General features: G+C 37.0%; 2 protein-coding genes across 3 annotated transcripts; both read left to right on the top strand.

The window, feature by feature from the left end:
* The first annotated feature begins 6,968 nt into the window (after nucleotides 1-6,968).
* Nucleotides 6,969-9,490, top strand: LOC129282579 (apolipoprotein D-like). 2 transcript variants are annotated; one of them, XR_010296609.1, is made up of 3 exons: nucleotides 6,969-7,437; nucleotides 7,799-8,443; nucleotides 8,737-9,490. XR_010296609.1 is itself a non-coding variant. In XM_054918462.2 (2 exons), exons 1-2 carry the CDS (start codon nucleotides 7,125-7,127, stop codon nucleotides 8,041-8,043), a joined length of 558 nt encoding a protein of 185 aa, XP_054774437.2. In that variant the 5' UTR covers nucleotides 6,969-7,124; the 3' UTR covers nucleotides 8,044-9,490. The 2 variants fall into 2 exon arrangements, 1 of the variants encoding a protein (XP_054774437.2); XM_054918462.2 differs by having other exon boundaries at nucleotides 7,799-9,490.
* Nucleotides 9,491-11,285: 1,795 nt separating this feature from the next.
* Nucleotides 11,286-65,940, top strand: LOC129282665 (phospholipase D1-like). Its single transcript, XM_064113777.1, has 26 exons — nucleotides 11,286-11,376; nucleotides 18,268-18,508; nucleotides 19,746-19,875; nucleotides 26,111-26,348; nucleotides 27,031-27,172; nucleotides 29,898-30,026; nucleotides 30,466-30,580; nucleotides 31,742-31,807; nucleotides 33,543-33,601; nucleotides 34,067-34,162; nucleotides 37,398-37,550; nucleotides 38,216-38,362; nucleotides 39,025-39,108; nucleotides 43,305-43,386; nucleotides 46,286-46,396; nucleotides 47,038-47,229; nucleotides 48,200-48,260; nucleotides 48,766-48,903; nucleotides 50,140-50,258; nucleotides 51,437-51,550; nucleotides 52,560-52,670; nucleotides 54,246-54,334; nucleotides 58,279-58,445; nucleotides 59,067-59,352; nucleotides 60,112-60,232; nucleotides 62,527-65,940. The coding sequence occupies exons 2-26, from the start codon at nucleotides 18,279-18,281 to the stop codon at nucleotides 62,749-62,751; spliced, it is 3,405 nt and encodes a 1,134-aa protein (XP_063969847.1). The 5' UTR covers nucleotides 11,286-11,376; nucleotides 18,268-18,278; the 3' UTR covers nucleotides 62,752-65,940.
* The last annotated feature ends 818 nt before the right edge of the window (nucleotides 65,941-66,758 follow it).

Raw genomic sequence — 66,758 nt, 5'->3', positions numbered from 1 at the left:
ATAATCATATCCAGTAAATAAATAGAATAATGTCTAATGCATATAGGGGACTAAAACTATCATCAGTGATCGAGAAAGCGAACACTAAAACGCAGCAGCAGTTGTTAATTTGTTGTTAACTTTTCATATCACGTTGTTGTCTAGTTTGTAATCCTGATGCTGGTTTCATAACTTCTGCGATTTATTTCTCATTTTGATGAGCTTGTCTACCTCATTCTGTCCTTTCTGTTTCGGTTTTTATATTGTTAAAGAAATATGTATATAAATTTTTGTTTATGCTAAATGGTCAGCGGTGACCATATTTTCAGATTTGATTTTCATTTTAATGATCGACCAATGATGTTTTATTCTTTCCGTTTATTATGAATGATTTTAATCATTTCTTTCATTGATTAAAACAATCAAACGTATATCAATCATTAATTCACGAATTAATATGACTATAATTAAAGTGTACTCCCTCTCTACATAATATATTTTGATGAAACTCAACAGTGAATCAATAAAAAATTGTTTACATTTAGTGGCTGCACCAGGATTTTTAAAGTGGGGGGGGGGGGGCGGTGGGCAAGTGGAGGGGAAAGTAAGCGTTTAGAGCATTATAGGCATACAGTAAATAGGGCCTACTTGTGAAAGCAGGGTCGTATACCTACAATGCCTACTTTTAGCAAATTATTATGTTTATCTATCTGTCTAGCCATTTCCATCTATCTGTTAACAATATAAGATTAAATTTTATAAATTAAGACATTTGAAAAAATATTAGTATTCCGATCAGTAAACAGAATCCAGCTACACTGCAGAAACGCCGCACAGTGGGCCAGGAGAGAGCAAAAGTGCGCCAAAACTAATTTTTGGTCATGGAACAAATTTTGTTTTTTTCATGTTCTAAGCAAAGATAAGAACCTGTAGAATGCCTCCATACAATATTTCTCCATTAAATTGATTTTTAGTTGCCCATTTTTATTCAATATTACCGGGAAATGACTCTTTACGGCTACCGCATGTGTAAATGACACGTTTTAGATATTTCACTGTTTTAACAAAACGGATTGCTTAATTTATTTCTAATTCACGGTGCTCTTTGATGAATGATTGTTTTAAGTGATCAAAGATTTTCAAGATAAAATGATAATCCCTTCAGAGGCAATTTTGGACGAAACCATTTCACAATGGGGGGTTTTAGCAACTTTTTTTTCATGAGCATTTCTTTTACAAATTGCTGCCGATTGCTGCGCTGTAAATACCATGACGGTCTCTGTTATAGTTTATGCTTTACACTGATACCAAATTTAGCTGCATATACGTGCATTTTCTGGAGATATAACCAATTTTTCAACCACATGTTCGCCGTATTTATCACAAAAATCGTTCCAAGTTAGTGTCCCATTATGCGCGTGCCGAACGTTGCGGGTGACTAAACAAACTCCCCGTCGCGTGCTGGGAGAGAGAGATAGGGGGGGGGGGGGTGTCTGGCTCAAGTGTCTGGCTCTTGTGACTGGTGTCTGCCTTTGAAATATTTTCGTTAAACATCCGTAAAGGCAAGCTTTCATTTCCAATTCCACTAACTGTATGATAATACATGTAACACTACTTCATTTTTATGCCAAACTGTTCCATCCCGTGTTCCATATCTGATATGCTGTCATCCTGAGAAGATTAATTCTTAAGGTAAGATTCCCGGGTAGATTATATATATTTGTTTTGTTGTTCATAAACCAAGTAGGGGCTACTCTATATCGCTATAACACACATGACTAGGGATGTGATAGGTCTCACGCAGTTTTCTGACAAAATATGAAATGTGTATAGGACAGAGATGGGATATACGTGGGCTCTACATGTATAAGTTGCATTATCATTATTAGTATTTATCCCCCCAAAGGGTTTGTAACTTCACATACACGTATGAATTCGTTTGGCTCATTCTAAATTTGCTATAATCGTTAGTATCGATCAGGAAGGAAGTGTATATTATCATTTCAAGGATTGTTTGGTTTATGACTCTCATTGACTTTATATGTATTCCACAGACTAATGGTAACAGGTGACATTGTGATTAGTAGCAATTAAGTTTTTAAGAGTACAACAATCATAGCCTCTTCCCCCTGATGTTCAAAGTATGCTAAAAGATCCTCTCACCAAATACATAATAGACTAGTTGGTGAGATAGAGAGAGAGATTCTGATTCGGAATAACTTTGTATACGCCGTTCTTGGTGAAATAGGTAGGCCTTGTAGGGCCTTGTACTAATTAACCTGCAGAGGACCCGGCCTCTATTATTTATCACTGGAATCATTATTTTAAAGATTTCACTGTCCACTTCTGGTATCAATCCATTTTAATTTATGTAGGTGTGGTTAATCACTGTACCCAGGGAATGAAAATACTCCTTTTCATTTTTTTTACAATTTCACTTTGAATTTTACAATTCCGGATTCATGGTAGGGCGCCCTCTTTAAGCGATACTCAAGTCACCAATTGAATTATTAATTTTGTACCCCGAGCACAGACTTTTCTTGTTTGTTTGCCTGTTTGTGTGTTTGCTGTTTGCTAATATTTTTAATTATTGCTGAAATTTTTCTAAAACTAGTTTCTGAAAATTTGAAACCTATTGTAGAATTAGAAACATGTAATTTCTTCTCAAATGTTAACAGCCAATCAGAAAACAGTATTTTAACGACGTCATCAATATTCGAAAGTACTTTTATTGAATTCTACGGGTGAAATTACCCCTACGTACCAAATTTAATCGTACAAATTTGTGAATAATGGGTTTTGGCGCACTTTGGGTTCATTCTGGCCCACTGTGCGCCGGTGTTAATAGGCTACTATAGCCTGGTTTATTCTATACCATGCATGACACTGAGTTGTGCATCACTGTTTTGTGAAAAATAAGCGAAACTTTAAAATGCCATCAATTTCTTATTTTACATCCGACTTTGACGAAATTTTCAGCGTTATGCTAGTTTGATTTTTCTCTATTTATTCAAATCAACATTTTTCTGGGGTGGACTTGACCTTTAAACGCCAAACCGGTGTTGTTTTCAACACCTCACTGATGTGGACCGATATAGATACCAGGCCCGGGGGGGGGGGCACTTCCATGACGAGTGGATACTATGCGCGACCATGGGGTCTCGAAAAGCACCCTAAACACGTATTTTGCATATTCTGAAAATGCACCCCTTAACAAGTATTGGCATGTGAAACCCTACCCTTAACAAGTTTTGGAAACAAAAGATACTATTGGCAAGTATCCCCTGAATTGAACCCCTAAACAAGTACAGCGATATTTCAATTGTTATGTCACGGACCGTCACGTCGGTCGTCGGTTTTACGTCGGTCGTCGGTTTTACCTTTACCTACATCATTTTAGTATTATACACTCCCACCTCCCACCCCTCGCGCATATCGTACTCTAAACACGTTAATGTTGACTCTTGGGGCAAAAAGTACATCCTTTAAAAACATTTTAGTCTTAATTTTTTATACCCTCGCAAATTTGACCCTAAACACGTAGCTTTCCTAGCGAAAATAAATACCCTTTTTTCATTATTTTAGTGTTTTTTTACGTACGTAACGTGCCCTATCTTGAAAAAGACACCCTTTTTACGTGTTTTTTGGTCGCGCATGGTATCCACTCGCCAATGTAAGTGGCCCCTCCCCCCCCCCCCCCCCCCGCCGGATGCGAAATTATTTTTCCCACCGAGTTCTGGACCAACATATGAATATTCATGACTTGCGTCTTCGGATTAAGAGTACGCATGCGCGTGGACTTTGCCACGACCAGTGCATTCACGTTGCTCAGAATGAATTAGCATCGTCAAATTACCGGTAACCCTTACATAGTTACGTAGACCTTATACTAGGCTTAGATCTATATCTATATCCAGTTCTTAAACACTTATCAAACTAGCTGCCATTAATGGCAAGACGTGTGCTAGGGTAGAGCTCGCTTAAATTTTAGGCTAGCGCATTAACTCTACCTCAAATCTGGACCTGTCTAATGCCTAATAATAGGAATAGCCGACTAATGGCATGGTTAACTTCGAACTGGTTAATTCCGAACTTTACGTTTGATTATAGGTTTGGACCAATATCGTATTATTTACCATGGTTTAATATGTCTAGTCCGTATACAGAACCAGTCGTAGATCTAAAAAAAATATCTTAGTTCTAGTCTAGTCTCTATAGATCTAGACTCTACGCTGTATCAGCATGGAACCACTAGGTATACCAAAGGGGGGGGGGCAGACTGCCCCCATGACGAGTCAGTTATGGCTATTGGCTATTCAGTGTTGTAGTCAAGGCTCAAACCTCCAAGGCCAAGGCTTTAATACCCAAGGCCAAGGCTTCAATACCAAAGGCCAAGGCATGGAAACCCAAGGCCAAGGCCTGAAAACCTCAAGGCCAAGGCATTTCAAACTTATACGATATACAGAACTATGAACTAACAATACTTAGGCGGCAGACATCACACACGGTAAAATGTATGTGAGCGAGGGGATTGAGCGAGAAAAAATTTAACCTTTGTACATTTAAAACAAAAATAATTTCATGATAGAGACATATTGAAATAATGATATAGTTACCTGTGTACACATAATCCATAATTTTTCTAGGCGATTTACATTGCAATAATTATTATTACCACAGTCATCTGATCCTGGCATTCTCAACGTATGTTTTTCTCCACTCCGTGGGACAGGGGCAGCAGAATACTAACAAAATATATATTCAAAAGGATATAAAATAAACAGGGCGCACCCCATACCCTTCGTTGAAGAGGGTAAATCTTGATTATTTCTTTAAACAGTTAATTAATCATTGATTATTAATACTTATTGATAATATAAATAATTATTGATTATTATTTTTTTATTAATTATTATTTCTTGACACCATATTGACACAAAACAAATACGTTGTTTATTTCCTTGAAACTGTAGAGAAATGAAATTCACTGTTGAACGATATATGATTAAAAAGAAGTAAACATTTTTTCTCCTTTGTTTTGTCAATCTGGCCCAAAACAAATATACAATTTAGAAAAGAGATAGAGAGAAGAAGTTCCACCACCAAGAATAAACTTAGACAAGGGGAAAGGGAAAGGAATTAAAAGATGGAGTAAATGTGATATTATTTTTTAAACAATCTATCGCAAAATTAGCTTTTCCTCTAGAATGAGGGGGAAAAAATTGTTCACTCGCTCGCTTCAATCGCTTTCGTTCTTTATTTGACAGAAATTTTGCTCTATATGCCATGTTTGGCCCCTCAAAGTTTCTGGCTCATCATGCCATTGACATAACCCATTTGGATATAACAAAATTGAAGACTGTGTTCAAGTTTACCAAATCTTTTCAGAATATCATTAAGACTTAAAACATTCTTGTTGGCCAAAGAAAATAATACAAGGAAAATCCTAATGGAATAGAAATCAACCTTGTTATCGTTCTTTAGAGTTAGCTATGTTTAAAGTATGAAAATTGTTGCCAAAATTGCAGTCAGATGTCAAATTTATTCTTGTCATCAAAGCACTATTATCTTGATCATGATCATTATTATTTACTGTCATTATCATCATTAATCATGATTACGACACATTACCAATACATAATGCTATTTTTCATAACTGATGTATTCTTTGTTTGAAAATTCTTGATAATGGTGACAATAACAATTGATGACACTGCTAGTACACTTACTACTGCTGCTGTTTATGTAGGTGACTGGTAGTATTGACCTTTAGTGTCATTAAATATAAAAAACAATTTAAACATTTATAATTACTTATTTAAAACAAATGAAAGTACAAAATACACAATGCCTTGAAAAGGCATTGAAAATGCCTTGAAAATGCCTTGAAAATGCCTTGAAATTTCAAGGCTCAAAATTCTCAACGCCAAGGCCCTCTCAAGGCCAAGGCTTGAATGTTCAAGGCCAAGGCTTTATTTTTGAAAAGGTAGGCCTTAAGGCGCCTTAAGGCCAAGGCCGAGCATCAAGGCACTACAACACTGATTAGTACTAGGCATTAGTCTTAGACAGGTCCAGATTTGAGGTAAAGTTAATGCGCTAGCCTAAGCGAGCCCTAGCCTAGCACATGTCTTGCCATTAATGGCAGCTAGTTTGATAAGTGTTTAAGAATTGGATATATATATATATACATAAATCTAAGCCTATAAGGCCTATGTAACTATGTAAGGGTACCGGTAATTTGACGATGCTAATTCATTCTGAGCAACGTGAATGCTTACGACCGGCGCACTGCGTACTCTTAATCTGAAGACGCAAGTCATGAATATTAATATGTTGGTCCAGAACTCGGTGGGAAAAATAATTTCGCCCCCCGGATACCAGGCTGGTAATAAATTAACACCGGCGTTTTTGCAGTGTATGCTTCAAAGGAGGCAACGAACATAAGTTTCACTCTGTAACCAAAATAATAGTATACCTTGTCTAGAGTGAGACTATAGACTCCAAACTCTCTGTCTGTGTCAATAAGAGGCAGTCATGGGACATTGCAGGGGCCGCGGAAGCGGGGGGGGGGGGGGGGGGGGGGGCTGGGGGGCTTCAGCCCCCCACTTTTTTCCAAAACCGTGTACAAAAACGTAAAAATGACCATAGGATTGTGATTTTTTGCATGGTCAGCCCCCCCCCCCACTTTGAAAACCGTTCCGCGGCCCCTGCATTGGTGAATCTAGTCTCAATACTTCAGACTCTGCATTATGCATGCAAGCTGCGGAAAGCAAAGGTCTGTGCCTGTAGACTAACGAACATTGATGCTATGCTGTAAAGACTTTTCTTTATAGATACTGGGTGGAGGAACGCTTAAGTATATTTATTCGCCCCTTAAAAACCTTTGATAGAATAGGCTACATCTGAATCCTACATGGCCAGTTTACTCTCGTTTCAACGATTACGTAAGAATACAAACATTTCTATTCATTTTCTGTATTAAGCTCCTTGATGTGAAAGTGAATTCGGACAGATAGGTGTGTGGTTATAACAGTGGTTATAGGGTAACGCCCCAATATTGTAGGCCTAATACAGCAAAGAGTGTTGTACTTCTTGAGGAATAAAATCATCATTTTGGAACTTGAAGTCTCTATCGCTGCATCACGATGCGCATGTTCGCTGTCTTCATCCTCTTCACTTTAGCCGCGTACTCCTCCGCCCAGGTCATTGGTTTCGGCGGATGCCCCGACATCGCACCAGTCGACGGGTTCAATTTCACCCGCTATGCGGGGCGGTGGTACGAAATTGCTCGGTTCTACTATGCAAGTGTAGACGGGGTAGAGGGTATCCGATGTCAGTCGGTCAATTACACCTTGGGAGATGAGTATATTTACGCCAATAACTCCGGATTCGCTAATGGGAGAGCCTTCTCGTTCAAGATTCCGATTAGAAGGCCGACTGAAAACGTAGGAAAGCTATGTAAGTAAAAACAAAAACAATAATGATAAATAATATTTGCATGGTCACCCCCTCCCCCGCCCCACTACCACCCCTACGTTAAAAAAGGTTCTTAGAGTTTGACCACATGCAAATCTTGTGATTTGATTTTAAACAATATGGGGAGCAATGTTCAAAACCTGCATGTGATGTATTTCGGTTGTATAATGATATAGTGTTCTTCATAATGTTATCATTAATATGATAGAACAAAATGTTCATGTCAAGTGAAAGAAGTTTATAAATGAAATCACTTCAATTCAATAAAGCATCTAATTTTTAAATTTGAAGTACAATCTTCTTACAGTCATATACCCCCTCTCTCCATTATGTCTATATGCAGACTACGAAAATGAAAACGGGCCTGCGGAATTATCTGTGGCTTTCGTGGACTACGACAGATACGTCATGCTCCACGGATGCACCGAGTACCTCTGGGGCTTCATCAACGTCCAGATCAACTTTATTCTCGCCCGTCAACGCAGAATGTCCGAGGAGGACTTCGATGACGCTCTCCGATTTCTCACCTCAAGGGGTGTCAATGTACGGAAGTTTATAGAGTCTGATCAGCAAAATTGTCCGTTTTAGGGCGACTATAGCCCCGAGAGGGATGACGACGACGACGACGATGATGATGTAAACGAGATGATGATAAAGACGGTGGAATACTAATTAAAATTCGTACTGTTTTTCTTCTACTCCAGATCTTCCAATTAAGGCTCCAATAGCAATGATGATAATAAGTGTATTTTCTTCTGTAAATAGCGAGTTTTCGTAATTGTAACGGGGATGGATCATAAAACAGAGCATCTATTGAAAATGCTCGTCAAATCACAATAAACAGATTTGAGGTCTTTGTCGAAAATTGGTGAGCCGGGACAGCAGATCATCCTAAGATTCAAAGCTGAGGAAAAAAAATCAAATATTGTCGTTTGTCTAGAGTCCGGGGGAGTGTTTCATCAACATTTTCATCCGAGAAGTCTGGGGAGTGTTTCATCAACATTTTTGTCCGACAAGTTGTCAGATCTGACATCTTTCCTTGATTCTGATTGGCTGAGAGACACTGTTACTATGGTAACTGTCGGATAAAACAGGGGAGCGTTTCATGAAAGGACTTGTCGGACGTTTTATCCGACAAGTCCTGTTTTATCCGACAGTTACTATAGTAACAGTGCTTCTCAACCAATCAGAATCCAGGAAAGTTGTCAGATCTGACAACTTGTCGGACGAAAATATTGATGAAACGCCCCCCAGGACTTGTCGGATAAAACTTCTGACAAGTCCTTTCATGAAACGCTCCCCTGTTGTCAGATCTGACATCTTTCTCTGATGTTGATTGGCTGAGAGGTACTGTTACTATGGTAACTGTCGGATAAAGTGGGACTTGTCGGATAAAACGTCCGACAAGTCCTTTCATGAAACGCTCCTCCGGACGACACTGCTGTTTTGATTCACTGATTTTCGACAAAGGATGATTTGTCATGAAGGGCTTTTAACAATAACGTTCCAGAAAGTGTCTGTGCAGTGGTTTCGAAAACTCTGTCAGTATATTGTAAGAGTATATGATAAATTTACCACCAGGTTAATTATTAAGACCACACTTCTGTCTGTTGCAAACTTATTCACTAATTTTGACAAATAAGAAGCGTTCTTCAAACAATTCTGCAATTAAATGAGGAGTACAAGAGATAACACAATTATGACATGAAATCAATAAATAACTGCACACATTATATTTCTGATTGATATGAATGAAATTATATATGAAATTACAAATTAGTGACATCGTGGACAATAATACCTTGGACTTGATCTTTATTTAGCTTTTGAAAATACTCCAACACCGAGAATGCTTATATCCCTGTCATTGATTTGTTCAAAGTAGATGCAAGAATACATCATAAGTTGGGGCACATTGAATTTTTGTCATAACGAATGTATACGATTTTGATTTGTATGATTTAGATAGGTCTGTTCGTGTATCTGATTTATGAGGACGAATAAAAACTTCTTTTTTTCTTATCAAAACATTGAATTATCAATTCGAAATTTTCTTATTATAACTATCTGTTTCATCCGGCAACGTATACGCAATATCGTGAACACAAGAAATGATTTTACCAGATTAACTTATGTTTGACCGATAGCGACTATGGCGTTGTCTTTCTAGTATATACTGGTATACAGACTGAGGCCTATTTGACTGTTTGATAAATGAATAATTGAGAAAAAAAGATGAATTCCGGCATTAATTGTTCATTATGACTTAAAGTCAGTCGTTTATTGACGGGTGTATGCTGATTGATTACTTTTGAATTCATTGGTTGATTGATTAGTTGATCTATTGATTGATTGAATGATTGAATAGTTGATTGATTGATTGGATGATTTATTGGTTGATTGATTTATTTATAAAGTGATTGATTGAATGAATGAATGAATGATTGATGGATGGATTTGTCGATTAATTGAGTGATTGGTTCGTTGACTGATTGATTTATTAATTATTGGGTGATTGTTTGGTTCATTGATTGTTTAGATTGGATGGTTGATCGATTGATTGAGTGAACAGCTGTTGTATAAAAATGAAATTAAACCCTCTCTTTTCGAAAGAATTAGAATATACCAATAAGGGAATAGAAAAGTATATTTTTAAGACTGATTTATTGCACACTGAATAGTCGATTAAGTGAGTTTCAGTATAAACTCTAGCATAATATTATATACACTATAACCATCACATTTTCCGTTTTGGTCTTGTTTCGACCAATTTATGCTCATTTTGTGAAAAGGAAGAAGAAACGTATGAACATCTATTTTATACTTGTAAATGAACAAAATCACTTTGGGATCTGTGTGCTAGATGTTTTAAATTTAGTTGGCAGGAAATTCTTTTCGGGAAGCAGGAGAGAAGTAAGGTAAATATCAATTAATTATTCATGATTTGATTTTAGTTAAATCTTATTTACACAAACCGAGAATTAAAGAAAAAAACCTCCTTCATTGAATGAAATAAATAAATAGTATTAGAGGGGATCAAAGAGAAGAAAAGATTTTGGCAACAAAGAGGGGGACTCTTACAATCCATTTCTCTAAATGGGAAAACTTAAATATTAGACCATGAGCCCAGGGCCAGTTCTCCACCGGATAGGGGTTGGGGCCATAGAGATGTTTATGGAGGGTGGGGTCCAGGGCTAAGATTGTTGTTGGGATAGGAATTGTATGGCGTATCGCGTAAAAAAAACAATATAAAAGTTGTGAGCGAGCAAAATTTCTACTTTTTAAAGCAAAAATCCAATTTTGCGATAGATTTTGAAATTATATTCAGAAAATCATATCATATTTCACCATAATCCATTTCCTTTCCTTTCCTTCTATCTATTTTTTGCTTGGTCTTGATTTTTTTTTTTGGGGGGGGGGGGCGAGAGTAGGCCTACCCAAAGCCACCCCCCCCCCGTTTTTAAATAACTGAAAATTGACCTCTTTATTAGACCTAATATTTAGCATGATATGATACATTTTGCTTGAACGATGAAGGGATGAGAAAGAAGAAAAAGAAGAAGAAGATGAAGAGAAAGAAAGAGAAGAAGAAGAAGAAGAAGAAGAAGAAGAAGAAGAGGAAGAAGAAGAAGAAAGTCTTCATCAAAGGATTCTGATTGGTTCAAAGGCAAGGGTAAAGTTCCGCCTATGAACTAAGGCACGATCGATACGATTCGTCAGTCAAAGTTGAGAGTTACCTGCATGACGTATGACCAATGAAAATAGTTTTTTCAAACCCCGCGCGCTACATACGGTATGCGACTCGACTGCATATCATACCGAAGTCCACTGCACTTCAATTCCGGGAAAAACAATTTTTGACCGTACCATACGTACCGTACCGTGATTGAGTTCGAGGAAAAACTTGTCTTTTGAAAAACGGTGAGCTACATAATATTATGCTCTTCTTAATTGTTTTGGAAGGATATAAGATTAGTGTGATCGTTAATCGGAGTGACCATGGGAGTGTGACCCTTTTCTTACGGTACGGATAGATCGAAAATTTTCGACAGTTTTCAAGCTGACACTCGACAGGCGACTTGTACTTGGCCCACGCCAAGCATCGGCTCCCGACTCTGCTTGCACGCCATGCACAGCGGCGCAGCTGAAGGGATGTTGGCCGCTGCTCAGCTCACCGTAGCGTAGGATCGACCCACAACGAACAACTAGTTGGGGGTCGGGTGTCGTGTCCGGACACTTTAATCTTTATATTTTTGATAGCCATCTTTTTTTGTCTTTGGATTACAAAATATGAATTCAATAGTTTTTATCATCTTCTACTATTTTGTTCTCTAGTCTAGTAGTACTAGGCCTATAGAGTGAATCAGGGACAACTCGGACCACGGGACATCTCGGACCGTGGGCCGAGTTGTCCCACCCGTTTCGTGATTTTTTTCCCACAAACTTGCGTCTATTTTTCCGTCAATTCGAAATTTCTTGTAATGATTTTCTAGAGATATGGTCTGTTGGTAATGTTCTTCACTTTCTATTACTTTTTTTTCGCTGAAGTAAAAAAAAAAGTGTAATTTTAGGCGTTTTTCGACAGCTTGCGATTCCCATAGGCGCGCGTGTATTAACTGTGTTGGTGCTCGGCTCGGCCCCGCTCAACAACTGACTTGATTTTGTGATCATTTCTCCTCAAGTTACCACTTTTATCGCAGAAGATGGACTTTCTTGTATTCCATTCACTCTATTTTTTCATCACAAGGATAAAATTCGGTGTATATGCACGATTCTGTTAAAGTTTTTCATCTTTTCTCTCTGGTCCGAGTGGTCGTAAGAAGCGAACAACAGATGAACGGTCCGCTGCTCTTCATCGCAATTCTACGTAGCTCGGCCGCTGAAACTGGCGGGGTGGGATTCAGCCCGAATCCCCAATGGAAGTGGGCGTGCACAGTCGAAGAGCTGAGCTTGACTGAGTGAGAGAGAGTGAGTGAACTGTACTGGAGCTAGGCTCTGCTTTTTTTTTTGTAAATATATATATGTATTTTTTTATTTTGTCTATATTGATTTTCCCTGGTGTAGAGCTTTAAGATTTTAATAATTTAATATGCTTCAATTTCTTTGACTGAGTGTGACTGTGGTGTGGATGTTTGAGTCGCACAAAAAATACTTTTACGTGGGTGGGGGCTCGGGGCAATTTTACTCCTGCCCCCAAAATGTGAAAAAATATTTGCGGTGTAGATGTGTGGGCATGCTAGGCTGAGGGTATAGCCATCAATAAAAAATGTTTGATTTGGGGGCTTAATTTTTGATTAAATTATTTTTTACAGGATTTAAAAAATAAAATGATGTAATTCATTGTGCCCCTTTCCATTCCTTGTTTTTCCCTGATTTACTTTCTTTAATTTTATTTCTTGGTCTTAAGGGTGGATGTCAGGCTGCCGGGGTGGAATTCAGCCGGAATTGCCAATGGAAGTGGACGTACTTGCACAGTAATAAGCCTGGAGACTCAAGCCTTGCCCTGCAGTTGTGAATATTTTTTCAATCAAGTTTTATAATAATCAGTTGGCTGGTTCAATAAGGGCTACTCAGTCTTATTCCCATTTGAAATATAATCAGGGGCGGATCCAAAATTTCCCTACATGGCCGGGGGGGGGGCATTTTGTATAGGAATTTTTTGACAAAAGGTCTTCACTACCAAATCACAGTAATTTTTTCCCCAGGAAAAATTTGACAAGCAAAGAAAAAAAGGTTTTCAGTTGCCTTTTGAGTACCTCTAAACGGGGGGGGGGGGGGGGGGGGATTCGCCACTGGAACTAATGTCCATTTCATTCAGTTTTTCTTTTTTACAGGAGGAAAGAATAGAGTAAGAAGTGCATGTAAGCCCTACATAGATTAACTAAGAAAGATTCTAAGAAAATAAAAATAATGGAAAGGGTGACATTTTTGAAATCATAGATAGATCGTCTGCATCAAATTGATAATCTTTTGGCTGGAATATCTTATTTCTTCGGACTCTCATGGACGGCCTTCTCATGTCAAATCGCTGTATTAATATTCAAATTTGAAGCACACTTTTGATAGCATTTGTACTTAAAACATTAAAGGGGAAGTTCAACCTCAGTTAAAAGTCATTGTAGAATAGCAGAAAAAAATAAAATGATATTGGTGAGGGTTTTAGGAAATCAATCAAAGATTAAAAAAGCTATACTTTTATATTTTTAATAATTTGGTGTATAGAAAATATTAATGAAATGTAATTTTCTAGAAAAATCAAAATTATTTTTTGTATCTTCAGAATATATTAAGAGACAAATCATTTCACATACGCTCCTGAAATATAAAAAAAAACAATTGTGAACCATTTTGTAGTGCATAAAATATCAAGGGGCAGCTTCCCATATATGACGTCAAACCCATTGTGAACCTGACATCCACTTGGACTAGCTGCATTGAGGTATTTCTCTAAAGACTAAACTGATAATAATTGTATCATTCACATTTAACGTATCACATTAATCAGGGACAGATCCAGGATTTTCCAAGGAGAGGGGGCACATTTTCCTAAAAAATGACACGCAAAAAAGTTTTTCACCTAACTCATCCACAAAAATAATTAGCAAGCAGAAAAGAGAAAAGAGTCGCTTGAAAAAGCGGGCACACTTGAGTTAGAACCGCATATTTGCTAAGATTTTAATTGTACCTCTCAAGGGGGGGGGGGGGGCACGGGCCGGCTGTGCCCCATGGATCGGCCAGTGACATCAATATCTATTCATCATGATACATCATGATGTGGACATGAAAAAAAAATACTTTTATTACAGAATGTTCAGTTATTTTTTTGTTATCTATGTTAAATAATGAAAGTAGTTTGAAGTAGACCCGAACTTGTTTGTTTCAGAGGGTTAATGGTTGCACACATAGGTGTTTAAATTAAAAAACAAATAGTTGGGTTTGCATGTTAAGCGCTGTTCTGCTTACGAACTTAATATCCTTTCATCATGCAGTCACTAATTGAAAGCATTTTGGCAAGAAAATGCTTGAGTTTAGTCATATAAATGACAGAGTATAGATCTTAAATGACGAAAAACAACATAATATTGAATCAAATTTTATAGCCCATTTCGTCGACAAGAGTCCGGTCAAGGATGATAATTATCATGATGTAGCCTATCTCTATCATTTTTACCTCTGCCCTTTTTACCTCTGCCATTTTTACCTCTGCCATTTTTACCTCTGCCATTATTACCTCTGCCATTTTTACCTTTGCCATTTTTACCTCTGCCATTTTTACCTTTGCCATTATTCCTCTGCCATTTTTACCTCTGCCATTTTTACCTGGCACCCCCATATTATTCACAACTACAGGGCCAGGCTAGTCTCCCAGCTCAGGCTGTGCACATATGTCCACTTCCACCATTGGTGTTTCCGGCTGAATTCCACCCCCAAAACAGTCGTGTGGCTTACTCAAGTAAGCCACACCACTTGAGTAAGCCACACCACAAAAAGGCACAGAACTAAACTTAAGTTCTACACCAGGGAAAATGAATTCCAAAAAAAAGAGGGAGCAATTGAAGCGGGCGAGCTTGTAATGTTTCCCTTACTCAAGTAACAGAAAATTGATTGAAAATAAAAACATAATATTCATAACAGCAGGACCAGGCTAGTCGAAGGCTGTGCACGTACAGTCAGTCCGCAAGCCCCTGTGTTAATAAGCAAATGAGCAAGATTTATCCAAGTCCTCTCGTGGCTGAATTCATGTCCCTGCAAAATCTCGTGAATTGTGAGACTTTCTTTCTCAAAAAATTTAACCACTTTCTCCTTGAGTAATATTGATTATTTTTGTACCATGGGCAAGAGTAAATGTTACCCTTTTATATTGGTCATTTCTTTTGAATGCAATATTTTGATAAATAAATGAATTTTTTACCTGAAAAGATGCATCAAACATAATTTTCTTCCTCTGTTTTCACTTGCAAATTGTGCAACATTTTGTGTTTTAGGCACCAACATTATTTATATCATCAGAAAGCTCAAACTCTATACTTTCTTACAATGTCACTCTTGATATGTGGCATCTTTTAGATCGGTCAGCAGCCAGTTATTTCCATCAAGATGCAAGACGAGATTTCTGAAATTTCTGAGTAACATAAAATCCAGAGTTCTGATTGGCTGAATACTGTTTTCAAAACAAACAGACGCGGGTAATTTGAAGAGATTACCACATGGTGAGTGTGACCTTGCAGAGGCCCAGTGTGGGGAACATTGGAATTTGCGTGGGTGTGTGGTCTATGACCAATCAGAGCGCAGTATTCTTGTTTTTGAGCTGCCAAATGTACTTGGCCTATGAAAAGCTGGCTGCTGACCCATCTAAAATATATCTTCTTATAAAATTATATTATATTAAAGCTTAGATCTTCAGCTTTATCATGATTTAAAAATCATTTGTGCCTAAACAGAAATTAAGTGTGAAAAGAACAACTTTTGTGGCATGAAAAAAAATATTTTGTTTCATGTTTTAGATCAAAAGTTTTTCCTACATTACAACATTCTTTTAAAAATCCAAACACATGACCTAAAAGAATGATTCTTCTTCTTTACAAAGATACCAAAAACATGAAATTTGGTCAATATTTAGAGCAGCAATGGCCGAATAAAAAGAGGTGCTTTGGTTCGCACCAAGCTCATTAACTATGCAAAAACCCTCTTGTCATGAATATCACTTGGATAAAAGAAGCTACTTTTTCAGGGCTTGCGGACTGACTGCGTATGTCCACTTCCATTGGGGTTTCCGGCTGAATTCCACCCCGGCAGCCCGACGTCCACCCTTAAGACCAAGAAATGAAAATAAAGAAAGTATATCAGGAAAAAACAAGGAATGGAAAGGGGCACAATGAATTAAATCATTCTATTTTAAATCCTGTAAAACTTAAAAATAATTAAAATGAATTGGGGGTGGGGGGTTGTAATCAAAAAAAATTTAGGGGGTTTGAACGCCTGTAACCACCCCCTGCGTACGCCACTAAATTGAAGCATATTATTGCAACTTAAAACTCGGCTCTCTACACCAGGGAAACTCAATATGAAAAATAAAAAGGAAATTTATATACAAAATAAATAGGCCTAAAAATAATTAGTTTAATTAAAAATTAAGCCCCCAAATGAAACATTTTTTATTGATGGCTATACTCTCAGCCTGGCATGCCCACACATCTACACCGCAAATATTTTTTCACATTTTGGGGGCAGGAGTGAAATTGCCCCGAGCCCCCACCCACGTAAAAGTATTTTTTGTGCGACTCAAACATCCACACAGTCACACTCAGTCAAAGAAATTGAAGCATATTAAAATATTACAATCTTAAAGCTCTACACCAGGGAAAATCAATATAGACAAAATAAAAAAATACAAATATATATTTTTTTTTTAAAAGCAGAGCCTAAAGGTACGTCCCGACCCCTTTCTTCAAGCTGTAGTTCACTCTCTCTCACTCAGTCAAGCTCAGCTCTTTGACTGTGCACGCCCACTTCCATTGGGGATTCGGGCTGAATCCCACCCCGCCAGTTTCGGCGGCCGAGCTACGTAGAATTGCGATGAAGAGCAGCGGACCGTTCATCGGTTGTTCGCTTCTTACGACCACTCGGACCAGAGAGAAAAGGTGAAAAACTTTAACAGAATCGTACAAATACACCGAATTTTATCCTTGTGATGAAAAAATGGAGTGAATGGAATACAAGAAAGTCCATCTTCTGCGATAAAAGTGGTAACTTGAGGAGAAATGATCACAAAATCAAGTCAGTTGTTGAGCGGGGCCGAGCCGAGCACCAACACAGTTAATACACGCGCGCCTATGGGAATCGCGAGCTGTCGAAAAACGCCTAAAATTACACTTTTTTTTTATTTCAGCGAAAAAAAAGTAATAGAAAGTGAAGAACATTACCAACAGACCATATCTCTAGAAAATCTTTACAAGAAATTTCGAATTGACGGAAAAATAGACGCAAATTTGTGGGAAAAAAATCTCGAAATGGGTGGGACAACTCGGCCCGCGGTCCGAGATGTCCCGTGGTCCGAGTTGTCCCGACCCCAGTCAGAGTAGCCTATAGAGTATAGTATAATAATTAATATTCCCTAACATTTGTACTAATTAGTACTAACGTTAGGCCTACTAGTACTAGGCCTAGTACTACGAATGATGAAATTAGATTTAGAATTATAGAAAGTTGAATTAAAATTTGTCTTTGTTTTTTGTCTGAGTTTACACATGTACTTTTGGCTTTTGCTTTGCTTGTAAATTTTTCCAAATGACTTGAAATCTAAAATTGATTGTTCAGACACAAACAGCTGGGTATACTAAGGTCTAGATCTCATAGTCATAGAGGCTGTTCTCAGTCATTACGCTTTCTAAAATTAGTTTACTAATACTATTATTATTATCTGTATTACTAGTATTATTATCTGTATTACTAGTATTAGTACTGTTGGAAACTGATTCAGGAAACCAGTTTGGAAGACCGCTTTGCTACACCAACAACAACAACAACAACAACAACGCTTTGCTAGCGTTCCAACTTGATCACACGAAAGCCCGGGGGGCCACTTACATTGACGAGTGGATACCATGCGCGACCAAAAAACACGTAAAAAGGATGTCTTTTTCAAGATAGGGCACGTTAAAAAAAAAAGAATTTTTAAACATTTTTTCACCATGTCCATGGTTGAGTTTTTTAAATATAAATTTCAACAATATAGGACCTTGTTTTTGATGATTGAATTTATTTATGAAGTGATAATGCGATCATCCACTACCATGTCATGTACAATTGCAGTCTAATTCAGAATGGAGTCAGACGTGTCGGGAAGAGATCATCATCCGGAAGACACCAAAAGCTCGGAGGAAGAAGAGGAGAGTCCAGATGAAAACCAGAACCTCCTAAGACGTTCAGTCACCCATGATGGGGATAACAGGAATACCTTGCAAGTTCCTGAGGGGCGAGGGCGCTCTCTCAGCTCTCCCATCAGTCCTAATATCCTACTCAGCTTCTCGGCAGCGTCAGAATCTGTCAGGAGGTAAAAAAAAAAAAAGAAAGAAGAAAGTTATTTAAGGGATATGACCCTGGGAGTTGGTTGTGAGAATAGATCAAATTTATAATGAATGCAGAGTTGTTACACTACTCCACCATGGGCGGAAATCCCAGGGGGGACACAATATCAAATGTCCCCCCTACTATTTTTTTTGCTTGTCAAATTTATTTTGGTTGAAATGACATTACATTTGGGAGATAACCTTTTTTTTTTTTTTTGCTTGTCGAATTTATTTTGGTCGAAATGACATTACTTTTTGGGAGATAACTTTTTTTTTTTTTTTTTGCTTGTTAAATTTATTTTGGTCGAAATGACATTGCATTTGGGGTGATGAACTTTTTTTTTTTTGCTTGTCAAATTTCTGGCCCCTGGTCCCCCCTACTTTTGGGGAGAGATTTCCGCCCTTGTACTCCACATTCATTCACGTACATGATTATGCCTTGTAATGTGAAATACATGTTTTGGGATTGAGTTAGCCAGCAATATTGAATTTTGAGCTACAGTACCACAGTACGGTATTCAAGTTGCCGTTTTAAAGACTTTGTCTTTAGATCTAAGAAATGTTAATGGAAATCTTTGTCAAATTTGGACAGATCTGTGAACAAATATTTTGCATAGTTAATCACTTTCAATCAATGTAAAACTATTCCCAATGGAGGTACAATGTAGATAGTAAAATGTAGTGGACTTAGTAGTGGTAAATAATGTTACAGTATTGATACCATTGTATATTTTGATCTGTTCACCTAAGTATCATTTCATTGCCACTGACTGAACAATTAATTCATCCTTCCATCATCATTGCATTCGTCAACCCATTCATCCATCCTGCCTTCAATCCATCCACCGATTCCACCCATCTATCCAACCATCTATCCTTCACTCCATACTTCCACCCACCCATCCGTCCACCCACCCATCCATCCATCCATCCACCCACTCATCCATCCATCCACTCATTCACCCATCCATCCATCCATCCATCCACTCATTCACCCATCCACCCATCCATCCACCCTTCCACCCACCCACCTATCCATGCACCAACCCATCCATCCATTCATATAAAGCATTGATCCTTTGGGGTAGCATTTCATAAAACAAATCTTTGTAAATTTCACTGACTATTTTGCTATGAACCAATCAGATGCAAGGATGTCAGTATCTTACAACAAAAACCAGTGAAAATCACTGAATATTTGTTTCATGAAATGCTCCCCAGATTGTCAGGAAGCAGTAGGATCTCCTACCAGACCTTTGACTGGGAGTCGGCTAAACTCAATGTTGAAGAAGCAGAGGAAACCCGGATAGAGAGCGTCATCAAAGCAAGCAGATCAATGCTAGGATTCCAGGTATGACTTTGGGTGACAGACGAAAGGCCCATACTTTAAAGAGGGAAGTGGGCTGCAATTAAAGCAGGAAGAAAATAGAGAGATATGTATATTATTAATGAAGCTTGCCAAGTTTTCATGAAACCCAGCTGTAGAGGATCATCCAAGCCTATTAAAGCAAGCATCCAAGCCTAAGCAGGCCCCGTCTTACAAAGAGTTACGATTGATCAAATCAATCTCAACTGTATGGAAATGCATCCATAGCATAATTTTTTCTTGAGGAAATTTGCAAAATCTCCTTAGTAAACAAAGAGAATCATACTGAATCTTCAAGAGAATGTATGAATGAATGTACATGTATGAATGTATGAATAAACATATCTAAAAAAATATTTTGAACAAATTTACATTTTAGATGTTGACGTTGCTGGCCGTCCACAGTTGTGATTGATTGGATCAGAAAGAATTGGAAAATACATACATGTATATCATTGAAGCTTTGCAATAAATAATTAACAATAATAAACAGAGGCACATGTATTGATTTTCAAAGTTTTAATTCTTTGATATTGCATGGGAGCAACTTCCCATATTTCAATGCAATTTGAATAATATTGACATCTAATATGGTTCATGGTGATTTAATTTTGTTGTGCCCCTGCCAACCATACTTCTTCCTTTATGCAAGTGACCGACAATGACCTTGTGAAATTTCAGGGTCAGAGGTGAGAGAGGTTGTTAGTTTCTTGCAATTTTAGAAATTAGGTCTGTTATAATATGTGGGCCATCCTGGGAAAATGGGTATAATAGGTGAAATTTTGGATTTTGGTTTTTTTATGTTTTCTGGTACATGGACACATGTACAATGTGTATACAAAATATTAGAGTCTAATTCATATTTAAATTAGAGATATGGCCAATTGAGTCAGGGGTACCCCCCCCCCCCTGCCTGGCGGTATGGGTCGTCATGGTAGTCGGGCTTATTATTCATCTTTTCATGATAGGGAAATGTTGGTTCTTTTGTAACGCCCAACATACCTGGCATAGGCGATGTGATCTTTTGTAGTGCAGACATAATTTTTATATATACACAGCTAGGCAAATACAATAAAACAAATTATTCTACATATTCAACCGCACCCACACTAGAACCCACACCCACACACTCACATTTCATGCAAAAAAACCCTTATGGAGACTATTTGTCATACTATATATAGTTCGTCATAGCGCGTAGTTTTAACATGAGAGGAGGTTCCCAGATCCAATGACCAGGGGAAGATGGGGTTGGGTTATTCATCTGATTTTTTTGTTGTTGGGGGGGGGGGGGGGAGGGGCAGCTTATCATTTTTTTTGGGGGGTGCCCACCCCCACAGGCCCCGCAGAACATTTTTTGAAAATGGGAGGGGCTGTCCATGCAAAAAAAAAATCACAATCAAATTGTAATTTTTTACATGTTTATACATGCGTTCTGGGGAAAAAAAAGTGGGGCCAAAGCCCCTGCCCACCTCCATCCTAGATTTGTCCCTGCCCTTAACCCCCCCCCCCAAAAAAAAAAAGACACCACCATGCTGTTTGTCCATACTTCACTTTCTCGCAAAGTAAAATCTAAAAAAAATCATGCTTAAGCTTTGGAAAATAACCACAAACAAAATTCAATTTTGCAAAACCAAGTTTTTTCGGTGGCAATACACAATAGTGAAAAGCTGATGCGAGCTACATTTCATAAAGATTTAATATGACAGCAACTCTTGATGAAATATCAACTTTCATTGAACTAGCGAATCAGGAAGCAGAAGGTTCACTGTTTTCATGGTAGTTTTCATTCGAGCAAGGGATCATATCCATATAATTAAATGGGCCACATTTGTTTCTTTTTAGGGATGGAGTAGTCATGAAAATATATTTCACAAATTGCTGCCAAATTATCTGGATCACTGAAGGATTTTCTTAGGTCACTTCGTTTGAAAAGAAGAATAAAACTGTGCATAAAAACTTGGCTCCACATATTAATACGACAGGTATTATAACTAACAAATACTCACAAATACATAGTCATCTTTTCTCTGCTACACTCTGTACACGTGTGTAATGATATGCGTTGTAAACATCTTATGCTTGAATAAAAAAATAATATCAGAGTTTAATTCTTGATATGGAAGAGACTACATACATTTACTCTCTTCTATGCAGAAGTATTAGCAAAACTCAGGAATGTGCATCGCTCTCCACTGTCCAAATTTACACTAAAAATGATATAAAACACGATAATCTCTCCTTAGTGTGTGTGTTTAACATTATCACAAACTTCTTAATACAGCAGCAAACTTACCACATTTCAATTTTCTACAATGACATCCTTCTAATGACTTAGCAAACGTTACAAATTAAGTTTAATTTTTTTATCAAAAACTTCATGGTTTGTTCATTCAAAGTAAAACATGTATTCATTGTTCAATTTCCTCTCCTACCGGGGAGGCCGCGAGGTGCCTTGTCTTCATCTAAGATCTTTCCATATATCATATTCCCTCTATTTGGAAAATCCAGTTGATAGCTTATCTGGGAGTATCTGAGAGACTATGTCAGCAGGGTTCACCAAAGGGGATAATTTTCTGCCTCTGCATTGTTTGCTTTCTTCATGTTCCAGTCTTAAAAATGCCACGTTCCGATGACTCAAATCTACATGTTTGATGAATGCAATTGAAAAGTTCACCGATATTAATGTGTTATAAAAACAGTCACATTACACTCTCATTTCTTCATGATTCATGGACATTTATCAACAACATGATATTTAAAATACATTAACTTTTCACTCTTTGGCTTTATGTAAATGTTACTTGTATTTCTAATAAAGGTGGAAGTACTCCCTGATGTCATATTTTTCTACCAAAAATAATAAGATTTAACTATTGTTGGGTAAAAAAATCCCTCCAAAATTCATGAGATGTTCATATTTAAATGTTTAATTTGATCACTTGCAAAAAGCTTTCTCTGCATGAGCCTTTATCTAAATTCTATATTTTTTTTTCATTTTTTATTGTTTTTATCATTTTATATTTTTTATATTTTCCATAATTCTAGATTTCATGTACTAATAGTGGTAAAATAGATTTTAAAACAATATCTTATAAAACGGCAATTAATTAGTGGAAAAATCGGTTACAACTGACATGATAAAGTCAAAACTGGCACACTATTTCCATATAGAAATGGATAAAGCATGGAAAGCTACCTGAAGCTGTGGTAATGGTGAATCCCATATCAGAGTCTTAAAGTACTTCTTGAAGGGCTGCTGTCAGCTGTATGTTGGTTCTGAGATGTCTTGTCCTCACTGCACTAATACAGTTGCTCTGTAGATCCCGTGCCTTTAACATGTTTAACACAACGAAAGAAAACAAGGCCAATTAGTTAACAAATTTTCAGAGTTAAAGTTTATTTAAAAAAAAAACACTACTTAAGAAAAAAAACTTAAAAAAAACCAATTAAAACTATAATTTTTTTTTATTTTCAAAAATATGTCTTTTCATTTTGTTTTATAATAATGAATGATTTTGTGTAGAAAGTTGGCGAACCTCATGTAATGTAGCTCGACCAGATTGTAGAAAAAATAAGAAATACCCCCACATCCGCCCCCAAAATATATTGTTATTTTTGAATAAATTTCTTATAAATTGTGACAATCTGTTTTCTAGTTGTAATTTCGATATCATTTGCACAGCTTTGGTGAAGCTCATACCAAATAGACCCCACCCCCTCCGAAAAAAAAAACAAATTTGAAATCAGAAGTCCGACAAATAAGAATTTGTTAGAAGAGGGGATTTGAAAAATGTCCATAATTAACCGATTTAAAAGGGTACTCCGAGCTGAAAATAATTTCATCAAATGTAAGTAAATGCTGCAAATTTCATCAAAATCTGATAACAACTAGATCTAAAAGGGTTTTTCATGCATTATAAAAACAGTTATATGCATGTCTTAATAAATATTCGTTAGATGGGCTGATGATGACACCCCACTTTAACTTTTCTTATAACAAAACATGAAATCATACTTATTTTATTTGGTCATAGGGGGGGGGGGGGGGTGATAGAACAAACATAATTTCATGTAACAAGGTGAGACATCTTTGCATCACTTTGTCAAGTAAATTCATAAAAACATGCATAGAACTGTTTCACCGAAATCCATATCTTTATAAATTATCATAGCTCTTTTACTCCTTGTCCAATTTTGATTTTTTTTATATACATTTTTTACAAACTTGTTGCATGTGATAGATTTAACTTAAATGGTTACAAGTATGTAACGAAGGCCTATCTAAGTACGTGCAGATCTAGATCTAGTTGATAGCCTAGGCATACATAAGTTAGATCTTAAAAAGGCCGTCAAAGTCCCGGACAAATACCGCGAATCGCTGCAGCAGTCGCATGTAATTTGACGTTTAAAGTCGTTCCTAAAAAAGCTCTCTCTCGATCGATCCACATAAACACGCAACACAAAATTCACATTCACGTGTTTAGTTGCCATGTTCCTCGCATCGCAATTATCAATGAATTTAACAAAACAACTCAATCTGCAACATAATTTAACTTACCTTCATGGATGTCAGCCAAGGGAATTAAATTCAATCAACATGTACCGTATGGGTACTAGTATTCAACCCGGCATAATTCAAAGATTTTGACATATTCCCCAAAATATTTAGAAATAGGGAATTTATCTTAATTTCATACCTTTGTTATTTCCAGGGTAATCTGTTGTCGATATTTTCTTTGTCAATCTTTCGACTCTATGCGCGGAGGATCGAATTATGCGGCGATGGCCTTTTGCACTGAATGGTACTAGTATTCAACCTAGTGAGGATTGATAGCAAATCTCAAAAGGGTTTAGATTGCTAAATTAGATCTAGATCTATGTAAGTCTCTGGCTTTGATTAATTCCCTGTTTGGTCTCATCTCAAATGGTCTAGTCCATAGTCGGATGGGACAAGAGCAGATTGAGAGACAGGGCCATCTTTCATCGCTAGGTTGAATACTAGTGCCGACGGGTTGAATACTAGTACCAAAATCCGTCGCCGTATAGTTCGATCGCCCGCGCACACAGTCAACTGGTTGAAGAAAAAAATAACGGAAAAAGAATAACTAGCACTTGCTCTTGGAAATAAGACGGGTCTGAAATTCAGGTAAATTCTATATTTCTATAAATTTGAGGAAACTCTCCAAACGGGTTGAATACTAGTGCCCTTACGGTATCCGAACCCGCCACCAAATATATCGAGCCGATATCCACAGTTCTGAAAAATAAAAATGCGCCTGACATTTTTTTTTATTTCCCGCGGGTTGTTTGTTTTGTTTTTCCTCGCGACGCGCGCCAGACAAAAGTTTGATGACACGCGTATTTAAATGACGTCCTAGCGCATTTATTGTCTCTCACCAATAGTCTGGTTTTTGCGCGACGCCACACATATATCTTGATGTACAATGGCAGAGTCATAAATAATGATAGCATTCATTTTCAGTATCCATCTTGGGTCATAATAGCATATAAAAGTGTATGCTTAATGCACTGAAAAAAATCATTGCCTATTTTCTATTAAAAGTGACACAATGGAAGTCTTAATGCCATGGACAATTCGCTGATCAATGCTTTACATTTCTTGAAGTGCGTTTTTTATACGTTTTCATATTTCAAGCAGTGCGGGGATGCCAAAATCTAATGCTGTAGAATGACTATGAATGAAATGTGTTTTGATTTTTCAAAGTGCATTGGGGCTATTCCACGGTTACTCACGTTACATTTGGAGATACCTTGACTCATACTTGGAGCTGTAACTCCATTATTATTCATAGGAACTAAACATCTTTTTATCACAACAAAGTATGCAGTCTGACTATCCTTTGTATAAAAACAAAACTTGGGAAATTTTATTATGCTCCTGGCAAATCTTTGAAATGTGTCGGTTACTCATGTTACATGATTTGGACATGCATAATATGAAAAGTCGACATAAGTGAAAAGTGTCCTCATAGAAGGCTTTAATGAAAGTTGATTATTTCCATTTCAAAGAAGTATATTAGGGAGACGAACTTTGTATATAATTCAAAAATAAAGAACACATGGTTTTTACTAGGGGTGCAGATAAAGTGGTTACTCACGTTACGGTTCAGAGGGGCTATACAGTACAAAGTCACATTGAGCTCATGTCCACCAACCTATGGAATTGCCCATTATTATTTTTTCATATTTTGATCAGTGCGAGGATTCAGAGATCTCCGACGAGGAACGGGGAGTGGTAGTTGCGGAACTGGAGCAGGAGTTCTTTGAGATGCCCCCGAGATCATTGAATAACTCTGCACAGACAGCCGATAACAGAAGGAGAGCGTTACTGCGTATGACATCCCTGAACTACGATTCGGTGATCGACCGTGAAGTGAAAATGAGACAGAGAGCTTGGACAGATGAAATGGATGTAAAGTCGAGAAAGAGAAAAGGTGTGTTACGTCTAATTTTTTATCTATTCCATTAAACATCGGCCATGGAACAAATACATGTAAAATTGTGCCAAAATGTAAGAATTATCATCTGATAGGGTTTTTTTTGCATGGTCATCCCCCCCCCCCCCATTCAAAAACTGTTCCTCATCCCCTGATAAATATCCATCTTCATCTATGCATGTTATGTTCATTTTTTTCATCCATCCATTCATTAATTTTTTCTATTTTATTTATTGTCTATATAGTACTGAATCTTTTATACATGGCAGCTTTATGATTAGTCTTAAAAATACTGCTTTACAGGAAACCTTGCTTGTTTAATAAACAAGATGCAACATTAAAAACAGTATAATGTTCCAAACGAAACAAACTAAAGGTCAATCTTTATTCACAAATTCTGGTTACCAGCATTCGGATGATGGGCATGTACTGTATAAAAGTAATGCAGCTTTGTTAAATGGTATACACAGTGTTAAGAAAATTATAATAAGTAAAAAGTCAGCAAGTGGTGGAGTATAAATATTGGTATGGTGGAATGGTCACAGAAAATGATGAGAGGAGCCTGATTCAACCCACCCCAGGCCGGGAGCATTTTTTTTAAATTCTGGCCAATTTAATTTTGATACTGTTACAACAACTGGGATTAACCTTCAACCTTTTGACTATGTTTTACATGTAGGTGTGCCGTATATGTCTCTTCATGCTAAGCCTGTTCCGTACAACGGAAAGGGAAGGAGAGTGTTCATTGAAGACACTCCGATTTCTATCAAGATAGTCGACTGCGGTAGAGTTCATTCAACACTTCATTTAAACCCAAATCAGTAAGTATTGAAAAGTATCAGGAAATACGCACAAAACATTACTGAATAAAAATTGACACTCCGTGAATATGCATGTATGCCACAAAAAGCACATTTCCTTGTTGCACAAGATGCATTTTGAGATCAAGTTTTCAAAACATTCCTAATTTCCTGAGATATTTATGTACAGTATTGAAGTTTCAAATTTCTAGAAGTCGCATATCGTGACGTACAATCACAAATTTCCTCCTGCCATAGTATTATTGACCCCTTCTGTTTGATGTGTGTTCAGTTTCTGTTTAACTAAGAGGTAGGTAAACATCCTTAATGATTGTACAGTGTGTCCAGGTTAAAAGATGGAACATATTACCAGACCTGCCAACCAGTACGTTTTTGGCGTATTTAGTACGTTTTTGCTACCAAAATACGGCAGTACGTTTTTTCTTTTAAAAATATGTTTTTATTTAAAAAAAAATCATCTCTGTATGGATATTAGATCAATATAATTTCAGGTAACTTTTTTTTTCAATCATTTTGTTTAAAACCAGGGTGAGATATACACATGTTTCAATGTTTTTTTTTTCATCTGCAAGAGCAGTGCGCATTATAGCTTGCGTGCAGCTTGAGCGCCGCGATGAGCGAGTGCGCCACCCATTTTATTATGAAATACACTTTTTTGGGGGAAAATACATTTTTTAAAATCACAGAATACAATTTTTCATTCCCAGAGGTTGGCAGGTCTGCAGTACTCTAACATAAATAAGAAAAGAAAAACATTTTGACAATGATTTGAATCAATATGTGAGAATTTTGTATGACTGGCTTTGCCAGAAAAGGATGTTTGTAGGCTTAATTGCAGGGTTCCCAGCCCATCGGGGAAATCAGGGAAAATTATTTTACTTTTTTCCAGTCAGGGGAAAATCAGGGAATTTGATGAAAAATACCACAAGTCAGGGAAAAATGCCTGAAATGAGGGAAAAATCAGGGAATTTTGATCAGCCCAAAAGTCGAAAGCATGGTAGTCAGTCAGACTCTGTTTTTTTTTTGTTACATATCAAAACAACATCCATTGAATGACTGGTTATGGTATATCAAACTCAGTTTTTTCTTCATGAGATCTAGTCTTTGGTTGACAGGCTACCTTGCATTCTTTTTTTTATTTTATACTATACATGACTTGTACACATGTAACTTGTACAGTACATTTAAATTATAGTGAATATCAAAAGTCATTTTTGACTTAGTTGTTTAAAGGACAAGTCCACCCCAACAAAAAGTTGATTTGAATAAAAAGAGAAAAATGCAACTAGCATAACACTAAACATTTCATCAAAATCGAATGAAAAATAAGAAAGTTGTGACATTTTAAAGAAAAAGAAATAGTGAGTGAGGGATATCATCGATTCTCCCATTTGCTTGTGACTAAATTGTGCATATAACTATTTTGTGAAAAATAAGCGAAAATTTAAAATGTCATAACTTTTTATTTTACATCGATTTTGATGACATTTTCATCATTATGCTTGTCTGATGTTTCTCTATTGATTCAAATCAACAATTTTCTGGGGTGGACTTGACCTTTAAGGAGGAAGTTCTCTCTGAATTAGAGTTCCATTTTCCAGGACACCCAACAACTAAACAAGGAAATCGCCTTTAGAAAGATTTGATCATATTTCTAAACCAATCCAGTCTCACTTTCTATTGATTGACAAATAAAAACAAACATCTTGAACAAAGTTATTTCCTTGGCAAAACAATCCAGATATTTGCACATATGTTTATCTTGATAAAAAATAAAAGATAAAAACCCACCCTCTTTTTTGAGGTTAAAGTCCTTTGCAGTTTTATTTGATATTTTAGTCTCCTTTTTAAAATCATATTTGTATGTGATAATTATGTATCTTGACATTGTAAATTTGGCTGCCACATATATGATACATGTACATGTATAAAAGAAATATCAACTACCTAATAGCTGGATTTACATGTACATAGTGCTTTTTGCCTGAGGATGCAAAGCACTTCTATTTATATTACCCTGGCTTTAGTTCGAGCTACCAGCTTTTGAACGGTGCCCAGTGCATTCAATGAAGTAATCCTGCCGGATACCCATTTACCTCACCTGGGTAGAGTGCAGCACAGTGTGAATAGATAATAATAATGATAATGATTGTGATATCTTATTGAGCGCACACACCGTCCAGTGACGCTCATGGCGCTAGCACAGCAACAGTTCCTTTGGATATACAAACAACAACAAATATAACCAGATAAAAAAGAGATCTTAACAAATACAACCGAGTACATATATTTAAAAAACAACAGTTTTGCATCACCCACCGGAATTCCTAGCTAGATCCTGGTGGGGGCTGGTGCCCTCCTACCTGCAAATCCATGCTGAAGCAAAACACGCCATGGCTAGGATTCGACCTGTGACCCTCTGTTTGAAAGGCGAGAGTCAGAACCATTCGACCATAACTCACCCATGTTACCATGTTTATGCATGGTAAAGTTAAATAGCAAAACCATACATTATACACTTCATGTCTATTGTTTTTTTCAAAGTCATGTAGACAACCTAATAAATAGATGGGTCACCTGTCCATGTACCTCATTCAGAATTTGAGCTTTTAAAAATAGAGTTTCTCAAACGAAATAAATCTGTATTATACACTTCCAAGCCTTAAATTAAGAAATAGTGTATTTCTATAATATTTTTCACCATGAAATATTTTGCATTGCGCAGGTACCACATTGAGATTCGGCATGGGCCTTGCTTGTGGGCTGTGCGTCGACGGTACAATAATTTCCTTCGACTTCATGAGGAGCTCATCTTATACAAGGCACGGCTGCATATACCCATGGGTAGAGGGAGGCAAGTTTTCATTATTCAATTGCATTGAAAAATCTCCCCAGGGAGTGTGAATGTCCATCTATGTGTGCAAGACTGATTAAATCCAATGTTATACTATCTTTGAAGAAAGAAATGCTAATAGAAGATTGACAAAAAATACATTTTAGTCACTTTTGCGAGGAACTTATTGTCCGACAGCTTAAAATAAATTGGTAAATTCTGATTTTTCAATTCATAATGAGATTGTAGAGCAAAACTACTTCCTCATTTTGTGCCCAATGCTCACAAGACATAGTACATGTACACACATTCTTCGGAGGCGAAGACGCACAAGGCACATTTTCTTTGTGTGTTGGTGGCACTGCAATCTGACGATTGTGTAGTGTGTGCAGGCATTATTGTCATTATTATGGTTGGATTTTCCTGTAAATTAATACAATGTCTGATTTTCTCTTTACAGCCATCGGGAGAGATACCGATTATTCCGAGAACTACCCGACGATGTCAATGATCTTCCTCACTTTCCGAGGACATTAGATGCACTTGTTCGTGCTCACCAGCTGGCCAAAAGAATGGTAACGTCAGTTTTTGACAGTCCAGCAGAAAATCCATAATAAGTTGCCCAAATTGAAACAGCCCTCCAATAATTTTTGGCTTTTACCTATTTTAGTAGTGTGGCTTGGTATCATTCTCTACATGTAGATTAATCATTTACTCCAGAAATGTTTACACTATGCCTGTGTTAAGAAATTATATAAACATTCGTTAAAGGGATGCTCCGGGCTTAAGATATTTATATTTCAATAAATAGATGTCACATCATCAGCCCACTTAATGAATATTAATGACGACGTGCATATAACTGTTTTCACATAATATTGCTAAACTTTTGAAATTCAATAACTTTGTTATCCGATTTTGATCAAATTGTCAGCATTTTTCTCTGTGAATTTTACTCTTTTTATTTAGATATTATTTTCTTTCAGCCTGGAGCATCCCTTTAACCTTGATCAGAAGATAAGACTGTTTGCACAGTTGGATGTTACTTGTTTGTACACATTCAGACATATTTCTGTATGTTTTATCAATCAAATAATGATATCCTCCTGTCCCTCTCTCTCCACATACTGCTGTATTGTTGTACCTCCTTCACATTCTCTCTCCATGCTTTCATACACACCAACTACTTATCTTGCTCCTTCCCCCTCCCCCTCTCTTTCTCTGTCTGTCTCTCTCTCCTCCCCCTCTTTCTCATTTCATTCTGTTCTGTCTCCTATAATGTTTTTTTTCAGTCTGAAATTTCTGGCGCCCTTCTTTCTGCCTCCTTCCTTATTTTGGTATTTTCTTTTATCCAAGATAAAATGGATCTCAGAATAGCAATCCAGGTGGGTGTTTCATAAAGCTGTTCGTAAGTTAAGAGCGACTTTAAGAATTACTGGTGATCATTTATTGTGGTAAATGATAGTCACCATTATTTTAATTTGTGATTATTAAGCGTGTGAGAAAGGATCACCAGTCGTTCTTAAAGTTGCTCTTAACTTACGAACAGCTTTATGAAACACCCACCAGATCATACATGTAGCTTAGGCTAATGGGATTAAAAATGATTACAAAACTGATTTAGCCCCCCAAACAGGCAAGTATTTGTAATTGTTAAAGTCATGCTTAAAGTCATAGCTATATGAAACTAGTATCCAGTAATGATAAATATCTTTCATTGTATTTCCTAAATACAGCATCAACTTGAAAAATATCTCCAGGGCGTGGTTAATAACCCTCTCTACAGGAACCATCCGAAAATGGTGAGAATACCGGTATTTCAAGATTGTAAATAATGGGGGAATAATTAGATGGGATGATTTGAATTTGCCCCAGAATAGCCCAATAGAGCCTATGAATTCCCAGACAGTTCTATGCAGATTGTAACATAATGTAGCAAATGTTGGTTATGAAGCTCAGAATGCAGCCCTGGAAAGAGTTTACAACATGCAAGTCCCCCTGGAATAATATTCCTTAAAGGACAAGTCCACCCCAACAAAAAGTTTATTTGAATAAAAAGAGAAAAATCCAACAAACATAACACTGAAAATTTCATCAAAATCGGATGTAAAATAAGAAAGTTATGACATTTTAAAGTTTCGCTTAAAGAGAAATTCCAGTAGTTGCAGTAAACACTGATTTCATGAGAAAGTCTGTAAAACCAGGCTTAATTGTCAGTATATCATCGAGGATCTAGATCTGGTACAGTTACATAAACTGAACTTTGTGAAATCTTGAAATCTACGCTGAAAAATGTTCAGACTGAACTTCCCCAACACAGATAAGCGCACGTGGGACAGTGTATAATTATTGCTTTGAGCGTCGGGCCCGACGCTCTACCCGAATCCTGTGCTTATTTGCTGATTTCTCAGCAATTACACAATTTCTTCCAGAATCCTTTGGCACATGCGTTTTATATATATACAAACAGACACTTTGGTGGTCATTTCATTGGATTCTGTACGAACTCATTTTGATATCGTTACCAAAACTAGCATTTACCTTAAACAGTTATACAGTATGCACATCCTGGCTGGTATGCAAATGAGGAGACTATGACGTCATCCACTCACTATTTCTTTTGTATTTTATTATATGAAATGTTCTAATTTTCTCCTCATTGTCAAGTGATACAACGATTGATTCCTCCCTGAACATGTAGAATTAGCATTGTTTAATACTATATGGTTCAGTCAAGTTGGTCCTTATTGTCATATGGATAAAAAATGAAATATTGTGTAATTCAAACAATAAAAAAAAAAAAAAATAGTGAGTGATGGACATCATCGACTGACTCACCTAGTTGTGCATTTCACTGTTTTATGAAAAATAAGTGAAATTTTAAAATGTCATAACTTTCTTACCTTACATCCGATTTTGATGACATTTTCAGCACTATTATAGTTTGATTTTCTCTATTTATTCAAGTCAGCGTTTTCCTGGGGTGGACTTGACCTTTAAATGGTGAAAATTTTGCAAGGTTTCTTCATATTGGTGAACCATTCATATTTTAAAGTTTTTAGCAACAAGCATCCAAAAATGGAATATTATAGGGATTTATTGTTTCATGCTTGAGTAAAATTAAATGCTTAAGTTTTCTTTTTAAAGAACATGTTTTCCGTTCATAGTAGCACTTTAAAACATACATTGTATACATGTAACACTGCCATGAAAAGTTTGAAGGGGAATCCACATACAACACATGGCATTCGCAATTCATTCTGCATACGGGAAAAGAGTATAACATTGTCTTTAAAAGAAAATTGAATGTGATATTTTTAGCGTTAACTTAACAATTGCGTTTGTTTATAATGGCCTTCTGAAAGATCTGACAGAATCTTCTTTTATGTATATATTTTGGTTGTCCATGCATGTATATTATCAATTATTATATTACCACCCCTTTCACCACAGGGGGGGGATGTTGTATTTATTTGAATTTTTTGTGATACATTAAAATGATTATATAAACATATCTCATTTTGTTTTATAATGCAGTTGGAGTTTTTGGAGGTCAGTCACATTTCTTTTGTAGATGAGCTTGGAGAGAAAGGAAAGTGAGTACACTTACCTAACACAAAAATTACCTATTTACCACACACCTTCACAATGATTGCGTACACAACAGTTATGAAAAGGATTTTCTTTCTAAATAGGACTTTGATAGTGATATAATCAGTTTTATGCTAATAACATCAGGGCCCAGTCTTACAAAGAGTTGCGATTGATCCGATCACTTGTAACTCTATGGAAATCCATCCATATTACCATCATTTTTTTCTTCAAAAAATTTGCACAATGTCCTTTGTATTCAAAGAAAAGCGCGGTGAATTTTCAAGAACACATTTTCAAGAAAACAATGGTTGCATGAATGTACATCCTAGCTAGAAAATATTTTGAACAAAACATGCATAATAGATGTTGACGTTGCTGGCCATCCATAGTTGTGGTTGATCGGATCAATCGTTACTCTTTGTAAGATGGGGCCCAGGAAAATGATGACATTTTAAACATTTTTTCAGGGAAGGGTGGGTGATGAAAAGGTCCGGTGGAAGAAGGGTCCAGCTCGGATGTTTCTCATCTCTCTCATGCAGTGCAAGAAGTCACTACAGTAAAAGGTATGTCTTTCTTCTTCTTTCCGTTAATCTGCTTTCACTCCACAGATTGGCAACAATTAAAATAAATCATTTACATACATGTATGTATAAAAAAAGGTAAATTGCCTATTCGTCCAATGCCAACTCGTCCACTCACGACATGGTCTACCTCCATTTAGTCTAATGCCATTCCATCCATCAACATTTCGTCTAACAACCATTTGATCCAATAACCATTTTGTCTAATCATCACTTTGTCTAATCACCAGTTTATCTATGAGCATTTCGTCTCATAACCAGTCGGTCTAATATTAGTTTTATATTCATTCAATTTGCTTAATTAACACTTAGTCCAATTAGACCAAAAGGTATATGGACTAAATTGCTATTGGACCAACTGATTATTAGACGATATTGTGAGTGGACGAAATGGCAGTTAGACCATGGGGATATTGGAAGAACTGATGGTAGACCAAATGATAGTAGATGAGTTGGCAATTTTACGAATTGGCATTGGACCAAATGAAAATAAACTTTAAAGAGTTGTCAATTTGCATTTTTAAACAGTGATTTTATTGTTTCCATTGCATTGCCAATTTAAAGTGTGTAATGATTTTAGAGTTATGTAATGAAAAGCCCTGGTGGAAGGCAGGTACAACTTTGTTGCTTTTTCCCCCCTCTCTCTCTCTCTCTTTCTCTCAAGTCACTACAGTAAAAGGCAAGTTTTTCTGTTTGAATGTATTCTCTTAGCAAAGCTCATAGAGCTTATGATGCTCCAATCATATATATATATATATTATGAATGATTATACTAATATGAATATTATGTAATGTTGAAAATGATGTATATATGTATATGAATAAAAAAAATCAATAAAAAAAATCAAATCAACCTTACGGAGGTACACAACTCTTATGAGGTCAACATTTAATTTAAATTTGTCAACAACACGATTTGTAATCAATAAAGATCGGATTTGAAATGTAGGTGACAGCATAGGAAAAATATCCCCCCTAAAATTCCCCAAAATGCATGCTTTGGGGCGAACATTCTTTCTAGAGTCACCCCAAGGTCTGTTCCAAACAATATATAAGATAAAATCGATATTCTAATTGTGGCAGAAGAATGATATTTTCTTTTACTGCAAAACTACTTTTTACCCCTAAAAAATAGCCCTTCAAATGAAAGAAATGGCTCCCAAAATTATGCAATCACCCAAATGTGGAAAAGAAAAATAGCCCCTAAAAATTAAGAATTATTTCCTACCCTGTTAGCTGATGAATCAAAACAATTAAGAAGCTGAATTTGCGCCCAGGAACAGGGGAGCACTTCATGAAATGTATTCATTCATTCTCAATGACTATTTGTTATAAGCTACTGAAATTCTTGCATCTGATTGGCTCAGAGCAATATTGTTAGTGAAAATCTCTATTTGTTTCATGGAGATGCTACCCAGGTCATGAGTAGTGCATAAATTGGTTTATTTCCAATAGGTCTAATGCCAAATTGTCCAATCACCAACTCGTATACTATCATTTGGTCTACCATCAGTTTGTTCACTATCCACATGGTCTACTTCCCATTTCGTCCTCTCATCATTTCATCAAATTACCAGTTGGTCCAATAGCCATTTAGTTCATATACCATTTGGTTTAATTGGACTAAGTGTTAATTGGGCAAAATGAATGAAACTAAAAAGGGTATTATAGACAAGATGGTAATGAGATGGAATGGTAATAGATGAACTGCAGAGCTTCCAAGTCTCCCGGATCCTGCAGGAGAATACTGGATTGCGATCCAATCTCCCGTTGTCCCGACCCCATGCCAAAATCTCCCGGATAATCAGGATTTTTAGCTGTTAAATTGTAAAATTCATACAAACGACTGTTTACGAGTCTAGCATGTTCAACTCCCTAACACCCACGTGGAACATCCTTATCACATTTTCATTTTACCCAGTAACTTTTACCAGTTTTTGTATAATCGTACGTTGATTTCCAATGTAAATGAAGATAATTTTACTGAACGACTGGTGAATTAGTCTAACAAGCCATTTTATTTCCGGGTTCTGCAATGTGTGTGATTGAAACACTTCAGCGGCACTCCATGCACATGCCCCCCGATGCGCCCCGGCGCGGCCCTGCCTGGTCTCCAGTCGGCCGCGCTGCGCCAGGGGGCTACGAGAAGGGAAGTCCACGAGCACTGCGAGGCATTTTTCGTAAGCTTTTGTGCGCTTTATTCGAGCTGAAACTGGATCAACGATGGGATTAACAAGTGGATTACTATTACACCCCGACTTTCAGGAATAATTTTATTGACAATCCTGAAGAACAGAAGCAAAGTGGAGATTTTTTCGCCTACGGTACTTTCACTTGGGTTGATCGGATTCGAACATTTTCTCTTTCGTGAGTGAGCTAGCCTGGCCTGGCGCTGGCTGGCTGAGCTGTGCGAAGCACGCCCGTCCCGATTTATCCACACTACAATCGCATCGTCAGTGACCATGGAAATCATGGAGATGGAGTCATCCAAGACCAAGACGACAAAATATTTTTTCGAAGTATAAAGATAATTTTCAAACGGAATAATGGTACTGTGTGACAATTTTCACAGGAATCCCTCAGAGACTTTAAACAGGCCACATATAATTATAAGTCTTTACAGGGCCATGCAAGCTCATTTACCATGTTTACCACTACTGCAGCCCCTTCCCCCTCAGGATAAAGGTATTTTCATGTTGAATGCATTCTTTTATGAATTATTTAAAAAAAATACTGTATTGCCTGAAGTATACATTTAGTCAATGACAATTCATGAAATCTCTCTAATGTGCAGTTATCTATCTGCAAAAAGTTTTGATGGTTTAGACAGCTGTCAGTAACTATCAAATGTTGTTTCTTAATGTGTTTTGCTACCCAAAACTCCCATCTGTGGGACAACGTTCCGCCGCTCCCTCACAAAATTATACCTCCGCGAAATCTACTGGATTCTATCTTCCCAATGTTGGCAGCTCTGGAACTGGTGATTAGACGAAGTGATGATTGGACCAAATGGTTATTGGACTAAATGTTTATTAGACTAAATGTTGATGGACGGAATGGCATTAGACTAAATGAAGGTAGACCATGTGATGAGTGGACGAGTTGGCAATAGAGGAATTGGCAATTTACCCATAAAGTTACTTATATCTTCAAAAAGTAGAATGAGTTAACCATGATTGTTTTTTCAGTGCACATTATTTTGCTCATTTTATATCAGGTGGCTGGTTGTCAAGGATTCCTTTGTAGCCTACGTCCGACCCAAAGATGGACTGTTGAGGGCGGTGTTGCTCATGGATCAGGATTTCCAGGTGGCTTGCGGGAGAGAGGACACTGGCCTTGCACATGGTCTACAGATCACTAATACATTCAGGTAGGCGTCTGGTTATTGTTAGTATCATGGGAAATTAATGGAGAAAAGAATGCTTATAAAATGTACATTTCAGTACAAAAATATGACGACTCGTGAATCAATATTCAAGGTAGCTTGTGGGAGAGATGACAATGTCCTTGCACATGGTCTAAAGATCGCCAATACATTCAGGTACAGGTCTGATTCTTGTTGATATCATGGGAAATTACGGGACAAAAGAATACATACTTCAATCTTTGAAACGCAGAAGCACGTAGTACATGTATTTGCTTTGCTAAAGCCAGGGTAATTATGTTGCACAGAGCGCCTCATGACTTGGAGAGCATTCCACGATGTGACATGTCAGATGTTTTATGCCAAATTCTGTTTTATTCATTAGTTACCTCAGTAACAGTGCTTCTAAGCCAATCAAAATCAAGGAAAGTTGTCAGATCTGATAAAGTTGTCCAGGGACAAATGTTGATGAAATGCTCCACTTATAAAAGTAATTGATACCTGCTATATGAGCAAATATAATTATTATTACTATTACGTGTTACTTGTTCATTTCTGGCCAGGAATTGTTGGTGAAATGCTCCACTTATTAAGTAATTGATACCTGCAATATAAGCAAATATAATTATTATTACTATTACTTGTTGTGTTACTTATCAATTTCTGATCAGGAATTTGCTCCTCCGTTGCAACCACAAATCAATGGCTCTTGATTGGAAGGCTGACATCGAGAGGACTGCTCAGTCCTGTGAGTACACGTTTGTTAATAATCCTCACGGTTCCTTCGCCCCTCCGAGAGATGACACACTGGTTCAAGGGTAAGAAATTATTAAAGGACAAGTCCGCCCCAACAAAAAGTTGATTTGAATAAAAGGAGAAAAATCCAACAAGCATTACCCTGATAATTTCATCAAAATTGGACATGAAATGAGAAAGTTATGATATTTTAAAGTTTCACTTAATTTCACAAAACAGTGATATGCACATCCTGGTTTGTATGCAAATGAGCAGACTGATGATGTCACCCACTTACTACATCTTTTGTAATTTATTATGTGAAATATGAAAATTCAGATTTTTTTCTTCATTGTCACGTGAAACGAAATTTTATTCCTCCCTGAATGTGTGGAATTACCATAATTATTTGAAAAGTTTATGGTTAAGTCAGTCTGTGTCATTCTTGGCTTATTTATCGTTAACTGTATCTTCTGCTTCTCTCCTCCTTTCTCTACTTCTGACTGTGCTTCTGCTCTAACTTCTTCATTTTTTTTTTTGGCTGTTTTTTCCTAGGGGAAGACATTTTGAAGAAACTCAAAAAAGAGGTAGCAAAGTGACCCGAGTTGTTGCGGGGGCGTTTTTGTATTTTCTAAAGTGAGAGTTAAGGATTTGTGCACATTTTTAGAAAATTTTCAGTAAAAAAAATATAAGTCCATGATAATTACTGCAAATTGATTTTACCCTTAAATCATTGTGTCACTAGGTTTGCTGATGGATCTGACTACTTTGAGTGTATTGCCGATGCGCTTGAGGTTGCTAAGCAACAGATCTTCATCTTAGATTGGTGGTAAGTAATTTTCTCATTAACTTTCTTTAAATGGATCAATGCATTCCTCTATGTTCATGTAAGATGCAGTCATAGTGATTTTCGTTAATGGGCAAGTCCATTCCAACAAATGAATATGATGATGATGATGACGACGATGATGATGATGATGATGATGATCATCATCATCATCTTGATAGTGATGGTGATTATTTTGATGATGATAATGGTGCTGATAATGATGATGGTGAAAACAAATAGTCTGCAGGCACAGACCCTGATTGAAACTTTGATCAACAAGTGTGTCTCCACGCAAAGACTAGCACATACAAAACTTACTGTTTCAATTCAGGGCCTTCAGTACACAAGGCATGAGTAGGCTACAATTCAGACCCTTAACTCGAGTGAAGGGTTTGCACAGCAGAATAGAAAAGAATGGTGATGATGATGGGGATAATGATGACAATGATGATGTTGTTGATGATGATGATGATGATAGTGATAGTGATAACTTTGATGATGATGATGAAGATGGTGCTTATAATGATGGGGAAGATAATGGTGATAATGATGATAAAATTGATGATGATGATGATGATGGTGGTGGTGATGATGGAAATCATGATGATGGAGATGATTATAATGGTGCGGATGACTATGATGACTAATTGTCACAATTATCAACTATTTTAATCCACTCTACATAGTATGTAATACATGTTATACTAAATCAGTGCCCACCTATTTTTCCCGCATTCGTGCGTACGGTCCTGGGGATTGGTATAAATAGACTACGTTATCAGATAATTTTCGTCACTTGATAAAGAGTTGCAGCGTGAACTTGTGAACTTGTAAGCTAGTGAACACTTTTTGCGAGAGTGATTACGAATTTCCTAGAAAGTTAGTGAACACTTTTTGCGAGAGTGATCACGAATTTCCTTGTTGACCATAGTAGATTGCGAGACAAATGAATACCCTCTAGCAATTAATACATGTTATGTACATACATTTCATATATTTGTTTAAAGCACTAATAATCTAATTTTCTTAAACATGAATAAACAATGAATAAAAAGTTGATGGTGAGTATCTCATAGATATTATACCCTGTTTCGTGGATTGCTGTGAAATTGCATCATTTGCTTTGTTGTGCAAGTATGTGAAATAAAATTTGTATGCTGTGTGGTAATGGTTACTTTTGGTATTACACTATTTAGCCATGTAGAATGCTACTTTAATTACAATCACAATCACAATACTATTTTTCCCTATTTCCTTTATAATTTGTATACAAGTATACAAGCATTAATTATGTACATGTGCAGTTAAAAGAAAATTAAAGTTTTAATTCAAATCATCTCCATACACATTCATATGCAAATGTATCATGAAGTAATTAATTAAGCCTAAATAGTGCCAAAATTTAGAGATTTTTGTCTCACCTGCATAGCAGAGTGAGACTATAGGCGCCGCTTTTCCGACGGCGACGGCGGCGGCGGCGTCAACACCAAATCTTAACCTGAGGTTAAGTTTTTGAAATGACAGCATAACTTAGAAAGTATATGGACCTAGTTCATCAAACTTGGCCATAAGGTTAATCAAGTATTACTGAACATCCTACTTGAGTTTCATGTCACATGACCAAGGTCAAAGGTCATTTAGGGTCAATGAACTTAGACCATGTTGGGGGAATCAACATCAAAATCTTAACCTAAGGTTAAGTTTTTGAAATGTCATCATAACTTAGAAAATATATGGACCTAGTTCATGAAACTTATACATAAGGTTAATCAAGTATCACTGAACATCCTGCATGAGTTTCACATCACATGACCAAGGTCAAAGGTCATTAAGGGTCAATGAACTTTGGCCGAATTGGGGGTATCTGTTGAATTACCATCATAACTTTGAAAGTTAATGGATCTGATTCATGAAACTTGGACATAATAGTAATCAAGTATTACTGAACATCCTGTGCAAGTTTCAGGTCACATGATCAAGGTCAAAGGTCATTTAGGGTCAATGAACTTTGGCCAAATTGGGGTATTTGTTGAATTACAGCCATAAATTTGAAAGTGTGTTGGTCTAGTTCATAAAACTTGGACATTATAGTAATCAAGTATCACTGAACATCCTGTGCGAGTTTCAGGTCACATGATCAAGGTCAAAGGTCATGTAAGGTCAAAGAACTTTGGCCACGTTGGGGGTATTTGTTGAATTGCCATCATATCTCTATAAGTGTATTGGTCTAGTTCATAAAACGTGGAAATAAGAGTAACCAAGTATCACTGAACATCTTGTGCGAGTTATAGTAGTTTTCAAAATCAGCACTGCTGCTATATTGAATCGCGTGATGCAGGTGAGACGGCCAGAGGCATTCCACTTGTTAAATATTTATATCATCATTACTTCCCCTACATGTGTACTCTATCTGCTGGATGTAATATAATGGCCTGCACTGTTGTAACATGTGTGCAAATTTCATATATCTTTTCTCACATGCATGTACAGTTTCTGAAAAAAACTTAAACTTTCAAGGTGTCCTTTGCATGGGTGACTAGTGCAAGTATCACAAGATTTTGTAGATTGAATTTTTGGTATTTCTACTGAAATTGAATAACATTTCAAAGTAAACTAATTTCTAGAGTGTTTGCCTTTCTCAAATAAATAATCAAAGTTACCCTCTGTCTAGTAGTGCATTGTGTGATTGGTGTTGGTTTTGATGTTTGTGCTGTGATGCAGTCATGTACATGTAAATTGATCCCCTACATTGAGCTCCAACTTAACCCTATCTAGGCCGGGGTATTTTGGGAGTTCATATAGCCGAGGGGGGGGGGGGGCCTCCCAGGCCCCCCTTGAGATCTCAGCCGTTGACTGCGCGATCGCGCCGAAAATTGGCACCCAGGTTGTCTTGGATATAATCTACAAAATTGTATAGTAATTTATTTCATGCGAATTGTTATGAAGTAATTAGTATTCGAAATCATACTTTTTCCTTTTAACTCCATAAATAAAGCTCTAAATGTTCTAATTTTTGGCATAGAAACTCTTTGTGGTGTTCTTAGCAAGTTTACATGAACAAAATTGTGATATCAGATCAATTTCTTATGTATTATATTATGTTTTGCAATTTCTTATGTATTTCTTTGTTTTTTGGACCCTTTGTTTTTCATTGTTTTTTCAATGAAATTCATTGGGGACTCTTCTAAGATCATTAAACAGCATAAAATACATACATTTAGACCAGCAAAACTAAAAATAATCATACATTTATGATTTTTGGTTGAAAACACAATTTACATTGACTTTGTACACGAAATCACGTTTTTGAGCAATTTTTGGTCTGACATGCACTAACATAACGTTGCGTAATTTCGGAACCGCGTACCCGGGTGACACAAAATTGGTCTCAAAAGTTGCGCAAGACTTGAAAGTAAAAAGTCAGCGAGCAGCATGGTCAAAAAATTTTGCGCGGCGAAATTATCGCGCGACTCGTTGAGGGGGGGCCTCGGAGGCCCCCCCCCGGCCTAGATAGGGTTAAGGGTGTTGAAAATCACTGTCATTGTTTAATGGTACAAGCACCCATAAGTGTTAAGCACCTGTACATTTAGCACCCTGCATGTACAGTGTATTTGGAATTGATGTAGATTGCTTGCTGTGGGTTTATATAAAAAACAAACTTTTGATTTGTGCATGTTACTAGCATTTACCTGCTTTCATGATACCTGTCAATATGACATACATGTTACACTACTATAATTATGCCTGAAGTGTGTATGGGAAAAAATATGTTTTTTTTTGGTCTTGTTTTTCTGCTTTTGTGTGTGTGAATTTCTCCTGTGAAAATGTACAGAAGATTTTTGCAATTTTCAGCACTCTTATTTGTGATCACTCACAGTTCTGTATTAGAAATCTTTATATTATAAGTAGCCTACATGTATTTGATATTGATAATATATCATTTTCAAATCAATAGAGCTTTTGCTCATTGAATATTCATGAAGACATGCCTAGAACTGTTTCACTGGAATAACGCAAATCTTAAAAATGCCATAACTTTGTTATTCCTTGTCCGATTTTGATCAAATTTTCAGTGTTTTGTTCGTCTGATTTTTCTTTATCTGTTTAAATCATATTATTTTCAGCCTGGAGCATCCCTCTAACTTCACTGAGCACCCATTATAATTGATCTATCTGTTTTTCTCTCCCTCTTACAGTCTGCATCCTCAGATCTTTTTGAAGAGACCACCTCAAGATGACAATAGGTGGAGACTGGATTGCATTCTGAAGAGAAAGGCGGTTAGTATCATAATTGATGGATTGAACAGAGCTGCCAACCATTACGTTTTTGCCGTAATCATTACGTTTTTTCATTCAAATTACGGCATTATGGTTTTTCTTTTCAAATTACGTTTTTTGACAATTTTGATAATGTGTGTACATAATTGTATGTATGTGGAGTGCGTGTTGAGCCCGAGATGAGCCTGGTACTTGCGCGTGCGTAGTCGCCCGCCGGCCGGTTTTCCAACGCCCCTTAATAATTTGATAGCGTGCACGTACATATACGTTACTTAGTTGAATATGCGAGCGGCATGCATGGTACGAATCGCGATGTATAGCGACTGGTAAATACGTCTGTAAGGATGATGACGTCATCCAAGATGGCAACTTACGATGACAGACGAAAGGATCGAGGATGATTATGTTTTGATCATCATTTGAAAGGAAATAACAGTAACTGCGGTCTAAGGTACGATATTTCTGAATTTTATATATTTTATCTTAAATTTGCATGTAATTTCTTTCCTATAAAATGATGTTTTATGTACAAAAAAACGATCCGAAAATCAGATTTCCGCCGAATGTTAGATCTAACGTTACTGCTAATACGTTGTCTTTACGCACGGGCCAACACTCTTCAGGTGAGTGGAGACAACGTTTGTTCTTGCAGCGCAGAGCGAGGAGTACGATGAATTGGGTAGGGTAATTCCCCAAATGTAGTAAGAGAAGAGTCCATTTGTAATGGAGGGGGATTTGGAGGTTTGAGGGAAATTATTCATTTGCAAAATTTTACAAAAATACTCATCGTATATATTAAAGATTGAATCATCAAAAGATATTTTTCATATACTTTAAAATTAATTGTAGTGATAAAGAAATGAAATTTTGAGGCTATTTTCTTGAATTGATTAATATCAATTCCCTTCGGATAACGGTACCGTACCGGTAGTAAGGCGGTACTGTCTGGTTTATTTTCATCAACTCGTATCAAACAAATACGATGAATTCGGCTTTGAAAAGACCTGGAAAGCTCTTCATTGTCCCCTGAAGTAATAATTCTGGGTGATATTCAACATTTATTGATAGTTTCACATGATTTATACTAGAGAGATGTCCTACTGCCTTTGGAATTCATTAAAAGAGTCGGCACTTTAGCATTCAGTTTAGCAGGAATGGGAAGATTTCTTCCCCGGTTCTGGCGGCCTAGATGTCTGCTCTATAGTGCTGTCACTGCTGGGGATGATTGAGTGTGCGTGCAGTGTGATCGAGGCTGAGCTGTGCATATCGTGAAGTGATTTACGATGGGACTTTTGTGGAATAATTTCAACTTCTTATCTATAGATCTATTTGAATTTGAGATTAGATTGATTTATGAATAATTTTTCTATATTTGTGGAATGTTACATGTACACTTCCATTTTATGACACTTTAATTTTAAAGGGTACTGTTTGGCAAAAACAATGTTACTTGGCCTTGGGAAGAGAAGTCTGAATTGATGTCAACTTTTTTTTTTTTTCTCTTAGTCTACAATTTGGTAGTTTTGTCAGGAAACTCAACATAAAACAATAAATTATTTTAGAAGTGGAAAGGAAGCCCCAGAAAAATGGAGCCCTAAAAATGTTCACCAGAACTGATTTTGGTGCCCCTGAAAGAATTTTTTCTCGACAGATCTTCACTTTGATAAGTGCCGGAGTAGGTTGCACTACAAAATGAAAGGCCTACTTGTCATTTTCAGAAAAATTTGCCTAGGTGCCCATTTGACTAGAATAAAAGTGGCCTTCATGCCCTTTAGAATGGCCTTGATACCCCTTGAAATTTTGGGGCATCCAAGGCCACTTTGCCGGTTGCCCCAAGCTGAAAGTGCCCATTTAAAAATGGCCTTGCCCTTCTCAATTCTTAATTCAAGCCCTGCTACTGACTTAATTAAAGTTGGTAGATTATATCAAACGGCCCAAGACTAAGGGTCCAATTTGTAACACTCCGTTACTTAGCCCAGACTAGGCCTAGAGATTAACTTTTTTTTAATTGTTCACTGCATACATTCTTTTTGCATTGGATGTTTGTCGCATGTGGTTTTAAGGTTCGTTTTAACACATTCCTTTTTTTTGTTGGAAATTCCTTTTTTTGGCCATAATGATTCCTTTTTTTGCTTGCACAAGGTTGGCAGCTCTGATTGAATCCATTTTCCATTGAATATGTACAAATTCAGGATTTTTTTTCTTCATTACTTTATTCAATATTCAAAATCAAACAAAGGAACATAGGTGAATACATAATATAAAGGAAATAAGCCCAGGTCATGAACCAATAAATTGCATGCAGGGCAACAAAGGTAAATTACAGAGAAAATGAATCACAATATAAACAACATTGACCCAAAAGCAATCATAACAAAATATAGAAGCTCAAGTTTTGAGCAGAAAAAAAAAATATATACATGTATCACATGAGTTGCGTATAATGCTACATAATAGATAACCTTGAATTTTAATTGTAATTTGTAGTTTGAGTATAATTATAAAGTTCAATGTAGAATGGCAAAGCTAAAAAAAAAAGCCACAATGCAAATTGCAGTATTTCATATTAAACTTGAATGCCCATAAAATCAGTATGCTTTTGACAGTGGGTCAAATGGGAAAATAGGGATAAGAATTAAAGAATACATTGTACATCAGTCAGCCATTTTTGCTTCACTTCATAAACATCTCAACTCACGATACTTTTGAGAGCATTGCAGCTTTTCTTACGAAGCAAAAGTTGCAGATGAATCATTTCAGGAAAGTCCTGCATATATAATCCGTCACATTTACATTCTTCATGGAATTGCACACATGCATTGAGTTTCATTTCATTATTCAGAAGAATAGCATGTGCCGTGTTCACTTTCAGTATAATATATCTTTTGTTTCCCTTTAGGAGGAAGGTGTGAAAGTGTTTGTGTTGCTGTACAAGGAAGTAGAAGTGGCACTCAACCTAGGTAGCCTTCACACTAAGCAAACTCTCCTGGGTCTTCACCCCAATATCAAAGTAAGTACACCTTCACATTTTTTGTGGAAGTGGTTTATGGTACACCATGTGTAAAGTCTGGAAGGATTGAGATAAAAAGTGGATAAGGATACAAGTGAGATGGAAAGTGGAGGTTAGGAAGTAGAGTATTCTTTTTGGAATGAGTGTAGTCCTTTTGAGGACTGTAAACCAGAAGTAATGGAAAGCAGACTCCTCTTGCCAGATGATTGAGACGTCCTGACCGCATGGGGAGCATTTCATGAAGCAAACAAAGTTTTCACTAACAACCTCTATAAGCTACTGAAATCCTTGGTTCTGATTGGCCGAGAGCAAACCTGATGTTTCATGAAACGCTCCTCTTCCCAGGTGATGAGACATCCTGACCACATGGGGAGTATTTCACGAAGCAAACAAATAGGGAATTTATACTAACAACCATTATAAGCTACTGAAATCTTTGGTTCTTATTGGCCGAGAGCAAACGTAATGTTTCACGAAACACTCCTCTTCCCATGTGATGAGGCATCCTGACCACACTGGGAGCATTTCACAAAGCAAACAAATAGGGAATTTTCACTAACAGCCATTATAAGCTACTGAAATCCTTGGTTCTTATTGGCCAAGAGCAAACTTGATGTTTCATGAAACACTCCTTTTCGCAGGTGATGAGACATCCTGACCACATTCCAGGCGGCGCTGGGGTCGTACTCTGGGCCCACCACGAGAAGGTTGTCGTCGTTGACCAGCGCATCGCCTTCCTAGGGGGCATCGACATCTGCTACGGCCGGTGGGACGACTTCAGACACAGGCTTGTTGATACGGGTGCTGCTAAGGAAGAGGATTCGCATGGAGCAGTAAGTATCGTAAGCATATGACAGTTGTGGTAACAAGCTAAAAATTAGTTTGAACAGAATCCAATAAAAATGACTACCCAAGTGTTCCAGATTTATATCTTAGAAAATGTGTAACTGCTGAGAAATAGACAAAACAAGTATGGCATTCCAATAAAGTGGTTTTTTTTTTTACCAATTAAACATAATACACTCTCCCACATGTACTTATCTGTGTTGGTAATATTCAGTGTGATCATTTTTCAGCTTTAGTAGATTTCATGACTTCATTGAGGTTAGATTTATGTAAATGAGCCAGGTCTATTAAAATCAAATGTGACATGATAATGTTTTAACAAGTTTCTCATGAAATCATCATTTGCTACAACTAGAGATATTTTTAATTTGCTACAGTGCATGGACCTAGTGGCCCGTATTCTGAAGTCAGGTTTAACTTAAACCACGGTCTAACTCAAATTGTGAGCAGTTTGAGTGTCAAATGAGTTAATAAATGTGTACTGTAAGGGATTTGTGCCCCAATTGGCTCTCCATAGTTCAACCACAACGTTAAAGGGGGAGTGAACTGTGTGTGGTCTCTCATTGACTGTGTGTTATAAATACATAGTCTTAAAATATACGTTTTCAGATATCTACCGTACTAATACTACAGAGAATAAATTGACATATAATTGTATTTGTATAGAGAAACTAAAATGTTTTGAGAGGAAAAGTAATTGTTTTGCTACTTGGTAACATTATTGCGGTATAAATGTATGGAGTAGTTTTAATTAGCATGCTATCATGCAAGTGGGTCCATATTTACTAGACTACACTAGCATTATGGGTCAAGAAACTGGCCAGGTATGAGTAGCTGAGGACTCGAGATGGCGCTATTGGTTCGTATCTGCTTTAAGCTACATGTAGGGTATAAATTAAACCTGAGTTCAGAATACGGGCCAGTATCTCAAATGTTTGCTTTGTTTCTTTACACCAGGAGGATGTGCCTGATGGAAGAATGTCAGCCAATCGTTCAAGAAAACAAAATGGCAGCTTAGGTTTGTATTACTCAGACAAATATTATTTTCAGAAATATTTGTTTTGATCCCCCCATACCATGCTTCATTGCCTTTATGTAGTACCTACAGTGATTCCTATGATAAAGTATGCAGACCTGGGGCCCGTTACACAAAGGTTAGCAATGATCGTTGAAAATTTTTCTACGATTGTTTGCATAGACTACAATGTACAATCAATCGTGAAAATCAAGGGTACGATTAGTCGCTAACCTTTGTATTACGGGACCCTGAAGGTCCTATTTTTTCTGTAATTTTGTTCATACTTATAGATTTTGGACAGCTGTACATTTGTGCAATTCTGAGTTTGATGTAGGATTTGGTTATACATGTATATGGATTTAAGATAAGTATTCATTGTGTACAACTTAGTTTGCTTATTGTTGCAAGTACAAAAATCCTCTATGAACTTAATCCATTTGGGATACTACCTGAAATTGTTGTGCGATTTATAATTTACTTACATATTTTTACAATGTTTTTACAGGTAATAGACACATGACGGGAGTAGAGAGGAGAATGCGCCAACTTGGGATTCAAGAGGGCGCTAGACAGCTTTGGCTCGGTAAAGACTATTACAATCCCATCATCAAGGATGTGATTCAACCCGAACTTCCCTTTGATGGTGAGTACATTGTGAGGTGGATTCAAATGGGAGTATAAACAGTATTTAGCTGAAGATGGTAGCGGCATCATGGGTGTAACATTTTCATACATATTTTGGCATTTTCTGCTTCTTTGCTGCATTCCACCAAAACACACAAATAATGTTTTCAGGTGTTATGGATTCCAGTGTCTTGTTTTTGTCATCATAAAAAGTTGGAATCAGGTCAACTTCCACATTATTTCGTGTATATGGGAGAGGAAAAAGAGGTAAAGTGAATTGATTTTGGGTTGCCAGGTCAGAACCACTGAACAGATCAAACTTAGGCCTTAGGGATTTGATTTCTATTACCTTGACCTGCTGGGCCCCTTATTCTCAACGTTTGATCATCGGATTGATTTGTACGATTGATTGGATTGATTACTCTTTATCATTAATTGAAAAAAAATTAGCTTAGCTTCGAGTCTTGAGGGGCCCCAAGAATATCATATCTTGTTACATTTTACTCATGAATACTTCTTTCTGTATTGAGTAACTCAATAACGTTGATCGTTTATCTGTCATATTGGACCTATCACGGAGCCCTGAAGGACTCCTTGATGATATCTTTGTTCTTAAAGGACAAGTCCAGCCCAATAAAAAATTGATTTGAATAAAAAGTAAAAAATCCAACAAGCATAACACTGAAAATTTCATCAAAATCGGATGTAAAATAAGAAAGTTATGACATTTTAAAGTTTCGCTTAATTTCACAAAACAGTTATATGCACATCCTGGTTGTATGCAAATGAGGAGACTGATGACGTCATCCACTCACTATTTCTTTTGTATTTTGTTATATGAAATATCCTAATTTTCTCCTCATTGTCAAGTGAAACAGTGATTAATTTTTCCCTGAACATGTGGAATTAGCATTGTTTAATACTATATGATTCAGTCAAGTCGGTCCCTATGGTCAAATCTGTAAAAAATGAAATATTGTATAATTCAAACAATAAAAAACAAAAGAAATAGTGAGTGATGGACATCATCGACTGACTCATTTGCATGTCACAGAGTTGTGCATATCACTGTTTTGTGAAAAATAAGCAAAACTTTAAAATGCCATAACTTTCTTATTTTAAAACCGATTTTGATGAAATTTTCAGTGTTATGCTAGTTTGATTTTTCTCTATTCATTCAAATCAATATTTTACTGGGGTGGACTTGACCTTTAAATCTAACTCAGTAATGCATCTTTCTGTATCAAATTACCAGAAACCGTGGATCGTTCATCGGTACCAAGATTGCCGTGGCATGACATTGCTGCAGTGGTTTATGGGAAGGCAGCCCTCGATGTAGCGAGACATTTCATTCAGAGATGGAATTTCACAAAGGTAAGCTGACAAAATGACACATCTTTAGATTTCGGAAGCAACTAATGTGAGGATTATAATAGTAGAGGATAATAATAAAAAATTCAATTTATGAAGTGCCTTATCCATCTCATTAGAGATGCTCAAGGCGCACAAGTGAAGAAGGGGAACAAACAAATTAACACAGGAACACAGAAATCATAGATAAAAGGAGTTATAGAGAGGTAAGTTTTTAGCTTAATCTTGAATGTTCTTACACACTTGCTATTACTGATCTCTCATTGATAAAGTGAATGATAACTGGAATTTTCACAATGGACCAGGTGGGTGTTTCATAAAGCTGTTTGTAAGTTACATGTAAGAGCGACTTTAAAAACGACTGGTAATCCTTTCTTATGGCAAATGGTATATTCATTAGCGATGGTTTTGCGCGTAAGAAAGGATAACCAGTCGTTCTTAAAGTCGCTCTTAACTTACGAACAGCTTTATGAAATGGCCCCCTGATTGTGAAAAACTAAATATGAATAAAAAATATATCAATTTTAATAGCAAATGTTTGCTGTATAACAAGAAGGTTATTGCAAAAACACAGAAAATGATTCATCAATGTTCACGATATAAAAGCTCAAATATAACATATTGTTATTAAAAAATTAACAGTCAGAGCTAAATGTGGGTTTTCAAAACCACCTTTGTGAATTCGGGCCTATATTACAGACCTGCCAACCAGTACGTTTTAGCCGTATTTAGTACGTTTTTGCAACCAAAATACGGCAGTACGTTTTTTCTTTAAAAAATATGTTTTTTGTAAAAAAAAAAAAAAAAAAAAAAAAAATATGGTTATTAGATCAATGTAATTTCAGGTACATGTAACTTTTTTTTTTCCCATCATTTTGTAAAAACCAGGGTGAGATATACACAAGTTTCAATGGGTTTTTTTTTCATCTGCAAGAGCAGTGCGCATTTTAGCTTGCATGCAGCTTGAGCGCCGTGATGGGCGAGTGCGCCAAGCATTTTACTATGAAATACACTTTTTTGGGGGAAAATACAGTTTTTTGTATCACAGAATACAGTTTTTCATTCCCAGAGGTTGGCAGGTCTGCTATAAGTATGAACAAGCTTACAGAAAAAATAGGACCTTCAGGGTCCCGTAACACAAAGTCTAATCTTCATTTTGTTCCACCTCTTGATCTCAACAGGAGCAGAAGAAGAAAGAGATGCCTAATCTTCCGCTACTCATCCCCAAATCATCCACAACTCTTACTGAATTTTTTCTCCCATCCAATCCAGATGCTACTTGCTGCAGGTGCCAGGTGAAGTCAAAATATTTAATATATTTGTGGTAATTATTTTACTAGTTTAACCCACAGGCCCGTATTCTGAGGTCGAGTTAAATTTAAACTCTGTTCTAAAGTTTAACTATGGATAGCCAAGTATATGTAAAAGTAGAGGTTCAGTTTATCAGCTAACTAAAAAAATGTATGGGAATGATAAACAAGATAATTTGTGTTCACCATTATAGAATATTGAACAGTAAACATAAGAAAGTACAATGTAATTGAATTTTTTACATCTTTGGCAGGGGCCGCGGAAAAAAAACGCAAAAATGACCATACGATTGTGATTTTTTGCATGGTCAGCCCCCCCACTTTTGGCTCAGCCCCCCCACTTTGAAAACCGTTCCGCGGCCCCTGTTTGGCATCCCACGATTGTAGCAAAGTCTTAGAAAGAACTTCAGAATACTGGCCATACAGTTACAGAGGTTTCCTAAGGTCTAAATTACTCAGGAGTTGGGTAAAACTTCCAGCAGTCTAGAAAAATGGTTTAAAAGAAACCCTTGCATCCCATCTTTAAACAAACTTTATCAATTTCAGATTTTGACAGAATTGAGAAAAAGAGGTACTCTTTCAGAGAGGAAGGGGGTGATTGAAGACAATATAGAAGAAGCAAGCAGTGAAAGAGAGTAGGAGGGTTGGATTAAGGGAGGAGGATGCTCCGAATGAAGTAAAGTGGAGGGAGGGGAGGGGGTAAGGGTTATGTCTGTGGGTGCAAGGTGAATCTGGTCACCCCTGTAGTTGGGGACTAAACTGGATTTAAAACCTGGATGACTGATGGACTAGGCTAAATTCCAAAATTTTGACTTCTTGAATACCAGATGACTGTTTTAGTTAATTGTAGAAAACCTTTTATCAATACTTGTTGGTTTTAGGTTGAGGGTAATGTTTTGTTCTGTGAAAAACATTATCGTTAAAATGACGGTGTTTTCCAGCAAAAATGCTTATGCATGTCTATAATTTCTCCCTCTCCTTTTTGTTTTGGTAGATCTTACGATCAGCATGTCAATGGTCCGTAGGGATGCAGCATGTGGAGGATTCTATTCACCAAGCCTACATCAGCGCCATCAATAAGAGCAAGCATTTCATCTACATAGAGGTAAGTTAGAGATAGTGATGGTAATTTTGTGTTCTTGGTGGTGTTAGTAGTGGTTGTGGTGATGGTAGTGATAATGATGATGGTGATGATGATAGTGATGGTGATGGTGGTGGTAATCATGATGATGATATTTTTTATGATGATGATGAAGATGATGTTGGAGGTGATGATAGTCTTGATGGTCATGATGGTGAAGATGAAGATATGTTTTGGTAGATCTTACGATCAGCGTGTCAATGATCGGTGGGAATTCAACATGTTGAGGATTCAATTCACCAAGCCTACATCAGCGCCATCAATAAGAGCAAGCATTTCATCTACATAGAGGTAAGTTAGAGATGGTGGTGGTTATTAGATGTTCTCGGTGGTGGTAGTTGTGGTTGTAGTAGTGATGATGGTGGTGGTAGCGATGACGGAGATGATGGATGACGGTGAATAACGAACATGATGATGGTGTTGATTATGCTGATGAAGGATATGAATGTGATGATGATGATGATGGTGCTGATTATGTCAATGAATATGAATGTGATGATGATGATGATGGTGTTGATTATGCTGATGAAGGATATGAATGTGATGATGATGATGATGGTGCTGATTATGTTGATGAATATGAATGTGATGATGATGATGATGGTGCTGATTATGTTGATGAATATGAATGTGATGATGATGCTAGTGGTGCTGATGATTATGATGATGATGTTTCATGACTGGCATTTTTCAGTGATAGATATCTTGATAATGTTTAATTGTTCATTTCGTAACCCTTATAATTTCTGGGTGAATATCAATGTCAAAGTATGCGCAATGCTTTAAAGGAAAAAGTCATAAGATCATGAGGTGTGAGGTGCATTGGTTTGGCGTGCGTGGTGAAATATGTGCTGGGGGAGGCCTACGAGCCCCACCCCCTTGCAGTTAGGGTCAACAAATTATCAATAATTCTTTATTTCATAAATTTCAGAGTTGTTGCATGCTCTTACATGTTCATGCTATTTCATGCTATATATCAAACAAGAAAGAGTCCCTGAAATAATAAAGTGTAAAATACTTTGCAGTGGTGAGTGGAATTGATCAATTCTTCCCTCTCATACAATGCTGTGAAATAAACAGGGTACCCATGAACTCTTTGATAACTGGCATTTTTCAGTCATAGGTATCTTGATCATGATATTGCTCATTTCTTAAAATTCACATTCTCTGGGGGCCGTTTCATAAAGCTGTTCGTAAGATAAGAGCGACTTTAAGAATGACTGGTGAACCTTTCTCACGCGCTAAACCATCGCCAATGAATATGCCATTTACCACAAGAAAGGATCACCAGTCGTTTTTAAAGTTGCTCTTAACTTACGAACAGCTTTATGAAACACCAACCTGGTTGTATATCTATCCATCCTGACTTATAATTATCCATGTATACCACAACATGAGAATTTATGATTCATTAAATTATCATATAATTTTTAACAAACAAAGTATTTTGGATGGTGTAATTTTATAAGTCCTTTTAAGTTGGCATGTTGACTGCTTTTGATTTGAATTTGCCTGGATTTATATTCCTTGCATGTACAGAACCAGTTCTTCGTCTCCATAGCGAATGATCCTGATGTATCAAATGGAATCGCGGATGCAATCTTTGAGAGGATTGTTAGGGCTCATAGGTATGCATGCTACATGTACCCCATCCTTATAGGTTTTAGTTTTATTTTCTTCCTTTTTTTTACCTCCTCTTCTTTTCTTCTCCATCTTCTTCTTTTCTTCCTTTTATTACTCTTCTATCTCATCATTCCCCTTCTTCTTTTTCCTCTTCTTCCTCTCCTTTTTCTTCTTTGTCAACTTCTTCACCTCTCCTTCTTTTTTTTCTTCAATTTTTAATGTTCTACTGGTATTCTCCCTACATGCTTTATCTTCAATTCACCCTTTTCTCTCCCTTTTCTGAAATCTGTCTCTAAACATTATTCTTCATGAATATCTTCCTTCTTTCCTCCCTTTTCTACCCCCCCCCCCCGAGTATTTGCCTGCCTTTCTGGCTTTTATTCTGCCAAGCATGATATAACCGTTGTCATTCATTCATACATGTGTGCATTGCTGGTGCTTTCATGTACATGTATGTCGTACGTTCTCATGATTAACATTTTTTGTTATTCATTTCTGTAATTGATGCTTTACACCTAATTGTTGAAATCTTAATAATTTTATGATTTTCAGGATCGTGATGAACTAATGTATAATATCATGAAATGAGTTTAATTCTTTCAGGTTTTTTTTTTTTTTTTACATTTTGTCTCAAAAATATTATATTTATTGTTGACACAGTCACACCACCACCAGGGTAATGTTGTAACCCGCACCCATTGCAGTACGGGTTAACCTGCCGGTATGCCCCCGATTGCGGGTTGCGGGCCGGGCTGAGTTCATACTCAAACCCGCAGACCGTCATACGAAAAAAGGGAGAAGTAACGACGCATAATAAAACATTAACAATCAAAATTGAGTTAGGATCATGTGCTTCTTACGTGGCGGATTCTTTTAGAGACGTAGATATTTCCTTTTTAAAAATGCCGGCGTATTTTTGTCTTGTGAACAGTGAACAGGACTGAGGCTGCGTTTATGCGACCTCAAGCCAGAATCATGATTTGAATCATGATTCAAAACACAAACATGAATCACGATATCACAGAATCAGCGTTTAGACGACCTTCATTCCAAAGCTGTTTCTCCTCAGATTCGGGCCAATCCAGTGCGCATCACTAGTGCGCAGTTTGACAGAGGAAGTTTTTCGCACGTGTTTCGGCTCTCGAAAAATATTTTGCTTCCAGAATTCAACCTAAGTTTACTTCTATCATATAGGGTCCATATGCTTCTATTCATCTTGTTAGTTAATCCAAAATGGTGTTCGGAAGTGAATTTCAGCGTAGATCCAATTTAATATTGACACTCTATACTCAACAACAACTGAGATCATTGTCTGTCCAGTTAATTCATTTACTAGAACTTGAAGTTGAAGACATGACCAAAAAATGAAAAGTAGTGGACGATGCGAAGACCAACACAGAATTTGAACATGACAAGAAATGCATGCAGAGTAATCATGTACATACAATGAGCACATAGAGAGCCTTGAGCTTGGCAAGAGTCAAACCGAAAGCCGTAGCCCGACACAGTGAGGTCATATAATCATGATTCAAATCACGATATCATTTATTCGAACATTTTCGTACGTGATTCTGCAGAAACGTCTTTCCAAACGCCCCTTTTTTCGTGTTTCATGTTTGTGATTCTAATCATGATTATATTCAATTTCGACTAAACGCAATCGTGATTCTGCAGAATCATGATTTGAATCATGATTCGAATCATGATTATAGGGTAAAAAAGTGGCGGATAAACGCACCCTGAGACAGTTCAACATAATACATCGAGTTGCTCTTTCAAAGGAGCGCCAGTGCAGCGCAGTCAGAGAAAGGAATGTTTTACGACTGGGAGAGGGGGAGAGAGAGATAGAGAGAGAGGGGAGGGGATGTGTTCGGAGAATGTAAACAGAAGCCAGAATACATTGCGTAATCATGTCTGGCAAGGAGCGAGTGAATGTCTGGCAAGGAGCGAGTGATAGGCCACAAGGCAGAGAAAGGAATGCTTTATGACTTGGAGTGGGGCAAGTCGAGCCTGTTTCCACGGCAACGCTTGCTGTTTGAGCTCGAGGGATTTGCGGTGCACGGCAGTGAGACAGTTGTTTGCTTATTGGATTACCAAATTAGGTCATGACCTGATAGAGCGTGCCGTCAGGTCAGAGTGTTAGCTGCCCTTTTTTGAAGACATGCTAAGCTGGTCTAGTCTAGTGGCTAACTAACCCTCCTTTTCATTATTTCATACATTTTCTGATGAAAACTGAAGCCCCCGCACCCTGAATGCCCAGATCTCTTAATTTTTCCGATGTACAATTGATTGAAAGTCTTTAAGATTTCTGAAGATGTAAAATTGGATTGCAATGGATTGCAAGTTTCTTGCAAATACCTCTCTCTTGACCGATCGATCAAGAGAGAAAAAAAATAAATAAATAAAAGCCTAGTTAAGCTAGCTAAGCACTAGTAACACAAGCTGTTTATGTAAGTTCATGGGCGCCCTCGTGCATGTTTGTATTAGTTTACAAAGAATTGGAAGAAATACAAAAACAGAAGGAAATAATATGGAGATATACAAGAAGAAAAAATTGACTGTATCATTATCCTGGTATTTATTTCAATTTTGATTACTTTATAGACGAGGTCCCATAGAATTGAATATTGTAATTATGATTGTTGTGAGTCGCCGTGTCGACCGACCTGGACTGAAAAACAACATTGCCGATCTTTGCTGGGCAGCCTGGGCTAGCTAGCGCGCGCTGAGCTGCGGCTCCAATCAGAGGAGTTAATTGCGTAATGCTTTCCCATTTCGTGGTACAAAGTCACCCCAAAAAACATTTTCTCTCCGGAATAAAAGGCGAATTTGCAAATTATAAGTAAATTCACTCTAGGCTAGGTTAGTAGTTGGCATATATTTTCCTGATTTGAGCCTGTATAGTGTTGGGATTGCAGAAATAATATTTTTCATTTTTCAAAGATAAATTGACTTGCGGGTTAAAACCCAACGGGTCAGCGGGTCCCGCTTGCAAATTATTGGATTATACGGGATGGTACGGTTCGGGTTTTCACTTGCGGGTTACAACATTACACCAGGGGCCTGTAACACAAAGCTTGGTAATGATCGTAGAACATATTTTTATAATTGAATGCATTGACTACAATATACAATCGTGAAATTCTATCGTACGATTAATCATTAACCTTTGTGTTACGGGACCCACAATGACCAACTTCATTATCAGTGGCACGTGATCGCTCGAATTGGAGTTAGTTTTGCTACACTTGGCCTCTAGCAAACGCTAAGGAGTTCCTCATTATTATTAATTTTCAGTCTTTGAAAACTTACATTGGCTTCCTATTTAATTCCGTATACATTACAAAGTACTTTTATTAGCCTACCAATGTTATCATAGCACGTGATCGCTTGAATTGGAGTTAGTTTTGCTTCACTTGACCTCTAGCAAACGCTAAGGAGTTCCTCATTATTATTAATTTTCAGTCTTTGAAAACTTACATTGGCTTCCTATTTAATTCCGTATACATTACAAAGTACTTTTATTAGCCTACCAATGTTATCATCAGTTTGCTTCATTGTAACTCAATGAATTGTTAATACCATATAAACCAGAAAGAATGCTTCGTTCAAGTAAAAAAATCAAGAGTATAAGTCCCATAAACAGTGACCTAGTTATATGGGGAAAGATCATTCTCATATGCAGCCACTGTTTCTTTGAATAATCTGCCAGATAATCTAAGGAATATAACATAAGAAAAGTTCAGAAATTGCTTGAAAACACATTTATTTCGCATTTTAGGAACCCAGTGCTCTCCACTCCATCTCCACTTAAAAAAGCGCTTAGAGACCTGCAATTTTGCGCTATACAAAAACGTTTCATTATTATTATTATTGTTATTATTATTTCTTTGAGTCACCAATAATTTTGACTACCACTAATTCATTAGTTATCCATTCCTTTCTACAGAGCTGGTGAAGTGTTCCGTGTATACATCCTGATGCCGCTTCTGCCGTCCTTCGAGGGTGACGTTGGGGGCGATAGCGGTTCTTCCATACGGGTGATCCTTCACTGGGAATACAGGTCCATTCACAAAGGAGAGAATGCTATACTACAGAGACTCTATCAAGAAGGCAGTGAGTAGCCTTCCTTATGCCATAGTCCCCTCAACTAATTTTGTGACTCCACTGTGCAAATGAAACTATAGGCGCCGCTTTTCCGACGACGGCGTCAATATTGAAATCTTAACCAAAGGTTAAGTTTTTGAAAAGACATCATAACTTAAAAGTTATATGGACCTAGTTCATGGACATAAAGGTTAATGAAGTATTTCTTAAAATCCTGCCTGAGTATCAGGTCACAGCAGTCTATCCATTGTTCTTGAATCCAGAATTTGAATTGAATTGGGATTTGACTAAAATAGGCAGCCTGTTTAATGAGAGGCTTTCAGAGCCTTTCATTGATATGTCTGACTTTGAAAGAATAATACAGAGAATAATATAGTGGTTCTATGACATTTGCTGCTGCTTGAATCAAGCCAAACATAAAATGCTATTTATAACTTCAAAACTTACCCCGATATTATTCCTATTTCTCACATCATTCTGAACCAAAAACCTATCATTACCCTAAAGCAATTGTTACAGGAGCAAATGTTGCATTACCCATGTAGCAAATATCAATTACCTAGGAGTAAGAGAATAAAGCCAGTGTCGTGTCTAATTATTTCCTCCAACTTCTTGATATCTTGTTCCTAGTCACCTCATCCGAAGACTACATCAGTTTCTACGGTCTCCGCACCCACGACAGTCTCAACGACCAGCTCGTCACCGAGCTCGTCTACATCCACTGCAAGCTGATGATCGTCGACGACAACACCGTCATCATCGGCTCGGCCAACATCAATGATCGCAGCATGCTTGGGATCCGCGACAGCGAGCTTGCGGTGTTGATTGAGGATACTCAGATGGTCGAGAGCGTGATGGACGGTGAGAGGTACTTGGCAGGGAAGTTTGCCCTTGACTTCAGGCTGCATCTCTTCAGGTAGGATGGTCAATAGAATGATAATTCTAATTTATTTGATTGAATGGAATTATATTATTTCAAAACTACCTTACCTTACCTTACCGGTGTTCCTTCTCTTTAAAGAGGTTGGATGTCATGGTTTTCCATCCGTCTCTGTCCAGTGCTATCTTGCAGCATTCGTTTATCTTTCCGCCTGTCATCTCTTCAATATTTCCAAGCCAGCTTTTCCTTTTACGTCCCATTCCTCTTTTGCCTTCAATTTTTCCCTCCATGATTTTCCTTGATAAAGATTCATGTCTTCTACATGTAGTATGGCCAAAATATGACTTTGCGTTCTTTTATTGATATCAATAGTTCTTTCCATGTGAGCTCCATTAGTTTCAGGACATCATCGTTTGATTTCCTTTCCTTCCATGATATCCGGCACATTCTGCGATAGGACCACATTTTGAAGGCCTCTATTTTCTTTTCCATACACGAGTTTAATGAGGTCAAAAATACAAACTATGAAAGAGATGCGTTTGATGCCTTTCTGAATATTGCTAGTCATGGAGATTATTTAAAATTATAAGTGGCAAATCATTCCAGTACTTTGAAGCTGACACAGAAAAAGTTCTATCACCAGCTAATGTATGAGTTTATGGATATGAAGAGGGTCACCATACGACCTAAGTACTCTAATTGGTGTATACAGAATCAAACAGCTACCTAAATACTTTGGAGCCTGTTTATTCAGTGTTGATTTTAAAGTCTTCTATTTACTGTATATCTGAACAGAGAGCACTTGGGCGTCTTGAAAGGCTTTGATGATATTGATGTATCGGACCCTATCTCAGATGAGTTCTACAACATGACGTGGAAGAGGATTGCCTATTCCAACACCAACATATATGATGAGGTGAGTTTATTGGTTTATATTCATTTAGTCTGCAACCAGTTTGTCTTCTTCTCAGATAGATAGGCTTTTACCACATGGGCTAAGAATACAGTAATCAAATGGTTCCATGACAATTAGTCAGGTGACAATTGCTCTACTGTAAATTCCACACACTAATGGAATGACCAACTTCAACCCTTGATTTAATCCTAAATAGACCTGGGGGTAGCAATTTTGGTATCAAACGTTGCACGAGGGGGAGGGGGGGGGGTACTGATTCAGCCCCCCTCAGTCTTTTTAGGGTTTACACTACACCGTATCCTAAATCTAACCAAATGCCCTATTGCAACCCTAACCCTATATTTTAGATGAAATAAAGCCCAGAGCAATTGTCGCTAGAGCAAATGTTGTGTCACCGTCAAAAGACTGATTCCTGAAATTCCTCATGATTGACCATTGATAGTGTTTCCCTCTTAAAGTTAATTCTGATATTGAATTAATGTTGTAGTCCCTTGCATCAGATATTAATCAGTCGTACCCCTGGGGCCTGTAACACAAAGCTTAGCAATGATCGTAGAACAATTTTCTAAGATTGATGCATTGACTACAATGTACAATCAATCGTGAAAATCAAGCGTACGATCAATCGCTAACCTTTGAGTTACGGGACCCAGGTCTGCCAACTACTCCTTTTTTTTTCCAGGAGTTATTCCGTTTTAAAGATTTTTTCATCAACCAAAAAGTGGAGCACTCAGTTTTTGTCTCGCCTGCATAGCAGAGCGAGACTATAGGCGCCGCTTTTCCGACGGCGACGGCGGCGGCGTCAACATCAAATCTTAACCTAAGGTTAAGTTTTTGAAATGACATCATAACTTAGAAAGTATATGGACCTAGTTCATGAAACTTGGACATAAGGTTAATCAAGTATTACTGAACATCCTGCCTGAGTTTCAGGTCACATGATCAAGATCAAAGGTCATTTAGGGTCAATGAACTTAGACCATGTTGGGAAAATTATTTTCAAAATCTTAACCGAAGGTTAAGTTTTTGAAATGACATCATAACTTAGAAAGTATATGGACCTAGTTCATGAAACTTGGGCATAAGGTTAATCAAGTATAAGTGAACATCCTGCTCGAGTTTCAGGTCACGTGACCAAGGTCAAAGGTCATTTAGGGTCAATGAACTTTGGTCAAGTTGGGGGTATTTGTTGAATTACTATCATAACTTTGAAAATTTATGGATCTAGTCCATGAAACTTGGACATAAGGTTAATCAAGTATTAGTGAACATCCTGCCTGAGTTTCAGGTCACATGACCAAGGTCAATGGTCATTTAGGGTCAATGAACTTTGGCCAAGTTGGGGGTATTTGTTGAATTACTATCATAACTTTGAAAATTTATGGATCTAGTCCATGAAACTTGGACATTAGGTTAATCAAGTACCACTGAATATCCTGTGCGAGTTTCAGGTCACATGACCATGGTCAATGGTCATTTAAGGTCAATGAACTTTGGCCGTGTTGGGGGTATTTGTTGAATTACCATCCTAACTCTGAAGTTTATGGATCTAGTTAATAAAACTTCGGATATAAGAGTAATCAAGCATCACTGAACATCCCCTGTGAGTTTCAGGTCACAAAACCAAGTCAAAGGTCAGTTAAGGTCAATAAACTTAGGCCATGTTGGGGTAATTGTTGAAGTGCCATCATAACTTTGAAAGTTTATGGATAGAGTGAATGAAATGTGGACATTGGTGTAGTTGACAGTCTTAAGTCTCCGTTCAAATGTCATTTATGGTCAATGAACGTGGTATTATGTCATTATATGAATGATGTTTTTGTGAATGATTATTTTAGAGTAGTTTTCAAAGTTAGCACTGCTGCTATATTAAATTGCGTAATGCAGGCGAGACTGCCAGAGGCGTTCCACTTGTTCCATTTATTTAAGATAATAAATAAATCAGCCCATATATGTATTTTCGTGGTGGGCTATGGGTCTGTGTATGGGTGTAAGAGCAATATAGTTTTTCAACACTTGTAGTTTCTCAATGTTTGAGAATGCTTAACATGTCTTAATTAAAAACAAAAAAGTGAGGGAGACATACCTGACATCGAGCAGAAAATTTGTGCTGCAAGGTTAGGACTCCTTTTTTTCATTTTCAAATGTTAGAAGGCCTGGTACTCTGTTTATGTTCCAGGTATTGTTATTGTTTGTGTAATGTACCAGATACAATAAATTCTGTGGCAAATGATGTCCAAAAAATTTCAATGAATCACGAGTATTGCGTGCATCTCTTTTTGTTACACTCTCAGGTGTTCAAGTGCCTCCCAACCGACAGGGCGCCAACTTTCCTGGATTTGCAGCAATACAAGAAGGAGCCTCCTCTTGCCCATGTCGATCATGAAGCAGCTGAAAAGAGACTAACAGAGGTCAGAGGTCATCTAGTGTGCACGCCTCTCAACTTCCTGTGTGAGGAAAACCTGCAACCCAGCATAGTGGTAGCCGAGGGCCTTGCCCCGACCAAATTGTGGACATGATGAGCATTCCAAGAAAGAACCTGTCAGACATTTTATCTAACAAGTCACTTTTAACTGACAGTTACCAGAGTAACATCGCTTCTCACCCATTCAAAATTAAGGAAAGTTTTCAGATCTGTCGACTTGTCGGATGAAAAATGTTCATGAAACGCCCCCCAGACACGGTGACCCATGGTAAATTGCTGTTTGGTCTACACAAGCTTTGTCTACTGTCAGTCTGGTCTCAACCAATATGGTCTAGTTGGTTTTAGCCAGTACATGTACTTACCATTTGGTTTAGTTGCCTTCCCGCACATTTACCTCTTTAATTATCATATCCACATAGTCTAGCACCATGTAGTCTAATGGTTGGATGAATAGTTTGTCAATCAAAGACAAAGTGCAAAATAAAAATTAGACATGTGGAAATTAAAGGAAAATGAAACCTTTGAAACAAGATAGCTTGTGCGAAAACAGAAAAATCAAAGAAATTTATGAGCATTTATAGTTTAGATCATTATTATCATGTAGATCCTCTAGTTGGCAATGCGACAAAGATGTGTGATGTCACAAGCAAACAACTTTCCCATTTTCTATGTATATCAATAGTACATGCAGATCATGTATTATTTCTAAAGGAGGGCATGTAATACAGATTTTAAAGAATACATTATGGATGAAGTGTTTGTATCACCATAAGAAAGAGCAAAACAAATACATTTTGGGGGTATTTTATACTCAATCACAGGGAAAGTTGTTCACATGTGACATCACACATCTTTGTCGCATTGCCGATGGGAGGATCTCCCTAGCATTAGTGATCGCAATATTAAAATGCTCATAACTTTCTCATTATTTGTCCGATTTTTCTCAAACTGTCTTTGATCTCATTCTTTGATATTTCTCTTTCCACACAAGCCCATTTGTTCCAAAGGTTTAATTCGCCTTTAAGACTTTCTGGGCATTGGACTAGGAATTAGGCCAGCTGTTTCCTAGGGAATGGAGGATGTTTACTATTGAAAGCAGTCGGATGGGAACCCCTTCTGACTGATCTAAGACAAACAAGGTGGTGTACATGTATTCCATTGGTAAGGCCATGGTGCTTGCCATGATAATGTTCCACAGGGAGTGGAGAATGTTCATTATTGAGAGCAGTCAGATGGTAACCTCTTCTGACTGGTCTAAAACAAACAGGGTCGTGTACTTATTCCATTGATAAGGCCACGGTGCTTGCCATGATAATGTTCCACAGGGAGTGGAGAATGTTCACTATCAAGAGCAGTGTGAACTCCTCGGCCCGAATTCACAAAGGTGGTTTCTAAAACCATCGGTTGAATCCATGGTTTATGCAGATTTCCTATATAAATTACGCTTATTTACCGTGTATATTAGTAAATGTCCAATGCTGATGCGCGCTTTTGTCACAGTGCGCCAAATTGACGCCTTCAAACAGTGGACTCATGAACAAAATAGCGCACTTAACCATGGCAACATGTGTCAATTTGGCTCACTGACAAAAGCTTGCATCAGCATTGGACATTTTTTAATATACGCTGTAAATAAGCACAATTTAATACAGGAAATCTGCATAAACCATGGGTTCAACCGATGGTTTTAAAAACCACCTTTGTGAATTTAGGCCAATGATTTGAGAACAAGGTTTTGCTCTGATTCCGTTTGTATGACAATGGTGCTTGACATATTATTTCCCAGGGAGTGGAAAAGGTGTATAATCATATACAGATTAGCATTGATTTGGAGTACTACTTATTACAATGTGATATTTCAAAATTCAGCTTTGAGTAATAATCTATATGCTTCTGTACATTATCTTTACCTAATTTCTAATGTTAGAAGATGAGAATTTTGTATATTGGAGCTTGAGCTTAATACCTTGAAAATCATTGACATTTCTACTTAGTTATGCCTTGAAAATCCTTAAGATTTCTACTTAGTTATACCTTGAGAATATATGTACTCTTTTGCTTGCATTCCTTTTTAAATAATGTACATTAAATCAATTTTTGTTTTCTTTTATAAATTATGAATGTACTGTACTGCATATATTCTTAGGGGTTAAGAGCAGACATTTCTTGCTTTGACCCCATTCCTCCCCCCCTCCCATAGGGGGATTGTGGTCTAGTGGTTTAGACTCCTGTCTTTCAATCTGAGGGATGTGGGTTTGATTCCCAGCCATGCCGTGTTTTCCTTCAACAAGAAATTTGCCCTTATTTGGTGCACTCAACCCAGATAAGGTAAATGGGAAGGAATTCCTTAAAAAGCCGTGCACACTGGAATTGGTAGATTAGCTTAGCAGGGGTAATATACAAGCCCCTTTTGCTCCTAACAAGGTGGATACTTGTGCTGTACAAATCCTATATTATTTTGATAGGGATCAGTTAATTATTTGACTCCACTCGGGTACGTATAAAGGATCTATGCCTTCTGTTTTCATTTAAAAAAAATACTTTAAAACTGTGCCAAATCTCGTAAATATGTCTTTCAAACTGGCTCAATTGTCCAATAGTTCAGTTGGGTAGTAAATGAAAAGAAAATGTATAAAACTATCATAAGCGTCGTCATACGCACGTATCATTCTTTTATTTTGAGGATGAGCATTTAATTTATGATGTTTTGTATGAAAACATAAAACAGGTTCATGTACAGTATCTTGCCAATTACAAGTGCAAAATAATTGCATGGTCATTGCTTTAGTTTTAGGCAACCCTGCAGCCATGCCTTTTTCAGTGCAGCATTTAGGGAGTAGCACTGCATTTTTTATGCATCTACATGTACCGATGGCATGTAAACACAAGAAAATAAGAATACTGTGGTAAGTATTTTTCTGTGCTCACCTAGGCATGCATCATACAGGCCAGTGTTTAACGTCATAATGAAAAGTAGATGTTGAATCGTTATATGTGCCATCTGCATAAATTTGAGAAGTTTTAATATGGTACTATATACTACCAATTTATACTGCTGTACCACTTTACAAAACAAATAATGCACCAATTAAATTTTTGATATTGATGGTCTCATGCTTATCTCATGTTGCAATACCTTCACATGCACCACATCCCCACAACACACTAACAAATTTGCTTTATTTGTCTGAAATATAGCAGCATTGCATTAACAAAACAAAAAACTGTAATCTTTGGCTGTTTGATGACCAAATTTATGTCAGATTAAAGTTTAATCTTTTGTTAATCCTTGTCTTCAATCGAGATTTAAGCATTTCTGCTGCTTGTTGCCGTTTGAAGATAACAATATGTATATATATATTTATATTGGGTTTGGTTTTTTTTTCTCATATTCCCACCAAAAGCTGCATCTGAAATTTGCAATACCAACACCAATTTTATTATATTACTGTATCATTTGTTATAAACATTAAGACAAAAATATGTTATAGCTAAATTAATATTATAGATATTATTTATATATTGTGCATTTTTGTTCTTTTATATGTAGATTTCTTTTCTGTGTATTTAATACAATAGATATATTATTTACTGTGGTAGTTTAGGGTCAACCACTGTAATTGAAAAAAGCAAGGGTAATGAGAGTACGTTTTCTAGTAAAATTATACATTTATTTCAAGAGATAAAATTGATGAACTTCATGTTGAATACATCTTTATATTACTATGTACATTCTTCTGAAATATTTCCTGGCCTTGGCCCGCATCATGTCGGCCTCATCTGAGGACCTACCCCAAGGGCCCAAAGTCAAGGACCTTAGACCCGAGAGTCCAAGGCTGAAGATTTTGGCCAATCTTCAGATGGAAATAGAGTAGATACAAATTTGAAATTGAAAATGCAATAACCTTAAAGTCTGCATAATCCAACTTTATATATGTCAAATAATTGGCCATATTGGAGCATTTTTCAGTTCAGCACATTATTTATGTCTTCCAAATGAAATTTCACCTAAATTGAACAGATTTCTGTTGTACCAATGAATTTGAATTCTAATAGCAGATTCAAAAGTCCTAATATAGCTATGATATTAAAAAATGTAAA

Source organism: Lytechinus pictus, chromosome 19 (assembly GCF_037042905.1).
Source record: "Lytechinus pictus isolate F3 Inbred chromosome 19, Lp3.0, whole genome shotgun sequence".
Lineage (NCBI taxonomy): Eukaryota > Metazoa > Echinodermata > Echinoidea > Temnopleuroida > Toxopneustidae > Lytechinus > Lytechinus pictus.
Note: the sequence above shows the minus strand (reverse complement) of the source record. Positions and strands in the feature narration are given on the sequence as shown.

Bases quoted from the DNA above. Each gene is read 5' to 3' on its own strand.
- LOC129282579 (XM_054918462.2), top strand. From the start codon at position 7,125: ATGCGCATGTTCGCTGTCTTCATCCTCTTCACTTTAGCCGCGTACTCC. The intron at 7,438-7,798 runs GTAAGTAAAAAC...GTCTATATGCAG, and splicing joins TGAAAACGTAGGAAAGCTAT to ACTACGAAAATGAAAACGGG.
- LOC129282665 (XM_064113777.1), top strand. From the start codon at position 18,279: ATGGAGTCAGACGTGTCGGGAAGAGATCATCATCCGGAAGACACCAAA. The intron at 27,173-29,897 runs GTAAGTATTGAA...TGCATTGCGCAG, and splicing joins CTTCATTTAAACCCAAATCA to GTACCACATTGAGATTCGGC. The intron at 58,446-59,066 runs GTGAGTAGCCTT...TCTTGTTCCTAG, and splicing joins GAGACTCTATCAAGAAGGCA to TCACCTCATCCGAAGACTAC.